The sequence below is a fragment of the Triticum aestivum genome, chromosome 2D, assembly GCF_018294505.1.
Source record: "Triticum aestivum cultivar Chinese Spring chromosome 2D, IWGSC CS RefSeq v2.1, whole genome shotgun sequence".
Lineage (NCBI taxonomy): Eukaryota > Viridiplantae > Streptophyta > Magnoliopsida > Poales > Poaceae > Triticum > Triticum aestivum.
Genome location: NC_057799.1, coordinates 158,104,953 through 158,177,041, shown reverse-complemented (window position 1 = coordinate 158,177,041; position 72,089 = coordinate 158,104,953). Strand labels below are relative to the sequence as shown.

Below are 72,089 nucleotides of genomic sequence, written 5' to 3'. Positions count from 1 at the left end.
TTCAGCCCTATAATCATGCTCATTGCCAAAAGACACTTCCAAGGCTATCTTACCCACCGGATATGCCGACTTCCCAGGCACCACCGCATGAAAAATAGTAGAAGATGGCTTAAGATCTTTATCACTCAAATTCATATGGCGAAAAGTATCATAGTAAAGGATATTGATACTGCTGCCTCCATCCATAAGCACGTTTGTGAACTTGTATCCTCCAACCTGAGAAGCAACCACAAAGCAGTTGACCCGGGCTGTCAACCCGGGGCGGGTGATCCTCACGGCACCATACAATAGGCTGCTCGGACCATCGCAAGTACCGAGGGACTGCCGGCTCAACCGTGCTTACCGCCCGCTTATGAATCTTCTGGTCTCGCTTGCATAAGCTCGTGGTAAACACATGACATTGGCCACTATTCAGCTGCTTTGGATTACTCTGATAGCCGTACTACTGCAGCTAATTACCTTGAGTAGGTTGCTGATTGAAACCGCCATGATGGCCTTGGCCCTAAAATCCAGAGTTTGAACCACCACCTCCAAAGACGGGCCCATGAGAGCCGGATCCTGACCCGCCATGTGGGTCGTGATTGTCCTGATAAAGACCAGAATTTCTATACTCCCGCGTGATGAAGCAATCTTTCCATAGATGAGTGTCCAGTTTATCTTGAGAACCGTGCTTTGGGCAGGGCTAATTCATTATCGCCTCAAGGTTAATTTTGGCCCGCCAAACCGGGGCACTGATGATTTCCCCTTACGACGCTGATTATTACCCTGTGTGCTGGTATTAGCCACAAAGTCTGAACCGCCGTCGGTTTGCTTGCGCTTACCATTGTTACCTTGACTCGCTGTATTGTGCTGTTGTCCCTTTGTATTACCGTTCTTCTTCCCCTTGTCAGCCGTCTCTTCATCAGACTCAGGGTCTTTCGTATTATTAGAATCGGCGTATTTAATGAGAGCCGCCATGAGCTCTCCCATATCATTGTAGTGGCGCTTAAGCCGCCCCAGCTTTTGTTTGAGGGGAAGGAAACGACAATTTTTCTCCAAAATCAGGATGGCTGAACCGGCGTTGATGCTTTCCGATGAGTGGATAATGGCCGAGATCCAGCGTACCCAATGGGCAGTTGACTCGTCCTCCCTCTGGATGCAAGTTTCTAAATCAAGAATCGACGTAGGCTGCTTGCATGTGTCCTTGAAATTCTGAATAAAGCATGCTTTCAATTCCGCCCATGATCTGATGGAGTTAGGGGCAATCCCTTTAGCAAGGTGCGAGCCGGCCCATCCAACATCATGGTAAAATACTTAGTGCACACAGCGCCATTGACATCCAACATCTCCATGGCCAGCTCATAGCTCTCAATCCAAGCCTCCGGGGGTTGATCCGCTGTGTAATTGGGCACCTAGCGGGGGCCCTTAAAATCCTTGGGCAAACTCTCATTACGCAAAGCCGACACTAGACACGGCAGACCTACGGTCCTAGAAGTCATCCCAGCTTCTACAGACACCGATGGGTTATGCCGAGGTTGCTGATGAGCCGCTAACTCAGCCTCTCGAGGTGCCCTGGCCTGATCCACCAGAGCATGGGCATCGTTATCAGCACGTGGCAGGTCATGCCCACGGGGATGGTTACGGTGTCGCTCACTGCTTGAAACTGCCGGCGACTCAATACGCAGGCTGTAACTCCGACTGTGGCGTGGAGTTGAATGAATCCGCTCACGGCTGTACAAATAAGCCGCCTGCTGAGCTACCGCTGTCTGAAGATGCTCCACGGCCTTTCGAGCTTCAACCGCCGTGGGAGACTCACCTTGCACCGGGAGAACCGCCAGCCGCGATGCCGCAACGATCATGTTATCCAGAGGGTTAGAAAAATGACCCGGTGGTGTTGGCACTCGCTGAGGCGGGGTCAGATTCAAACGAGGCGGATCCGCAACCCAGGGTTGAGCCGTCGCTCCTGCTGTCGGTGTTAAAACCGGCGGATCTCGGGTAGGGGGTCCCGAACTGTGCGTCTAAGGTTGATGGAGGAGACAGGGGACACGATGTTTTCCCAGGTTCGGGCCCTCTCTATGGAGGTAATACCCTACTTCTTGCTTGATTGATCTTGATGAATATGAGTATTACAAGAGTTGATCTACCACGAGATCATAATGGCTAAAACCCTAGAAGTCTAGCATGTATGATTATGATCGCCCCCATGGACTAAACCCTCCGGTTTATATAGACACCAGAGGGGACTAGGGTTGTACAAAGTCGGTTACAGAGAAAGGAATCTTCATATCCGGACGCCGAGCTTGTCTTCCACGCCAAGGAGAGTCCCATCCGGACACGGGTGAGAGTCTTCGGCCTTGTATCTTCACAGCCCATCAGTCCGGCCCATGTCCAACAGGCCGGACGCCCGAGGACCCCTTAGTCCAGGACTCCCTCAGTAGCCCCCGAACCAGGCTTTCAATGGCGATGTGTTCGGCGCGCAGATTGTCTTCGGCATTGTAAGGCGGGTTCCTCCTCTGATGACTTCAAAGAGTTGTATTCGGCCTTCCATTTAATGTTGTACCCATCAGCTTCTGTGCATCCATATCTTCAGCTTCCACGTGTCGAGCGAATACGGGAGGTCAGGGTAACTTTTGCATATAACACCCCGGCCATGTAAGAAAAGTGTCTATTTAAAGGGATTGGATCTCAGATCTGTTCCACATCACGCGGAAAATCCTCAGAGCTTGCTAGGAGAGACCACTCCAACATGGCTAGCGCTCCCAGTTCTTCCTCCCGTCCCCACGGCCCTAAAAAAGGAGATTGGGAGAGATGTTCCGTATCCCACGGTCAGCTAGTGAAGCTGCAAACACAGGGATTTCTTCCCCCCGCGGATCTAGTCCCCGTTCGAGCAGGATTGAGTTCCTTCAACGGCGGGGCTCAGGCTGAGAATTTCCCCAATCCATACAGGGGGGAATGAGTGTGCTTCGTTCCCTACCTGCTAAGAGGCGTCGGATTTCCAATCCATCCGTTCCTTCGAGGACTTCTGGAGTATTATGGCCTCCAACTGCACAATTTCACTCCTGCCTCCATCCTGCACATCGCGGGTTATGTCGCTCTTTGTGAGCTATTCCTGGGCTGTGAGGCCCATTTTGAATTATGGAGGAAACTATTCTACCTCGTCCCTCGTAACCAAGAGGGATCAATATTAGAAGTGGGCGGAGCCGAGGTATGGCGCATCGCCGGGACCGGATACCTGTCCGGCACGCCGAAGAAGGCGTCCGAAGAGTGGCCTTCCAAGTGGTCCTATATTGAGGACGCGTCCTTCTTGACCCAGTCCGAATGGGTCTGCCCGAATTTTCAAGCGCTCCGTTGAAGAAACGCCACAGCTGGCGCCCTCGGAGCCTCGAGGAGGAAGACAGCGCGGAAGTCCGTCAATTGATGGACAAGATAAAGACGCTCGCCCAGTACGGATTATCAATAGTCGAGGTAATGGCGACTTCCATAGCATGGGGGGTTCAGCCACTCCAATACAGAGGGCTTCCCATGTGGCACTATAATGGGGAAGATGACGCCTCCCGTTGCGGTCGGAAGTGTCCAGACACCCCCGCCGCTTTGGCCGAACTGTACAAAGGGGAGAAAGAGGAGTTTACTCGTATCAAACGTCGAGATAGATTTTCCATGTACAATCCTCCCAGCTGGGTGAGTCATAATCCCACCAGTTTACTCAATCCTCTCCCTGAGTCACTTTCAATGGACTTTTAACCCATCAATTTGTAACAGGAATGGCAGAAGGTTACCGAGGGGATCCATAGCCCCGCCCCACAGCCAGAGGATCACAACCGGGACCTTGACCCCGGATTCGAAGAGGATCCGAACATTTTTGTGGAGCTTGAGGATGGAGTGTTCTACCAGATGAGCTATGACGGCACGGAAATGGCCATCATCGCCGACTATCCCGGCCTCCTCCCTGCCTCACATGTAAGTGATCAAGAGACACCTTCTTTGAAAGAGCTTCCTCATTACGCCTCACTCATCGCACTATTTCGTGCTCCAAAGGGGAGGTGTCTGACGCCTCAACGTGCGCCAGAGGTGTCTCCTAAGAGAGCAGCGCCCGCACCGGGCAAATCTTCGAAGAGGAAAACAAACGTCAACACAGCAGAGCCTTCAACAAAGAGGTATGGTTTTTGATCATGCCCCCTGGCGGTCACATCAAACTGTGACATTATGCGCTGTGTCTTATCAAAAAAAGCGTTCGCCGGACTATGTCCGGGGATCTTGCCGGCCGCGCCTCCGAAAGTCAGGTTCCCGACCCTGCTTTAAAGGCAAGGGCTGATACAGGAGCGACGCCGGATTGTGCTTCGGCTGAGGAGTCGGATGATGTATCCATCACAAACTCTGAAGTGGAAAGCGCCATGAATCATCGGCGTCGGCAGGCCGCTCTTCGCGACCCCAGCTTTACAAAGGAGGCATTCAACGCCTTCAGCTCGGCTGATGCATACATCCGAGCTACTCGAGACGGGCTTACTAGAGCCACATGCCAGCATTTGAAAGATATGCGGGTAAGTACATATTTGTACAAATCTGATAATTATATACCAGTAGCCCCCGAGACTTGAAGCAGTTATACAACTGATTTAAGGATCGTCGTATAACCAGGTGCTTACGGAAAAGAACAACCTGTTGTCTCAAGAACTAGAAAAGTGTCGGACCCAGCTAATTGCTGCAACCGCCGAACTGGAGAAATCCAAGAAGGCATCGCCTGGTAATTTTCCCCTCCATCGAGAAAATATAATCATATACCAGCAATACTAATCCTGCACATCTCGTAGCAGGATCATCAGATCAACTGATGGAAGAGCTGAAAGTCGCGCAAGCGGGTGAACAAGAAGCCAAAAGACTACTGGCCGCGGGCGAACGTGTGCTAAAACGGGTCAGGGAGGATAAAAACAAGCTACATGATTCCAACACCCTGCTGGGCGAAGAACTGAAAGATGTTCGAGCCTAGCTAGATGACTCCATGAAGGAAAATAAGAGGCTACGAGGCAGCATATTCAATATGCTTTCGAATTTACCTCTGTGCAATTCGGCGAGGAAAAGAACTGACAGATTTATGTTTGCAGGTATGCTGACTGGCCATCCCAAAGAGGAAATGTCCGGATCTCAAGGCGACCTGCTACAAGAGCTTTCCCAAAGGCACGAGCAAGTTCGGCAAGCAATGCGGAGTGTTGCCAAGGCTTTATGGCCATCCGCCTCCCCTCCAGGAAGTATGGCAGAGCTCGTGGAGCTATTCAAGGGAGCCCGGCGGCGTATTCGATTATGGAAGATATTAGTCTGCCGAGAAGGTGCACGAGAGGCCTGGGCCATGGTGAAGACACGGTACACCAAGCTTGATCCAAATAATATGGCCCGGGTTGGACCTCTAGGGTCGGACGGAAAGGAAATTCCAAACCTGGCGATGGGCCCACCGCAAACCAGATTTTAGCGCGTTGGGCGCCTATTGGAGATGCTCTGGCCGGACGGAGTTCAAGTCTGTCTATGTGTGCATCCCTAAAAGAAGAAGAGTGGAGGAAAAAGAGAATGAAAACTCTCACTACACGGATTTACATGATCTGTTCCGTTCGATGCTGCATGGCACCCCAAATTTGTTTTAGGAGGCCTTATACCGGTTTTAGGGCATCTTCATCGGCGATCTTCAAACCGTCGCATATGCCCGGACTACGCTGTTCGGGCCGCAGAAGCCATCCAACGTGGGCTTGTATCGCTTCGCAGGGCGGTTCAGACGCACATTCTCCCACAAACCGGAGATAAATATAGGGGTGCTTCGTGGGTGTTCGGACAGCCGCCACGCCTGCGCTTGACCGCCCTGGCCCACCAAAAAACCATCCGCCTCTCCCGCGCTTTCCATCGAACGCCCGCGCCGCTTGTCGGGCCGCATTAATGCCGGCCTAGAGCATGCAGCGGCCGACATTGATGCCCGCGATTTGACCGGGTGGAAGGGCGGCACAGACGGACGCGACCTCTCACTATCGGCATTGAAGCGGCGCCCCGGCCAAGAGAGCGCCGCCCGCTGCACGCCCGACTGAACAAGCCTACTCGCCGCATTCAAACAGCGACAGACTGCCCGCCTTCCTCTGTTAAACTCGCGTGCGCCAAGAAATCTACTCCGGCCACAGGTTCGTTCACGAGCCTCCTGTCATTAAACACAACGCCGGTTGGCCCCGGTTGTCCGCCCGCTATTTAAACGGGCGTCAGAGGCCGGGCAAAACACAAACCACACTCCACTCCCATCTCCTCCTTGCACCATTTTCTCCACAATCATCATGGCATCCAGCGAGCAGGAAGAGGAGTTCTCCGACATAAAAGCCGGTTGGGTGGCCCGTCGAGCCCGCCGGATACGAGCCAGGCAATGCTTTGCTCCACCACCCTCGACGATCCAGGCCGCTGCAGGCCAGCTTGCGGATGCAGAAGCTCCAAGTTGCCGCGTCGTTCAGCAACTTGCTGCTCCAAGCGAGCTCGTGGGGAGCACGATGGCACGGGTATCATGGCTGTCGTGGACGATGTCGTGTCATACCGCTCCTCCCATGCCTGGGACCGTGCCACCCGCCGTCAACATATGCATAACCACCCCTGCCAGCAAAGGAAGAAGCCGGCTTCACGGAGATGGACGATACAGAGGCTAGCATGTCCGCAGCCGCCGCCATAATCAAGGAGAAGTAGAGGCCGCCGCCGCTTGTGTCCCATGAAAGCCACCACCTAAGTGACGTCGGCGTACACAGTCGATGTCTTGCCCGCTCACAGGCCATCGTTGTCCCCTTCCCCTTTGGCTGAAGCATATCACGGGGGTTCCACTCCAATGAGCAGCGCTCCTGAACATGGAGAAGACAATGGAGACCCGCCGCGGCCGGCAGTAGACTAGTCAAAGGTATCCGTGTCGTGCGCATGGATATACACCGGCGCCAGCCACAGACTAGTTTTAAGCGTTATAATTTTTAGTTAAAAAATGTCCAAAATATAATAAATGTCATCCGGTTTATATATAATCCACTGTGTTTGCACGAATTTCGTTCGAATGGTTCAAAAATTTGTTGAATGTATGCAGGCAGCGTTGGATGGACGCATCCCGCATCCTTGTCTACGGACCACTCCCCTTTTATACGCAGACGGATACAGGAGGAAATTTGCTGGTTTCCGTTGGAGATGCCCTTAACACGTTTTGGCCAGATATGCTAGAGTTGCTCTAAGAGCAAGTACAATAGCAAGCTTATAGCCCGCTTACATGGCAATTTTGCCTATGTGAAGGAGAGAGACATGAAAAAGTAAGGGGAGAGGGCTCTCATGCAAGAGCCTAGCTATACGCGTGCTCCTAGAAAGATGCAATAAATGTGAAGAAAGAGATAGAGAGAAGATGAGAAAAAGTACTAATCTTATAGCCAATATTATAGCTAACCTTGTTGTATGAGTGACTATAAATGATGACTATAGATGATATGGCAACATCTTACAGCCAACAGTTGGCTAAGAGTGGCGTTGCAGCACCTGAGCTCCGGTGCTCTCTATATTTGATATTTTCAAATTCGTGTTTTTGAAGTTTCAAAAAAATGTGAATTTTTTCCCGGGGATACATATACACATTCCGAATACCCGTGGCAAGTTTCGGTAGAAATCTCGTTTTGTTTTGGGCTATAGAAGAAAAACAAAATTCTAATAGTATATACGAGAAAAAGGGTGCCATTTCTGTCAGGAATTTCTCTTTTTTGTATTTCCAAAAATACAAAATATTTCTTTTCTAGATTTTTACCAGGCCTTAGGAATATGTGTACGTATTCACATATTTGTTTTAATATTTTTTTGAGCACGGAAAATGTGTTTTTCAAAAAAATTCAAATACCAAGAGCAATGAAGCTTGGTAGCTGCAGGCACTTTTCGGCAGTTGGCTGTCTTATTAACCATGCTCTAATATGAACTACAGTGTAGTACCGCTAGACGACGACAATGCAACGTGCAGTCTTCAAGACGTCAAAGAAAAACGCGCAGTCTTCAAGAGGAGAAAAATACATCGTGTCACCAGCCGCATACAGTAATGGCACGACGCTAAGTACATATGGCTTGCGGCTGTCTCTAGACGATCCCTCCAAAAATTATATTCACGCTAGAAAATTTCATTTTAGGGATTAAGTGCTAGCAAATTTCTCAATGTTTAGTTTTTCCAAATATAGCCTTTTATCCCTAAATGTTCGGGTCCTGATAACGCGCACACGTGTGGCATACTAGACATCTGCCCACACACCATGTGTAGCGTGAGGAGGAGGAAACCCATATGGGTTGTGTGTGGGCGAACATTAGAATTGTCCACACGTGTGGGCGCAGCTACTTCGTGCCATACGCCTAACAAGTACTACTCATCTTCACCTCGCGCGTGTGGCACGAAGCAAAAATGCCCACACTTCCTAGCGCAGGTAGGTTAGGTACCGGCAGGATGACGATTTAGTTGCCATCCGGGATGGCATATGTAGTTATCCGGGATGGTAAATGTAGCTGTAAAAGCATGGCAACTATATCTGTTTTGGTTTAACTATAGTTGTCATGTCTAATTTATGATAGTTGCCGCATGTAAGCAAACCATAGTTGCCGTGTGTGATTAACTACTTGCCACATATGGTCAGATAGTAGTTGCCATGTGTGTTTACCTAGTTGTCATGTGTGGTTCAACCATAGTTGCCATGTATGGTTAATCACAGTTGCCATGTGTGTTTATCTGGTTGCCACGTATGCGCAACTGCAGTTGCCGTCTAGCAATGAATCATAGTTGCCACGTGTTTACCTAGTTGCCACGTACGCGTAACTGCAGTTGCCATCCAACAACGTACGAGTGTCGTGTGCGCGAAAAGCAGTTTACCCACACGCGCGTGGACTAGGTTGTAGCTGTGTGGGTAGAAACTAGTTCGCCCACACAGCGCAGCTGGCAAACCGCGTGCTGTAGGGCGTGTGGGCGAACTCTCCAACACCCACACACCAACCCCGTCCTACATGGCATGCAAATTCTACCTCAATGTGTCAAGGTTCGTGCAAACTCGACTAGACGGTGGTGATCCACGCGTGTGGGCGAGTTGCAAAACTGCCACACGTGTGGGCGTTATCATTTGGGAAATGTTTTCTCTCTTAACTTATTTTAGTATAAGAGAGAGAACTCTCGATAAAAGTATGGAGACCGTTCTGCTCCACATTCATGGTGTGTGCTGATTGGCACAGCTGCAGCTGCAAAACCGGCGCCGCCGACCTAAATGTTGGGGAACGCAGTCATTTCAAAAAAATTCCTACGCACACGCAAGATCCATCTAGGTGATGCATAGCAACAAGAGGGGAGAGTGTTGTCCACGTACCCTCGTAGACCGAAAGCGGAAGCGTTATGACAACGCGGTTGATGTAGTCGTACGTCTTCACGATCCGACCGATCTTAGTACCGAAAGTACGGCACCTCCATGATCTGTACACGTTCAGCTCGGTGACGTCCCACGAACTCTAGATCCAGCTGAGTGTCGAGGGAGAGCTTCGTCAGCACAACGGCGTGATGACGGTGATGATGAAGTTACCGACGCAGGGCTTCGCCTAAGCACTACAACGATATGACCGAAGTGGAAATCTATGGAGGGGGGCACCGCACACGGCTAAACAATCAACTTGTGTGTCTATGGGGTGCCCCCCTCCCTCGTATATAAAGGAGTGGAGGAGGGGAGGGCCGGCCCTCTCTATGGCGCGCCCAAGGGGAGTCTTACTCCCACCGGGAGTAGGATTCCCCCCCTTCCCTAGTTGGAGTAGGAGAGGAAGGAAGGAGGAGAGAGGGAGAAGGAAAGGGGGGCTGGCCCCCCACCCCAATTTAGATTGGGCTTGGGGGGGCACGCCCCCACCTTGGCCGCCTCCTCCTCTCTCTCACTAAGGCCCAATAAGGCCCATATACTCCCCGGCGAATTCCCGTAACTCTCGGTACTCCGAAAAATACCCGAATCACTCGGAACCTTTTCGATGTCCGAATATAGCCTTCCAATATATCGATCTTTACCTCTCGACCATTTCGAGACTCCTCGTCGTGTCCGTGATCTCATCCGGGACTCCGAACAAACTTCGGTCATCAAATCACATAACTCATAATACAAATCATCATCGAACGTTAAGCGTGCGGACCCTACGGGTTCGAGAACTATGTAGACATGACCGAGACACATCTCCGGTCAATAACCAATAGCGGAACCTAGATGCTCATATTGGATCCTACATATTCTATGAAGATCTTTATCGGTCAAACCGCATAACAATATACGTTGTTCCCTTTGTCATCGGTATGTTACTTGCCCGAGATTCGATCGTCGGTATCATCATACCTAGTTCAATCTCGTTACCAGCAAGTCTCTTTACTCGTTCTGTAATGCACCATCCCGCAACTAACTCATTAGTCACATTGCTTGCAAGGCTGATAGTGATGTGCATTACCGAGAGGGCCCAGAGATACCTCTCCGATACACGGAGTGACAAATCCTAATCTTGATCTATGCCAACTCAAAAAACACCTTCGGAGACACCTGTAGAGCATCTTTATAATCACCCAGTTACGTTGTGACGTTTGATAGCACACAAGGTGTTCCTCCGGTATTCGGGAGTTGCATAATCTCATAGTCAGAGGAATATATATAAGTCATGAAGAAAGCAATAGCAATAAAACTAAACGATCATTATGCCAAGCTAACGGATGGGTCTTGTCCATCAGATTATTCTCCTAATGATGTGATCCCGTTCATCAAATGACAACACATGTCTATGGTCAAGAAACATGACCATCTTTGATAAACAAGCTAGTCAAGTAGAGGCATACTAGGGACACTCTGTTTTGTCTATGTATTCACACATGTACTAAGTTTCCGGTTAATACAATTCTAGCATGAATAATAAACATTTATCATGATATAAGGAAATATAAATAACAACTTTATTATTGCCTCTAGGGCATATTTCCTTCAGTCTCCCACTTGCACTAGAATCAATAATCTAGTTCACATTGTCATGTGATTCAATACCAATAGTTCACATCTTTATGTGATTAGTTCACATCGCCATGTGACTAACACCGAATAGGTTTACTAGAGTCAATAATCTAGTTCATATCTCTATGTGATTAACACCCAAAGAGTACTAAGGTGTGATCATGTTTTGCTTGTGAGAGAATTTCAGTCAACGGGTCTGTCACATTTAGAGCAGTATGTATTTTGCAAATTTTCTATGTCTACAATGCTCTGCACGGAGCTACTCTTAGCCAATTGCTCCCACTTTCAATATGTATCCAGATTGAGACTTAGAGTCATCCGGATTGGTGTAAAATCTTGCATCGACGTAACTCTTTATGACGAACTCTTTATCACCTCCATAACCAAGAAATATATCCTTATTCCACTAAGGATAATTTTGACCGATGTCCAGTGATCTACTCCTATATCACTATTGTACCCTCTTGCCAAACTCATGGTGAGGTACACAATAGGTCTGGTACACAGCATAGCATACTTTATAGAACCTATGACTGAGGCATAGGGAATGACTTTTCATTCTCTTTCTATTTTCTGCCGTGGTCGGGTTTTGAGTCTTTACTCAACTTCACACCTTGCAACACAGGCAAGAACTCCTTCTTTGACTGTTCCATCTTGAATGAATTCAAAAACTTGTCAAGGTATATACTCATTGAAAATCTTATCAAGCATCTTGATCTATCTCGATAGATCTTGATGCTCAATATGTAAGCAGCTTCACCGAGGTCTTTCTTTGAAAAACTCCTTTCAAACACTCCTTTATGCTTTCCAGAAAATACTACATCATTTTCGATCAACAATATGTCATTCACATATACTTATCAGAAAGGCTGTAGTGCTCCCACTCACTTTCTTGTAAATACAGGCTTCACCGCAAGTCTGTGTAAAACTATATGCTTTGATCAACTTATCAAAGTGTATATTCCAACTCCGAGATGCTTGCACCAGTCCATAGATGGATCGCTGGAGCTTGCACATTTTGTTAGCACCTTTAGGATTGACAAAACCTTCTGGTTGCATCATATACAACTCTTCTTTTATAAATTCATTAAGGAATGCAGTTTTGTTATCCATTTGCCAGATTTCATAAAATGCGGCAATTGCTAACATGATTCGGACAGACTTAAGCATCGCTACGAGTGAGAAAATCTCATCATAGTCAACACCTTGAACTTGTCGAAAACCTTTCGCGACAAGTCAAGCTTTGTAGATAGTAACACTACCATCAGCGTCCGTGTTCCTCTTGAAGATCCATTTATTCTCAATGGCTTGCCGATCATCGGCCAAGTCCACCAAAGTCCGTACTTTGTTCTCATACATGGATCCTATCTTAGATTTCATGGCCTTAAACCATTTTGCGGAATCTGGGCTCATCATCGCTTCCTCATAGTTCGTAGGTTCGTCATGGTCTAGTAACATGACTTCCAGAACCGGATTACCGTACCACTCTGGTGCGGAACGTACTCTGGTTGACCTACGAGGTTCGGTAGTAACTTGATCTGAAGTTTCATGATCATCATCATTAACTTCCTCACTAATTGGTGTAGGCATCACTGGAACTGATTTCTGTGATGAACTACTTTCCAATTCGGGAGAAGGTACAATTACCTCATCAAGTTCTACTTTCCTCCCACTCACTTCTTTCGAGAGAAACTGCTTCTCTAGAAAGGATCCATTCTTAGCAACGAATATCTTGCCTTCGGATCTGTGATAGAAGGTGTACCTAACAGTTTCCTTTGGGTATCCTATGAAGACACATTTCTCCAATTTGGGTTTGAGCTTATCAGGTTGAAGCTTTTTCACATAAGCATCGCAGCCCCAAACTTTAAGAAACGACAGCTTAGGTTTCTTGCTAAACCACAATTCATACGATGTCATCTCAACGGATTTAGATGGTGCCCTCTTTAACATGAATGCAGCTGTCTCTAATGCATAACCCCAAAACGATAGTGGTAAATCGGTAAGAGACATCATAGATCGCACCATATCTAATAAAGTGCGGTTACGATATTCGGACACACCATTACGCTGTGGTGTTCCAGGTGGCGTGAGTTGCGAAACTATACCACATTGTTTCAAATGAAGACCAAACTTGTAACTCAAATATTCACCTCCACGATCAGATCGTAGAAACTTTATTTTCTTGTTACGATGATTTTCCACTTCACTCTGAAATTCTTTGAACTTTTCAAATGTTTTAGACTTATGTTTGATCAAGTAGATATATCCATATCTGCTCAAATCATCTGTGAAGGTCAGAAAATAACGATACATGCCGCGAGCCTCAACACTCATCAGAGCGCATGCATCAGTATGTATTATTTCTAACAAGTATGTTGCTTGCTCCATTTTTCCGGAGAACGGAGTCTTAGTCATCTTGCCCATGAGGCATGGTTAGCAAGCATCAAGTGATTCATAATCAAGTGATTCCAAAAGCCCATCAGCATGGAGTTTCTTCATGCGCTTTACACCAATATGACCTAAACGGCAGTGCCACAAATAAGTTGCACTATCATTATTAAACTTATATCTTTTGGCATCAATATTATGTGTATCACTATGACCGAGATTCAGTAAACCATTTACATTGGATGTAAGACCATACAAGGTTTTATTCATGTAAACAGAACAACAATTATTCTCTGACTTAAATGAATAACCGTATCGCAATAAACATGATCCAATATTTATGCTCAATACAAACACCAAATAACATTTATTTAGTTCCAATACTAATCCCCGTAGGAAAAAGGGAGTGTGCGATGGTGATCTTATCAACCTTGGAATCACTTCCAACACACATCATCACCTCGCCCTTAACTAGTCTTTGTTTATTTTGCAACTCCCATTTCGAGTTACTACTCTTAGCAACTGAATCAGTATCAAATACCGAGGGGTTGCTATAAACACTAGTAAAGTACACATCAATAACATGTATATCAAATATACCTTTGTTCACTTTGCCATCCTTCTTATTCGCCAAGTATCTAGGGCAGTTCCACTTCTAGTGACCATTTCCTTTGCAGTAGAAGCACTCAGTTTCAGGCTTGGGTCTAGCTTTGGGCTTCTTCATGGGAGTGGCAACTTGCTTGCCATTCTTGTTGAAGTTCCCTTTCTTTCCCTTGCCCTTTTACTTGAAACTAGTGGTCTTGTCAACCATCAACACTTGATGCTTTTCTTGATTTCTACCTTCGCTGATTTCATCATCACGAAGAGCTCGGGAATCTTTTTCGTCATCCCTTGCATATTATAGTTTATCACGAAGTTCAAGTAACTTGGTGACAGTGACTAGAGAACTTTGTCAACCACTATCTTATCTGGAAGATTAACTCCCACTTGATTCAAGCGATTGTAGTACTCAGACATTCTGAGCACATGCTCACTGGTTGAGCTATTCTCCTTTATCTTGTAGGCAAAGTACTTGTCACAGGTCTCATACCTCTTAACACGGGAATGAGTCTGAAATACCAATTTTAACTCTTGGAACATCTCATATGCTCCATGTCGTTCAAAACATTTTTGAAGTCCCGGTTCTAAGCTGTAAAGCATGGTGCACTAAACTATCAAGTAGTCATCATACCGAGCTTGTCAAACGTTCATAACGTCTGCATCTGCTCCTGCAATAGTTCTGTCACCTAGCGGTGCATCAAGGACATAATACTTCTGTGCAGCAATGAGGATAATCCTCAGATCACGGAGCTAGTCTGCATCATTGCTACTAACATCTTTCAACTTATTTTTCTCTAGGAACATATCAAAAAATAAACGGGGAACTACATCACAAGCTATTGATCTACAACATAGATATGCAAATACTATCAGGACTAAGTTCATGATAAATTAAAGTTCAATTAATCATATTACTTAAGAACTCCCACTTAGATAGACATGCCTCTAGTCATCTAAATGATCACGTGATCCAAATCAACTAAACCATGTCCGATCATCACGTGAGATGGAGTAGTTTTCAATGGTGAACATCACTATGTTGATCATATCTGCTATATGATTCACGCTCGACCTTTCGGTCTCCAGTGTTCCAAGGCCATATCTGCATATGCTAGGCTCGTCAAGTTTAACCCGAGTATTCTGCGTGTGCAAAACTGGCTTGCACCCGTTGTATTTGAACGTAGAGCTTATCACACCCGATCATCACGTGGTGTCTCGGCACGACGGACTTTGGCAACGGTGCATACTCAAGGAGAACACTTGTACCTTGAAATTTAGTGAGAGGTCATCTTATAATGCTACCGCCGAACTAAGCAAAATAAGATGCATAAAGGATAAACATCACATGTAATCAATATAAGTGATATGATATGGCCATCATCATCTTGTGCCTTTGATCTCCATCTCCAAAGCACCGTCATGATCACCATCGTCACCGGCGCGACACCTTGATCTCCATCGTAGCATCGTTGTCGTCTCGCCAACTATTGCTTCTACGACTATCGCTACTGCTTAGTGATAAAGTAAAAACAATTACAGGGCGATTGCATTGCATACAATAAAGCGACAACCATATGGCTCCTGCCAGTTGCCGATAACTCTGTTTACAAAACATGATCATCTCATACAATAAAATTTAGCATCATGTCTTGACCATATCACATCACAACATGCCCTGCAAAAACAAGTTATACGTCCTCTACTTTGTTGTTGCAAGTTTTATGTGGCTGCTATGGGCTGAGCAAGAACCGTTCTTACCTACGCATCAAAACCACAACGATTTTTTCGTCAAGTGTGTTGTTTTAACCTTCAATAAGGACCGGGCGTAGTCACACTCGATTCAACTAAAGTTGGAGAAACTGACACCCACTAGCCACCTGTGTGCGAAGCACGTCGGTAGAACCAGTCTCGCGTAAGCGTACGCGTAATGTCGGTCTGAGCCGCTTCATCCAACAATACCGCTGAATCAAAGTATGACATGCTGGTAAGCAGTATGACTATTATCGCCCACAACTCTTTGTGTTCTACTCGTGCATATAACATCTACGCATAGACCTGGCTTTGATACCATTGTTGGGGAACGCAGTAATTTCAAAAAAAAATCTACGCACACGCAAGATCCATCTAGGTGATGCATAGCAACAAGAGGGGAGAGTGTTGTCCACGTACCCTCGTAGACCGAAAGCGGAAGCGTTATGACAACACGGTTGATGTAGTCGTAAGTCTTCATGATCCAACTGATCCTAGTACCTAAAGTACAGCACCTCCGCGATCTGCATACGTTCAGCTCGGTGACGTCCCATGAACTAGTAGGATTCCCCCCTTTCCTAGTTGGAGTAGGAGAGGCAGGAAAGAGGAGAGAGGGAGAAGGAAAGGGGGGCCGACCCCCACCCCAATTCGGGTTGGGCTTGGGGGCGCGCCCCCACCTTGGCCACCTCCTCCTCTCTCCCACTAAGGCCCAATAAGGCCCTTATACTACCCAGCGAATTCCCGTAACTCTCGGTACTCCGGAAACTACTCGAATCACTCGGAACCTTTCCGATGTCCAAATATAGCCTTTCAATATATCGATCTTTACCTCTCGACCATTTCGAGACTCCTCGTCATGTTTGTGATCTCATCCGGGACTCCGAACAAACTTCGATCATCAAATCACATAACTCATAATACAAATCGTCATCGAACGTTAAGCGTGCGGACCCTATGTGTTCAAGAACTATGTAGACATGACCGAGACACATCTCTGGTCAATAACCAATAGCGGAACCTGAATGCTCATATTGGCTCCTACATATTCTACGACGATCTTTATCGGTCAAACCGCATAACAATATACATTGTTCCCTTTGTCATCGGTATGTTACTTGCCCGAGATTCGATCGTCGGTATCATCATACCTAGTTCAATCTCGTTACCGGCAAGTCTCTTTACTCGTTCCCTAATGCATCATCCCGCAACTAACTTATTAGTCACATTGCTTGCAAGGCTTATAGTGATGTGCATTACCAAGAGGGCCCAGAGATACCTCTCTGAAATACGGAGTGACAAATCCTAATCTTGATCTATGCCAACTCAAAAAATACCTTCGGATACACCTGCAGAGCATCTTTATAATCACCCAGTTACGTTTTGATGTTTGATAGCACACAAGGTGTTCCTCCGGTATTCGGGAGTTGCATAATCTCATAGTTAGAGGAATATGTATAAGTCATGAAGAAAGCAATAGCAATAAAACTAAACGATCATTATGCCAAGCTAACGGATGGGTCTTGTCCATCACATCATTCTCCTAATGATGTGATCCCGTTCATCAAATGACAACACATGTCTATGGTCAGGAAACATGACCATCTTTGATAAACAAGCTAGTCAAGTAGAGGCATACTAGGGACACTCTGTTTTGTCTATGTATTCACACATGTACTAAGTTTCCGGTTAATACAATTCTAGCATGAATAATAAACATTTATCATGATATAAGGAAATATAAATAACAACTTTATTATTGCCTCTAGGGCATATTTCCTTCACTAAAACCCTAACCCACCTCGTCACGCACCCATTATCGGCACCGCCGCCCCAGATTTGGGTCTCACTCCCTGTCAATTCTTGTAGTCGTTACTTCCTTCCTCGAGCTTGAGTCGTCGCGCCGGTCGAGCTTCATCAGCTCTCGAGCCCCGCGCCACAACCACTATGCACGCGGACCGCGACCGCCCTCCTTGCCGGCACCATGATGTCTTCCTCGACTCTGGCACCACCGCCTCCCCGAGTCCTCCTCACGACGTCCTCCCCGACACCGTCGCCACAACTTTGAGACGTTGCACCATCTCCCCAAGGTCCACCACCGATGTCGCAGCCACCACCACCGCCGCTGAAGTACCGTGGCGTCCGTTACCGGTCATGGGAGGAATTTGTAGCAAATATCTACGGTGCTAGTGCATGGCGCGTGTGGCTAGGCACATTTTCCACCGCGGAGGTAGCGACACGTGTTATGAGTCGCCACACATCGCTTCTTCGAGCCATGGCGAAACTTAACTTCCCCATCGATGGCGGAGGCGGCCGATCTCGTCGCCCTCAATGTTCGATTTTTCTATTGGGCCGAGGAGAAGGACCACCAGAAGGTCGAGGCTGTAACAACCCAGATGTAATGCATACCATGTTTGCCATTTGTTCATGAATATTGCCATGTGAGGTTTGAGTTTCATATTGTTTCATCATGTATCTTGATTAACCTTGTGTGTTGTCTTTTATTTTGTTGCACTTCATGATCTTGTCTTTGTGCCATGCTACCTTGTCCCAACTCTTAAACTATGTCCCAACTTGGCTTCAACCTAGTTTCATGTAAACTCTATCCCACTTCCCTCTTAAGCATTTTATTTTATTCATTGTGAGTGCCATTTTACTTCTTCCATTTAGTGTCCAACTTGGCTCATAAATCACGTTATATGTGTAGAGTCACCTCCTAAAATTTCAGCCCAATTAGAGCTCATTTGAATGGGTTTTCAAATTCAATCCCATAGCATTTAATGGATTGAATTGGATTAAAATTTTCATCTTCCAAAATTCCTCAAATCATTTTTATAAAAACCTCCCTATTTCTCTGAGTCTAGGGAAATATCTCCCATGGTGAAATACCATGTCTAACCCCCTCTTTCTTTTCCTTTTAGTTTTCTGTTCTGAGAAAAAGAAAAGGAAAAGAAACTAGAGGGAGAGAGGATCCAGCCCAGCGCCAGCCACAACACACCTGACCCCCACTCCTGAAACCCTTTTCTCACCGAAGAACCCAGCCACCCACGCAACCATTTGGCCACTTGGCACTGCGGGTGCCACCCGCTTTCTTACTCCTCGCACGTCCACCTTTCCAGCTCGACCATGTGCGCGGCCGAGGGCACGCAACACTCGCTTCGCCTCTCCGCGGCCTTATCATTCCCCTCTCCACGCCAGGAGCATCCCCATCCACTCCTCATTTCCCCTCTCCCAAGCCGGCTTGGGAAACCCCAGATCGGGGCAATTCCACCAGCACCCTAGAGTTTCTGGAGTGTAGCCATGGTGCCCGCATGAGCAACACCATCCCCAGCGCTCGGCTCGTGTCTAGGGGGTTCACATGCGTCATCTTCTTCCACGACGTCCTCTACCGCACCCAGGGACGCCAAGTTCAAGCCGTCTTCTTCATCTTCTTCATTTACGGCCGCCGGCGTTTCTTCCTCCACTCCGGCCATCCCCGTCCACCTCTCGCCGAGCGGAGCACACCTCCGTACTCCTGGTACAACACCCGTCTTCCCCCCCTATTTTCACGCCCAATTCATGCATGCCTCGTCCGTTTGTGAGCCCGAGAGCTCCTTCGTGCGGCCATGTCGCCGGAGCTGCTTCGACGACCTATGGTTCGACCCCTTCGCTCTGTCTTATTCGCGCGAGTTCGTAGGTACTCATGTGGCGTTAGATCCTTCATTTGCCCACCATGACCTCGATTCTATGCACGTCTGAACGCTTCCCCGCTCCGGCTTGTCCTCGGCGTCACCTCAGTCAATGTTGGGAGGTTTGATAGGCACCCGAGGATGCAACTTTTCCTGTTGCATCCACTGCACGCACGAGAACAACAAGGGCGCGTTGGAGATCTTCTCTGGCAAGGCCCTGCCATGAGTTTGGTCGCAGCTGGTGCTAACTCGGTTTTGCTCTGTTTGTTTTGAACACGAGCACATCACCACCGTAGGATCTGCTCTTGATGATCGCGATTAAAACCCTGCGTACCCCTTCGCTCGTCTGCATCACGTGTCATCACCATCATGCTGACGCATGGGCTCCAGTCGTCGGTGCCTGGGTCAACCACATAAGGCCATGCACCTATTCCCGTTGAGGCGTGGTAAAAGCCCCCATTCTTTGCACTTTCTCTACCACTAGCACGTGGGCTCCACCACCTACTTTTCATACACAACACGCACACACCCACTGTCCACATAGCCCCATGGCCCACTAGTCATCCTCATTGACTGTTTGAGCATGGGTGCCCATTGGTTTTTCTTTCTTTTTTATTTTCTATTTCTGTTTTCTTTTTTTCTTCTAAAAATGCATAAATCCATCCAAATTTGCATAAATGAAATGTGACTAATTCAAACTTGAACATATGCATATAATATATGTTTCTGGGGCAGAAAAATCCCAGGAATTCGAATGTGGCATTATTTCTCTGCTTTGAGCAAGTTTTTCCAACATAAAGTAGCATCTTGAAAATTCATATAAAATCAACCATGCATAATATGAACTAAAGTTATATATGTAAATTGCTCAGTTTATGGCTACTTTCAGGGTATGTAATATGTTGCCATGTTAAAACCGTTAACATGCTGTTATGTTGCATTAAAGTGGGCATGTTGATGTTTGTGGCAGATTTGACATCAAACTTTGCATGAGCATATCTTGGGTTTTACAAAACTTCTTGGCACAAATTTTGTATGTTTTTCAACTAGAATTTTGTGTTCTATCTAATGGTGCACTTTGTTCTCAGGTTTGATCAAACCAAATTATTGTTTGACTCAGATTTGCACAAAACACCTTTTTCCTTACACCTAGCATATCTTTTGCACCCTAACTCCAAATCATATAATTTCTAAATGAATTTGGGGCTACTCTTTCCAATCTATCCACTGGCACTTATCGAAATCTATTGTATGGCCCACAGCTTCCTTTTCTTCTTGGTTACATTTGTGGCCATCCGAACTTGTTGTGATCATACTGGTAGCTCCGTAACTCCGATTGTGATGTTCTTTATATGCTTTTGCACTAGAATAATGTGCAGATCATGATTTTGCCATGTTCATGCATCATAAATAATCCATGCTCACTGCTTATCCAGAATGTATAAATCCATCTAAATGCACATAGAGTTCCAATTGGTACACTTCACCTGTGAATCAAGGCTTCATTTAAAGTTGCTAGAAGTTGTTTACTTTTCAAAACCATTAAAATGACATGCATGCACAATATTTTGGACCGAAAAACTGTATTTTCCAGTTTTGAGACTAATTTGAACGTAACACGCAAGTTTATGCATTATTGGTGTTTTTTACATGGAATAAAAACATCAACCGAACTCCATTTTCATTATAGTAAAAACCAGTGTGGAACACGGCTATATCAAACTAAGGGCATCTCCACTCGCTCGGCCCCCCCAGGGGCTTGAAATAGCACCGCCTGGGGCGCGCCGGCGAAAAAATCGGTGTGGGGGCGGTCGGTTTCCCAACCGCCGCCCCAAGGCCGCCCCAGACGCCTTTTTTGAAAACTAAACTCGGCCGAAATTCGGCCAAACGCCGACCAAACTAGATGATTTCATTGATATTTGTACAAAAAGCTGAAAACATAAATTAAAAACAACAACAACTAAAATAGTACTACTACTACTAAAAAGAACTAAATACTAAAGCCGCCGCCGCCCACCTTCTACATGCCGAGCAGCCGATAGAACTTGGTGTAGTCGACGCCGTCGTCGTCATTGTCGCCACCGTCCTACGTGTCGCCGCCGTCCCTGCTGCACCCCTGACCAGGGTCGCCGATGCGTGGGGGGTTGGACGGACAGGGAGCTTCCTCGTTGCTATCATCGAGGATGACGACGCCGCCCTCCTCGCGTCTGAGGTGTCGAGCGGCGATCTCCTCGAGGGCGCGGCGCTGGCGCGCCATCTTCTCGCGGACGTAGTCCTCCCTCGCCCATTTGAGGGCGTCTCGTCAGTGGCGGCCATGGCCTTGTGCTCCTTCACGGAGAGAAGCCCCGGCTCGGTCTTTGGCCTAACGAGCCGGGAGGAGGGAGGAGAGGGGCCACGGCCACCCTCGTTGATGGCGAGGGCGCCACTGCGGGTGCGGCGCCTGAGCGGCGTCTCCTGTGGCTCCGACTTGACGGGGCGGAGCGCCGGCGATCCGGAGGAGAGGCAGCCCGACGACGAGGATGTCGCCGTCTCCATTCGCCGCGACGTCCAGGAGCTGCTGCGGCGACGAGAGAAGGAGGGGGTTCCGGGTACTCCAGGCGCGGCGTGTTGCCGGCCTCGATGTACTCGAGGACGGCGTCGAGGGTGCGGCCGGGGATGCCCCACCATTGGCGCCGCCCGTCGGAGTTGAGGCGGTCGCGGGGCTCGACGCTGTTGGTGGAGGAAAGCTGCTCCTCGTGGCGCCGGTCGAAGTACGCCGTCCACAGCGCGTTGCTGTCGGGGGCGTACCTCGACTGGTTCTGCGCCTGCTCCAGCAGCGAGGACCGGATGCGCACGATTTTGGCGCGCCGATCAGCTCCAATGGACGCTAGAGGCACCGGGACGCCGCCGACGCTGAGCCTCCAAGAGCCCGGCACCCGCATGTCCGGCGGCGCCGGGTAATCGGCCTCGTAGAGGAGGCGTGCCTCGTCCTCGTGTAGGTGGCGACGGCCGAAGCCGTTGGCCATCGCACCATCGCCTGGGTAGCGCTCGGCCATGCTCATCGTCGGGGGAAGAGAGGAGAGACGTGCGTCGGCGGTGAGAGGTCGAGATGGGGAGAGGGTTCTGTGGCGATGGAGTATGTTCTCACCAGTGAGGGGGCGGCTTTTATAGCCGTGCGTGGGCGGCGAGAGGGTAGCCGCCGTGTGTACGCATGGCGGGAGTGGGCGGGACGCGCGTCGCCGCGCCTTCACTGCGCCGCGCGTGAGGCATCAATGGAAGGCTGACCGGCGCGGCAGCGCGACAGACTTGGCATTGATTCTCCATGGGAAACCGAGGCGATGAGGATGACGAACGCGCCTGGTCGCTGACTCGGCGGGCCCGCCAGGCTTTTGCGCCAAATCTGTTTCCCCCGAAGCCCCAGGAGCCCCCCAGCGCGCCGGGTCCGGCCTGGGTTCGCCGGCGCCAAATTTGGCCATAACCGGCGAAAAGTGGGCTTCTGGGACGTGACTTAGCCGATTTTTCGATGCCGGCGATAAAAAAGGCTTTAGGGGGGGCTTGTTAGGAGCGCGGCCGGAGATGCTCTAAGCACCATTCCATCCAGGATGGTCTCAGTCATCTCTTGTGTGGGCATAGCACCTCCTGTTCCATCCAATCAATCAGGCATGACCCCACCCAGGCTCTTCATGTGCGATCTCTTGGATCTTAGGTCCTGTAAGTGTAATTGTTATGATTATGAATAAACTAACAGGTGTTTCTAAAAAAATATGTGATCTCTCCTCCGCTTCCCTCGCATAGAACCCCACTGACCGCACTAATTGACCACAGGTCCATCTCACAAGTGACCCCCCGGCAGTCGCAGCACCACTGTATATGCCACAGAAAAAAGGCAACGGGAGAGTATTACATGAGCCAGAATCAAGCTCGGGGCACGGGAAAAAAAATTCCAAGGTCAAATCAGGATTGAGCGAGAGGGATTAGAAACAGTTTGATAAAGAGGCTGTCAGAATTTACAACTGCCGCATGCTCACTACTCCCTCCGTTCCTAAATACTTGTCTTTCTAGGCATTTCAACAAGTGACTACATACGGAGTAAAATGAGTGGATCTACACTTTAAAATATGTCTACATACATCCGTATGTGATAGTCATTTGAAATGCCTAGAAAGACAAGTATTTAGGAACGGAGGGAGTAGATGATTTCATCTTGAAATGACTACACCAAGATTTCTTAGCACACTATCCCTCAAATAAGAATACGACTTTTCTTTCTACGATCGAAATAAGAATATGACTTAGGCTAAGTGCACCTATGCCAACCCAGGATATTCGGAGGTACCACATGTCTTTGTCCGAGGATGTATGAACGTTAATTTTCTTCCATTTGCAGGTCCAAAAGACGGAAAATGAGGCCACATTGTCTCTCTCGAGCATTTTATTAACAGGGACTGGTTCTATTGAGTCCAACCAAGAGTCAAAGAATATTAAATAGACCTCCAGCTTCTCTCTAAAAAGAATTGCAGTCATTCTAGGCTTGCTGTTGCATGATTGCATGGTTTTAACCACTAAAATAAACGCGTGCGAACAGCTGAGATAGTGTAGTAATCTTTTTTTTTCCTTTTTGCCAAGAAGAGATAGTGTAGTAATCTACCAGCACCACCTCTAGAGAATCGCCATTCACCAGTCAAAAGATTAAAAGTTTATTAAAACTAAGTCTCGCCATCGACGAACGCATATGCATACCTCACTTCAGCAGCCACGTGGAAATTTTTATAGCCGTCTCCGGCTGGCCGGATCAATGCCGGTAGCCGAGGAGGGAAGGAGGCAGCGCGGCGTGTAGGAGCCGCACGGATCCTGGTGTCTGCCCGGCGTGGGACTACCGTACAAGACTCCGGTTCCGTACGGGGTTGTGCCCGTGTGGGTACCTGGCACGAGTGGCTGTTAGTCGGTGGGGCCAGTGGGCAGCCTCACACTAGACCTCTACTAGTAGAATGTCCGTGCGTTGCTACGGGCTTTTGAAATATTTTCCTTGAGTTATGTAAACATCATTGAATTTACTCATTAGAATATCAGTTGGAAATAAATGTTGCCATAAACATTTATCGTAATTCCAGCCGGTTTGCTTTATTTTGAGTGTGTTGTTGTTGTGGGATATCATCACTTGCACATCTTTTTGTTGTATAAAACATGGTGAATTTTTGTCCCTTTCCAATGACGTCACCCCAAAAACCCTCTGAATGGGTTTTTTTTGAACCCCGACATGATCCATCATCTCTCTCATATTCTACAAAATTAAATATATATAGAAATATACCTTTTAAGTATTATATCATGTGCAACATACATACAAAGAAGAACAATTATTTGCATGCACCTTTTTTGGTTGTGTAAAACTCGTTGAATTCTTAGCCCCCTCCATCATCGTTACATCAGGGTCTTTGTCAGTCGACATCTCCGAAGCACAATCAAATCCATCAGTTTTTATGACCTACAAAGGTATTCTAATATAAACAAAGATTAGAATAATTTTTTTATGATGGTGGTATGGAAAATATATATTCATTGGACAAATGCTAGAAATGAGCAGTTTCTAGTAGATTGAGTGGCATCCCAATTTTAATAATTTTAGGCTCACCTCTAAATCACATGTTGGTGGTTATTCTCATGAATATCTACTATTTAGGGTATGTGGTATATTGCCCATAAAATACTATGTTACATTTCTCCACGAGCAAAGAACGGATTTCCCCTTTATATAATGATAGTCGGTCATCCGTAATTTCTTGGATATTTTTAAGTAATTTATTGAGAAAATATTTTGTGCTATTCTGAATATATATAGTGTACAAGTATAAATAAAGTTTTATTTTTATGATATTCCCATTATACCCCTCCTATACGACTTGATGTCCTCTCCCGCACGATCGCACTCTATCCACTCCCTCTCCGCACCACTCACTCTCTTGTTCCCCTCCCTCTCTAGATCCATAGACTTCACCGGCGTCGCTCACTCTCATCTCTCCGCCTTCGCCCCCACAACCAACAGAATCGGCGACCTCATCTCCCACCCCTCCTCCCTTTCATCCCTCCCCTCTTCTCACCAAAATTAGTGAAGGGGGGGGGGTCGAGAGACCAGACGGTTGCCTGATCCGCCCACAAACCGGCGAACAACATCACGCCAAGGTCACCAACGCCGTCATGAAATGACAGGCTTCTTCCACCTCGACAGACTTGCTCACGCACCAAGATATGAGAGGGGGCCTTCTACTTCTCCCTCGCTCATCACCCCTTTGGCCAAACCATGGATCAACCTTCCTCTACTCTGACCCATGCCATGGACCGAGCTCACTTCCCTCCTCAAGGTCATCTCTTCACCCCTTTCCTCGTGTGGCATGTTGCACCGCTAACCCTCACCTTATCTCCCTCCCTTTCCTCCCATATCGAGACATGCATGTGTTTCTGCTCGGCCGCTTCACCTCACCGCCGCCTTCATCTCCTTATACAATGTCGTATCCGCCGCCTTCTGCTAGCTGTAGAAGAGCATGTTCGATTCTTGAAACTACAAAATATAAAATGCTGAGGTCAACAAGTATGAATTTCTCTTGTCTCTAGTACTATATTTTTATACATGCTTATTGCATAACCAACCTGTGTGTCGTAGTGTACTGTGGACTTGCTGAGCTGCTCGACCTTGAGCTTGTCAGTTTGGCAGAGCACGTTCTTCATCTTAACCTCCATCTGCAGCTCGGCATCGCGCATGGAGACAGCCTTGGTGGCCTCAACCTCGGCGACCTTGGCCAGCCAGCCCAGCCTTCCCCTTCATGGTGAGGTCGGTCATTGAGGCGGCATTGTCGGCCTTCCTAGTGTTCTCAAACACCCGCACCTCCGCCTTGACCTTGGCCTTCTCCTTGAGCGCCTCGCCCTGCTGCCGCACAGAGAGCACCTTGTTCTCGGCGTCCACCTTGGCGACGTTCTGGCACGTGAGGCCATCCCGCTCCACAAACATCCACCTTGGCCCTGCTCGCTGCCTCCTGTTGTGTCTTCTCGCCGAGGTAGGAGAAGTACTCATGCCCCGTCACGTCCACCAGCTGCTTCACGGTGGCATTGTAGATGAAGAGGCCGAATTGGTCCAGCTCCTTCTGCACGCTGCTGAACACCTCCTGCTTGAACTTTTTGGTGCAGGTGAAAATCTCGTCCATGGTTAGCTGCGCCACCAGCATCCGGGTCTCACCCTCAATCAGCCCTTTAGCCCTTCACCATGTTGTGCCCGTGGCTCCTACCGTACGAGTGCAACAACGCGATCAACTTCACGTGGAGTAGGAGCTTCGCTTCGACGGTGGGCAGGGCTGGACGTACCGCTCGTGGCTCCATCGGTGTTTGACACGCTCGGTCCTGGCTTGTTAGAGAAAATGGACGATCTGGTCTGCTAAAATCGGCCTGGAAAATTGTCGGTCCGATCCGGTCTGGTCTTCAACCAGTCCGACCAAGAGGACTGAGAAAAAATGTCACTGTCGCCGCCATTCAGCGTGCCGACCGGCAGCCCCCGGGTAAACTACCATGTCCCCAAGCTTCCCCTCTCCTTCTTTTCTCTCCTCCCCATGCACCATAGCCTCTCGCCGCCGATGTCGTGCATGCACCACTGACGATCTCGAGTTCTCAACTTGGCGCTGGCAGCGTTCTAGCTGCGAGTTTCGCTGCCATGGCAGCGACCGTTTTAGCACAGCACACATGCAGGCCATCAACTGGGGAAAACGGTCGATTGGGTGTGAACTTCGGATCGTGCGAGAATCGCTCAGCCGTGATTTTCGCGTGAGATTTAATAGCCTCCGCCTATAATCACGCACCATGATCCTACGCTGCCGTTTTCTTTGTTGAAGCATATGTGCAGGTCCACCTGCCGCCACGTGGTTCTCTCTCTCCCATTGCTCTCTCCGTAACAACCTTTCCTTATCGTCTGCGTCTTTATCGCGAGTAAAGGATTAGCAAGGTCAGCTCAGGAGTTAGTTGGGTTACTGGCCGCACCTGCCTGTGTATATCTTGTATAAATGTATACCTCTATAACTGAATATGACTGCTTTCAGTCGTGTTGGTGTGTTCACTTTCTGCACTTCTATTCAGTCGAACAGGAAATAGGAAGTACAAGAGAAACATGGCTTGATCCGAAAATCACGGCACCATTTGACAGCAAACTGAACGTCATGTTTTTTTCATGGTTAATCCCTAATTATGGCAAGGCCCGAACACAAAAAAACATGGGCTCATGAAAAAAAAACCTGCTACGGAAGGTTCATGGCTAACAGTCGCGCACTTGCCGCGGCACATCACCGACCTCATCGTTGGTGCTCCCGCATGTCCACCACCTCGCCACAGCACCCGCACACGCAGCCCACCTCGCCGCTGCCCCAGCACGTTGACGCCGGTGGTGTTTGGCCGGTCCAAATGGTGGCTCGATGAGGGACCGAACCAACCTGGACCGTGTCGCCTTGGTAGCGTCGCCGAGTTCCAGGGTGGTCACCCAGGGACCGATGGTGAAGACTGCGGGCAGGACGAAGGGCAGCTTCTTGGAGCTCTACCAATACCCACGCCTTCTTCACCAGCGTTAAGTCCTCGATGCCCCAGCCGGTGATGGCCAGGTACTACGACGCATACGCGGCGATGAAGCTCGCCGTTGACTGTTTTGCCGGCTGTACCGTTAGGTTTTCTTTCCTTCTTACCTACATAGGACATAGGAGTGTTGACCGATCAAAGGAAATAAATAGAACCTGTTAGTACATATAGCAAAAATGCCCGTGCGATGCAACGGACCTATCAAACTTGTTTTACGTGATCTCGGTTTATGTAATCAATTAATTACGTGATCTCTGTTGTATGTTCTTTCTCTATTCCAAAATTCCACTCACGCGAGTAAGAAGTATTTCACTGTCTTATGCAAGTAGTTCAGTGCATACATATGCTACTTGTTCGTAATTGCAACCTGAACAGAGTAAAAAAATCGGTTCGGTGCATGGATGGATTGATGGGAACACACTGTCTAATGAAAAGGATAAGAATCACATTGGCATGCATAGGTGATTTGAAATTTTAAAAATATAGCATCTACATCTGCGCATCATGAGGAACAATTTCAGAAAAAAAAATTGATCCAGTCAAGTGTATCTTTGGATATTTCATTATCCACTTAGGCCATATTAGTATTACTTCCCACGTGGTGCACATCATCATGATGCATGGGTGTGCCTCGGCGCTTACATTGCAAATGTTATTATTGCAGGAATAGCACACATTCATAAGCTAACGGTTTCACAATGCGTTCTTGCTGATAGTAATTGAACCAAATGAAGCGATGGACAAGCAGATTGATTAAGGAACTCTAGGTAATACTTCATGCCGTAAGCATTAGCTCAAAAAGTTAATTTGTAAGTAACAAAAAAAGGCCTAGGAGAATAGTTCTACCTAAATAAAGTTTACTTCTGCACATGAGAAGATTCACACGAAGCAGAGGGAAGGTGGAGCAGGCCGGTAACCAGGGGAAAAAGCAGAGTGGGAGAAGATTTACACCGCCGTCTCCACTGGATATGGTGTCTCCGCCACATCTGTGGAGGCGCCGCGGCTCCGCCTCGGATGGTGCTCGTGGCTATGGTGAAGAGGAGGGGCGACGCATGAGCGAAGAGGCAGACGGTGCTCGTGGCCAAAAAAGTGGGTCGTTCGAGCTGCGAGAGGGAGGAGGGATCGCCGGGAGGTGGCAAGATCGGTGGGCGGCGGCGGCGGCGTCCAGGTAGGGAAGTCGAGGTAGGGCGCTGTGTTTTTTAGGGGAATTGCTTGTGAAAATAACGTGCGACGACGACGTAGCGAGCGAATCCCCTTAAAAAAGACGTAGCGAGCGGATTCCCTTAAAACTGGTAGGAATGAATACGATTGATGACGTTGATAAATAGTGGTGAATGTTGGCCTAATTTACTATCATCATGCATGGAAACGAATCATCAAGAAAAAGAATACTTCCTATTACTGCGCTCATAGGAAGCTTCCTAATCTCTGCTACCAAACAGTTTCTGCCCAAACAAGGAAGGAAAGTTATGGACGTGATTCGAAAGGAAACAGACGTTATGAAGATTAATTAATTTAGATTTGATCTTTAGAGATTGATCGTGATTGATTCTTTTACATAAAGACATTACTAAATAATTTGCGTCAGTATGGAAAGTTCTGATCCGTTCAGTTTTTTTGTTGTGTGAGAGGGTGACGCATAAATAAACCGATGAAGTGGGGGAGGTGACGAAAAAAAATCTACAAAACCAGCAAAGGTGGGAGGAGGTACTAAAAAACCATGGTAGGTGGGTCGAAAATAAACCCGGAACGGAGACTACCAACTGAGACATTAGGAGTAGAGATATGCATGGACGGACGGTCGGTGAGTGACCAAATAAAGAAAAATCAACCCAGACCAGCTCCTCATACCGGTCCTATACGTCGGGGTTGTTGCCATCCTCATGTCCAGCCTAAATCTGGGCCGGATATGGGGAGGCCCAGGCATGTTCACCACATAAAACTGACTGCTAGGACACACGCGAAAACAGTCAAATATTCGTCGGCCTGATGGGCGTCTTCTCCTATTCTCGATGGAGCCGCATGGTGCCACTCCGGAGCGGCGCCCAAGGGCCCTAGTCCGGCTATTTAAGCCGGACGCCAGCACCCAAACCCTATCCCATCCTCATTTTCCTCCTCTACCCTCCGTCACCGTCACATTCCAATTTGTCTGCCGCTAGCAATGCCGAGGCACCAGACCACTATGTGCTCCATGCTCACGCCGAAGAAGCGGCTCGGTCTCCTTGAGAAGATCCGAGCTAGGCGTGAAGCCCAGATCGCAGCCGTCCTAGCTATCTCCTGACTCACCGGGGTCGGAGGACGACAAGGAGCAGGACCCAGCCATGAGGCGGAGGACACACGTGAGGCAGATATGGCACCTCCGGCTGCGAGCTTCGCCATGACCGAGGCGTTGGCGTGGTCGAGGTGGCCCAAGCGGAGGAGGCGGCGGAGAACCAGGCCATCCTTGACTCCATCTAGTCAGAAGGGAGGTGGAGGCCAACCGCTGTCTCCTCTGCTAGGCGAACGCGGAGCTCGACGAGGTCTTCGTTGAGCTGTCCGAGGACGAGTAGCCGGAGGTGCGGGAAGCAGCTATCCGTCAGGGGGCAGGGCCGTCTGGCACTGCCAGCACGGAGGTCGTTGACATCTCCGACGACGAGTAGTGTAGGCTAGCTTAGGTTATCTACATAGTACGTAGATTTTATTTTGCATACTTCATATGGGTTTGAGGTATCAAATATGAACTAGTTGGATGCAATAGAGAGAAAAATGAGGGGTGATCAGTAACAGTCCGCGGACGCGACCTTGTGCGTCCATGGACATATAGGGGGTCGGAATTGCCAAGTCTGTATGTAGATGTTTTAGGGGCATCTTCAACGATGACCCAAAATCGGCACAGTATCCATCCATTGACCGGTCCGAATCAGTCCGAGTACAATAATATGGGAGTCGAGCAATCCAACCGTGCTCGCACGCATTTGAAAGTAGATTTTAATGATCTCGACAAATTTCAACAAACACAATGGAATTCAGCAAAGTTCGGACATAATTTACATAAACGAATTATATTTTGTCGGTTTAACTAAAAAAACTAGTAGGATAACTTGTAGCGAATGATGATGTCGTACGCGTGACCGCCCTGGCCAGCCGCACTGCCATCGCCGTCCGTGCCGTCGTCATCACCGTCGTTGTTAAGAGTAGTCCTTCTAGTGGCAGAAGGGCGCGGGGCCGTAGCAGTCCTGCCCGACCATCGTCTAGCGCTCATGGAGGAGCTACTCCGCTTCCTCCTATGCTGTGCGGAGGGATGCCGCGACCAATGCCGCCCCTGGCTGTGGAGCCCTAGCAGCGGTCTTGCCCCTGGCGGCATTGGCGGAGGTTTCTCTTAATGACCATTCCTCCCTATTCTTGGCGAGCTCCCCATCTAGGTGGCGGTGGCGAGTGGCCATCTTTGCGGTGGTGACAGACTGGTTGAGGGCCTGGGCCGCCGCCAGGTCAGGGGCATTGCTGTGACGCCCCCGATTTGACCGTACACTAATCATGCACGCAAATGTGTACGGTCAAGATCAGGGACTCACGGGAAGATATCACAACACAACTCTACAACATAAATAAGTCATACAAGCATCATAATACAAGCCAGGGGCCTCGAGGGCTCGAATACAAGTGCTCGATCATAGACGAGTCAGCGGAAGCAACAATATCTGAGTACAGACATAAGTTAAACAAGTTTGCCTTAAGAAGGCTAGCACAAACTGGGATACAGATCGAACGAGGCGCAGGCCTCCTGCCTGGGATCCTCCTAACTACTCCTGGTCGTCGTCAGCGGACTGCACGTAGTAGTAGGCACCTCCAGTGTCGTAGGAGTCGTCGTCGGCGGTGGCGTCTGGCTCCTAGACTCCAGCATCTGGTTGCGACAACCAGGTAGAAAGGAAACGGGAAAAAAGGGAGAGAAGCAACCGTGAGTACTCATCCAAAGTACTCGCAAGCAAGGAGCTACACTACATATGCATGGGTACATGTGTAAAGGGCCATATCAGTGGACTGAACTGCAGAATGCCAGAATAAGAGGGGGATAGCTAATCCTGTCGAAGACTACGCTTCTGGCAGCCTCCATCTTGCAGCATGTAGAAGAGAGTAGATTGTAGTCCTCCAAGTAGCATCGCATAGCATAATCCTACCCGGCGATCCCCTCCTCGTCGCCCTGTTAGAGAGCGATCACCGGGTTATATCTGACACTTGGAAGGGTGTATTTTATTAAGTATATGGTTCTAGTTGTCATAAGGTCAAGGTACAACTCCGGGTCGTCCTTTTACCGAGGGACACGGCTATTCGAATAGATAAGCTTCCCTGCAGGGGTGCACCACATAACCCAACACGCTCGATCCCATTTGGCCGGACACACTTTTCTGGGTCATGCCCGGCCTCGGAAGATCAACACGTCGCAGCCCCACCTAGGCTCAACAGAGAGGTCAGCACGCCGGTCTAAATCCTATGCGCGCAGGGTTCTGGGCCCATCGCCCATTGCACACCTGCACGTTGCGAGGGCGGCCGGAAGCAGACCTAGCCTAGCAGGCGTTCCAGTCCAATCCGGCGCGCGCCGCTCCGTCGCTGACGTCAAGAAGAGCTTCGGCTAATACCACGACGTCGAGTGCCCATAACTGTTCCCGCGTAGCTGGTTAGTGCGTATAGACCAAATGGCCAGACTCAGATCAAATACCAAGATCTCGTTAAGCGTGTTAAGTATCCGCGAACGCCGACCAGGGCCAGACCCACCTCTCTCCTAGGTGGTCTCAACCTGCCCTGTCGCTCCGCCACAAAGTAACAGTCGGGGGCCGTCAGGAACCCAGGCCCACCTCTACCGGGATGGAGCCACCTGTCCTTTCAGCCCCCTCATCAGAATCACTTGCGAGTACTCAACGAGCCGACCCGATTTTAGTCACCACATGTGTTATGTATAATTGTATATAGTATATACCCGTGATCACCTCCCGAAGTGATCACGGCCCAGTAGTATAGCATGGCAGACGGACAAGAGTGTAGGGCCACTGATGGAACACTAGCATCCTATACTAAGCAGTAGGATAGCAGGTAAGGGTAACAACTGTAGCAACAATGACAGGCTATGCAACAGAATAGGATTAACCGAAAGCAGTAACATGCTACACTACTCTAATGCAAGCAGTAGAGAGTAGAGTAGGCGATATCTGGTGATCAAGGGGGGGCTTGCCTGGTTGCTCTGGCAAGAAGGAGGGGTCGTCAACACCGTAGACGTACTGGGTAGCAGCGGCGTCGGTCTCGTAGTCTACCGGAGAAGGAGAGGGGGAAGAAACAGTAAATACGGAGCAAACAAAGCATCACAAAACATAAGGAGGCAAAACGCGGTGCTAGGTATGCCCTAACGCGGTAGGAGGTGATACCGACGAAGGGGGGAAACATCCGGGAAAGTATCCCCGGTGTTTCGCGTTTTCGGACAGATAAACCGGAGGGGGAAAGTTTCGCTATGCTAGGGATGTGTGGTGGACGAACGGGCTACGTATTCGGATTCGTCTCGTCGTCCTAAGCAACTTTCATGTACAAAGTTTTCCCATCCGAGTTACGGATTATTTTATATTCATTTTTAAAGATTTAAATTAATTTATAAATTATTATTATTAATTTAATCCGAAAATGGCATTACTGCATCAGCATGACGTCAGCATGACGTCATCAGTCACCAAAGGTGTTGACTGGATCAAGCTGACGTGTGGGTCCCATCTGTCATTGACACATTGCCCTAACTAACAGATTAGTTAGTTTAATTAGATATTTAGGTTAATTAAGTTTAATTAGTTTAACTAAGCGGGATTAATTAAGTTAATTAATTAATTTTATTATTAATTTAATTTTAATTTTTTTATCTATCTTTTTTCTAAACGTTTTGGGGCCGGGCCCCACTGTCATAGGCCTATCTGGCCAAGGCGGGGGCCCCTGTGGTCAGTGACCCAGGGTGGGGCGGCGCCTGTGGCCGGCCAGCCACGGCTGTGCCGCGCGCACGCGGCCACTAGGCGAAGCCAGGGCACGGCGAGGCCGGAGCGGGGGCGCGTGGGCGCCGGCGCCCGACGCGGCCAGCAGGGGAGGGGGGAGGAAGGGGTCGGCGCGTGGCCCGTGGCCGAGGCCGGAGCAGCGGCGTGGCGGGGCGAGGGGACAGGGCGGCGCGGCGGTGCGAGCAGGGGAAGCGCGGACCGCGGTCGGCAGCGTACGCAGGCGATGCGGGCGAGGCGCGCGGCAAGGCGCGGGGGCGCGCGAGCAGGGGCATGCCGGACGGGGCGTGGTACACGGCGCGGCGACGGGAGGAAAGGGAGGAAATGAGGGGGGGTTCCTCACAGGGGAGCTGCAGGGGGAAGGCAGCGGGCTCGGGGAGGTGGCAGCAGTGTCGCCGGCGATGGGGGCGGCGAAAGACGGCGCCGTTCGGGGGAGATGCCGGCGTCGGGGTCGACCCGGTCGATCCGGCGACGGAGCTCGTCAGTGGGGATGAGGAGGCAGCGACCACGACGATGTCGAGGCGGCGAGGGGCATCCGGCGAGGTCGCCGGCAGGACGCGCGAGGCCGGGGGTGGGTAGGAGGCGCACGGGGTGGGGCGGCACCGGGCAGTGGCGGCGGGGGCGAGTGCCCCGATCCATAAGCGGGAGGGGGAAGGATGGAGACGTGGGGTGGGGATCGTGGGGAGTGGGGGGGAGCGAGTGGGGTGACAGGGGGTTACGGCTAGGGTTTCGGGGGGATATGGAGAGGGAGTGGGCCGGCCGGTTTGTTGGGCCAGGTGGGCCGGTCGCCTGCTAGGCCTGAGCCCAGTGGGAGGGGTGTTAGCCTTTTTGTTTTTTTTCTTTCTTTCTGTTTTTTTTACTTTTAGTTTCTTTAGTTTTGTAAAACCTATAGTCAGCTCCTAAATTAGAAATAGTAATTATACCACTGCCACAATTAACTTGGCACCTAAATATAATAGTTTGTAATTGTTTATTATTTTAAAAGCATTTAAATAATTGTTTTTGCTACTGTTTTACTCATTTTAGAGTATTGAGACATTTTATAAAAGTGTGGTTTCTCTGCCATAATTACCTATGCATGTTTGACAAATTTGAATTTTTGACTTTAAAGTTGAATTTGAATACGAACAGTGATTTGGTTCAAGTGAGGATTGGCAACGATAATGTGATGACGTGGCACCATTAATAGAGGTTTACTGTAGCTTAATTATCCGGGCGTCACAATTCTCCTCCACTACAAGAAGTCTCGTCCCGAGATTTAAGAGGTAGAGAAGGGGGGGAAGGTCTAGTCACGAAATTCTAACGGATCTTCTCGGCCTTGGTTGCTCTTCTCGAAGAGGTCGATCCATTACATTGACGTCTGCATTTCTCTGCTTCAGGTCATCATGGTGAAGTCGTCCTTTTCTTTGGGAACTCCAACGTACTTACGAATCGGTAAGGGGCAGCTCGGCTACGGCAAAATGATTATGAGGGAAACAATCTGGGGTTAACCCATGAATGATCATAAGAGTATCTCTCGAGTTGAACATATAAAATACATCGAGAGTAAGGTACGAAGGTACAATAAGAGGTTGCAAGCGGATAGATAGTTGCTCGAAGTCTGAACCAGAGTGAGAAAGGGGTTCAGAGCAGCGAGAGTAAGTATTGCGTCTCATACCAGAATAGAGCACTAGGAAGGTGGCCCGCGAATTAAATACGAAGCCAAGTGTGAGGAATAACCATTAGAAACAGGGTTGTATAGAAGAGTCAGGTTTCGATCCTGTGGAACTGTGGGTTATGGGCCCACCATGTGGTTTTTTTTATAGGAGCAGTGACATATTGCACGGTCATGATAGCAAGGCATGTCAGAGAATACCCTGTCAGTTATGTCGGCAACACGTTGGTACCAAGGGCGAGGGACGAAGAGAACCATTTTCCTGCTCGTTGAAACGAGGCGGTCCAATAGGCAAAGTTCTCATCCATCGGTGGCTACCGAAATGTCATCAACAAAAGTAACATGGTCTACTGAGAGAGTGGTACAACGAGGTGCTCAACTAAGCAGGGAATTATCTCTGCTCAGCTAAGTCAGATTACAAGAAAGGTTAAACAAAACAATGGAAAGGAAAATATGATTATCAGAGTAAACAGTACAATGGAAAGGAAAATGTGTTTAAACACATATTTCAAGGGTATATCCTTCCCAAGGACAAGCAGAGCATGATATCCATGATAGGATATAATGCAGAAAACCCTTTAGGTAAGGGGAGAGCAATTTCATGACATTACCCATACAACGGTGTCTGGATAATTGAGCAGGAAACAATTAGCTTTGGGCTTCAAATGTTCCTGTTGAAAATCGGAGTACCATAGACATGCTTTGAGATAGCATTGACATGGTCAACAGGTGAAGATCAGAATTAGGAAACAAAAAGGATCCATCAGGACCAACTTATAGAATAAGTCTTACAATTTCCTCATGGAAGAATGGATAACCTTGCTGAAAAGGAATCTATAACAATAGGGCCAACCGGCCAGGTGTGCTAGGCACGACATCACCTTACCGGGTCACATAAGACCAATGTTATAACTCTTGGAAATATGTTCCAACCATCATATCTGACCGAGATTCAGATCTGATTGGTGTCAGGATAACTCAGACTCAGGATGCCTGAGAAGAAAGGTGCAACACAAATTGTCGAGATGACATTGTAAGATTCTCGAGAATTGAACTATGGAAGCGAGTTCCGAAACAAGAGTTCATCATTAAACCAAGGAGAGGATGAGGGGGTGGCTGATGGACTCAGCGGCAATTCCTCGAGATTAACAAAAGATGGATTTCCACAACTATGTGAACAAGGAGATAACATTTGTCAGATCAAATGGTATAATGATGTATGCTCGAGGAAAACATACACAAATAAACATTGGTTGAAAGGTGCACCCGAAATATGGGGTTAGGTAGCATGATCAATGTTAGAATGGTGGTTCAGCAACCGATAGGCTAAGAATGAATTATCGATCATTAACTTCAAAGCAATAGGGTTGCTAGAAGTGCAGAATCCAAACAACACCGTTCACTTGTGGGTACCCCGGTTGGAATCAACACGAGGACCAAGAAAGAATGGTGATGGTGAGAAGTATCATTATAGCGAGAATTCTTAAGAGGTGGAGCAATCCTCACAACATTCTTGACATCAAAGATGGTAATACTCCGCGGTAGAACTTAACATAAGTTGGATAGCGAGGAAATCAAGGTACAACACAAAACACGAACAAGTTTGTGTTGAATGGAAGGCAATAAAATGGTCGATGATAAAACAAATCATCGAGGGCAAGGATGTTATTTCTCATCCAGAATTCGATAGATATCTTGGAAGAGCTCAGAATGTTGATGATGTTCACGACACATTTGTAGCGAGAATTTATGAAGAGGTAATCGATCGGCGATGACATCAAGTCAAAGGAATGATGACGCGAAAGGTTATTGGAACCAGAGGTACGACACAAACTCGAAATCAAGCTTGTTGTTCAAGGCTAAATGATATGGCAAGGAAAATCGACGTAAGCTTAGCTCATCATCGAAGTGGTGCTCCAAGAATAAGGACCAGGTAGCACGGTTAAAATCACCACGACAATGATATAGCCATACAGGAATGGCGTGATCGGGTACAAACTCGTACTTAAAGAAGATTATCAAGTGTCGTTGAACCGTAGTGCGGACTCGGTTCAGTTATCGGTGTCTTTGAGTGTTTAATAACTGAGAGCCCGTGAAAAATTGGAATCAGTGAGAATATTAGTTGATGAAGAACTCACAAGAAGTTATGTAGTTCCGTGGTATTCTCGAGATACTTGAGGGTACTACTCAAGGGAAGATCAGCATAGAAACTGAACTGGAGTGCAGACTTGCAATAGCAGATACTTTAATCTTATCATGATAGATGAGGCAATGGAATGGTTTCCTTCCAGATGTATTGAATATGGTTAGAATGGTTGAAACCATAACTGCAAGGGATCCAATTTACTACACCGGAAGAATCATTCGAATGTTTAAATATTCTTGCAAGAAGCTTTCATGATAAGTTCCACATCGTGTCCGTGGGCATGAACACAAATGTTCAAGGTCGACTCCCATTTCTGCAATGCATAACCTTTCATTCACTTCTCGTTTACGAAGAAGTTGTAGTGCTGAAATTTTATCTGGCGAAGCACCAGAAGAGTATGACTCGTGAAAACTTTCGGGTTCACACGGATTAGAGAAGGCTTCAACCCATAGGGGCATCTTGGGAACATATACCGCAAACTTCAGGAGTAAATAACACAAGCTCGAAAGGAGAGCATTGTTGACAAAGCATAGGATACAATTTACCAAAGGCATTATGTATCCGAGAAAAGACTCACAAAGTTATTGAATATGAAGGACGTCGTCGGATAAAATCCAACAAGGTTCTGATGGTCCATAAGGGATCTGGTGTGAGCATCGGTACCCAACCAGAAGAAAAAGCATGTAAGGAGATCAGATGATAGAAACAACTGACTACTTCAGAGCTCATTTGCAAAAGAATTATGAATTCCAAGACAAGGGATCAGAAGCAATGCTCTGATTAGGGATGGATAAGCTGAATAGCCTTAGGGGTACAAACGACGACGATTTGATTGGTCGAGATCCAGCTCATGTTAAAAATGATGTCTGAGCCGGAAGGATGAATTCTAGGATCTGATTGAGGATTGTGAGCATTCGCAACATATTGAATCAATGGACTCAAAAAGATAATGACAAAGGGTGCCAATAAGATTTCGAGACTTATGGGATTAATCATAATGCTAGTAAGCAAGAATTTCAAGAGCAATAGGCTCCTGAGGATTTTCGGAAGATCGAATAGTATTTTGAAGACTATTGTGAAATACATGAATCAACTGGGGATGAGTCGATACTCGGTAGGTGCGAGTAATTATCCGTATGGGTATTTCTGCGGCAAGGAACTACAAGGCAGTGGTACAAGGGATTCTTAAAAAGCCGGAGAGCAATTCGATGTATCTGGTAATAACAAGAGAAACTCAGAGTAATTGTATGAACAACAAGTGTATGTTGTTATCCATATGGATATATCGGTAGTAGGGAATTGAAAAGGCAGAGGGCACAAGGGTCTCGAGAATGATCGAAGAGTATCTTCAACATCTTCTGGTGCAGTCGGCGACCATCTGTGATAAAGGGCTCTCCGGGAGAAAGTATTTACGAGAACCTACAGTTAGTCTTTTTAGCAAAATCATTTAACCCGAATAGGAGAGAGATCAGAGTCCCAGAGTATAGACAAGGAGTAAAAGATCCTAATACCACCCAATGGCGACGTGGGCCCGTAAGACACACAGCCATGTTAGTAAAAGTTTTGTAATGTCTAGACTCGACTTCGGCCAAGGAGTGTGGAAAGGGGGATTCCTACAGGCAGTTGGCTCTGATACCAACTTGTGACGCCCCCGATTTGACCGTACACTAATCATGCACGCAAATGTGTACGGTCAAGATCAGGGACTCACGGGAAGATATCACAACACAACTCTACAACATAAATAAGTCATACAAGCATCATAATACGAACCAGGGGCCTCGAGGGCTCGAATACAAGTGCTCGATCATAGACGAGTCAGCGGAAGCAACAATATCTGAGTACAGACATAAGTTAAACAAGTTTGCCTTAAGAAGGCTAGCACAAACTGGGATACAGATCGAACGAGGCGCAGGCCTCCTGCCTGGGATCCTCCTAACTACTCCTGGTTGTCGTCAGCGGACTGCACGTAGTAGTAGGCACCTCCAGTGTCGTAGGAGTCGTCGTCGGCGGTGGCGTCTGGCTCCTGGACTCTAGCATCTGGTTGCGCCAACCAGGTAGAAAGGAAAGGGGGAAAAGAGGGAGAGAAGCAACCGTGAGTACTCATCCAAAGTACTCGCAAGCAAGGAGCTACACTACATATGCATGGGTACATGTGTAAAGGGCCATATCAGTGGACTGAACTGCAGAATGCCAGAATAAGAGGGGGATAGCTAATCCTGTCGAAGACTACGCTTCTGGCGGCCTCCATCTTGCAGCATGTAGAAGAGAGTAGATTGTAGTCCTCCAAGTAGCATCGCATAGCATAATCCTACCCGGCGATCCCCTCCTTGTCGCCCTGTTAGAGAGCGATCACCGGGTTATATCTGACACTTGGAAGGGTGTATTTTATTAAGTATCCGGTTCTAGTTGTCATAAGATCAAGGTACAACTCCGGGTCATCCTTTTACCGAGGGACACGGCTATTCGAATAGATAAACTTCCCTGCAGGGGTGCACCACATAACCCAACACGCTCGATCCCATTTGGCCGGACACACTTTTCTGGGTCATGCCCGGCCTCGGAAGATCAACACGTCGCAGCCCCACCTAGGCTCAACAGAGAGGTCAGCACGCCGGTCTAAATCCTATGCGCGCAAGGGTCTGGGCCCATCGCCCATTGCACACCTGCACGTTGCGAGGGCGGCCGGAAGCAGACCTAGCCTAGCAGGCGTTCCAGTCCAATCCGGCGCGCGCCGCTCCGTCGCTGACGTCAAGAAGAGCTTCGGCTGATACCACGACGTCGAGGCCCATAACTGTTCCCGCGTAGCTGGTTAGTGCGTATAGACCAAATGGCCAGACTCAGATCAAATACCAAGATCTCGTTAAGCGTGTTAAGTATCCGCGAACGCCGACCAGGGCCAGACCCACCTCTCTCCTAGGTGGTCTCAACCTGCCCTGTCGCTCCGCCACAAAGTAACAGTCGGGGGCCGTCAGGAACCCAGGCCCACCTCTACCGGGATGGAGCCACCTGTCCTTTCAGCCCCCTCATCAGAATCACTTGCGAGTACTCAACGAGCCGACCCGACTTTAGTCACCACATGTGTCATGTATAATTGTATATAGTATATACCCGTGATCACCTCCCGAAGTGATCACGACCCAGTAGTATAGCATGGCAGACGGACAAGAGTGCAGGGCCACTGATGGAACACTAGCATCCTATACTAAGCAGTAGGATAGCAGGTAAGGGTAACAACTGTAGCAACAATGACAGGCTATGCAACAGAATAGGATTAACCGGAAGCAGTAACATGCTACACTACTCTAATGCAAGCAGTAGAGAGTAGAGTAGGCGATATCTGGTGATCAAGGGGGGGGCTTGCCTGGTTGCTCTGGCAAGAAGGAGGGGTCGTCAACACCGTAGACGTACTGGGTAGCAGCGGCGTCGGTCTCGTAGTCTACCGGAGAAGGAGAGGGGGAAGAAACAGTAAATACGGAGCAAACAAAGCATCACAAAACATAAGGAGGCAAAACGTGGTGCTAGGTATGCCCTAACACAGTAGGAGGTGATACCGACGAAGGGGGGAAACATCCGGGAAAGTATCCCCGGTGTTTCGCGTTTTCGGACAGATGAACCGGAGGGGGAAAGTTGCATGTTCGCTATGCTAGGGATGTGTGGTGGACAAACGGGCTACGTATTCGGATTCGTCTCGTCGTCCTAAGCAACTTTCATGTACAAAGTTTTCCCATCCGAGTTACGGATTATTTTATATTCATTTTTAAAGATTTAAATTAATTTATAAATTATTATTATTAATTTAATCCGAAAATGGCATTACTGCATCAGCATGACGTCATCAGTCAACAAAGGTGTTGACTGGATCAAGCTGACGTGTGGGTCCCATCTGTCATTAACACATTGCCCTAACTAACAGATTAGTTAGTTTAATTAGATATTTAGGTTAATTAAGTTTAATTAGTTTAACTAAGCGGGATTAATTAAGTTAATTAATTAATTAATTAATTTTATTATTAATTTAATTTTAATTTTTTTATCTATCTTTTTTAAACATTTTGGGGGCGGGCCCCACTGTCATAGGCCTATCTGGCCAGGGCGGGGGCCCTGTGGTCAGTGACCCAGGGTGGGGTGGCGGCTGTGGCCGGCCAGCCACGGCTGTGCCGCGCGCACGCGGCCACTGGGCGAAGCCAGGGCACGGCGAGGCCGGAACGGGGCCGGAGCGGGCGCGTGGGCGCCGGCGCCCGACGCGGCCAGCAGGGGAGGGGGTGGAAGGGGTCGGCGCGTGGCCCGTGGCCGGGGCCGGAGCAGCGGCGCGGCGGGGCGAGGGGACAGGGCGTCACGGCGGTGCGAGCAGGGGAAGCGCGGACCGCGGTCGGCAGTGAACGCAGGCGATGCGGGCGAGGCGCGCGGCAAGGCGCGGGGGCGCGCGAGCAGGGGCATGCCGGACGGGGCGTGGTACACGGCGCGGCGACGGGAGGAAAGGGAGGAAACGAGGGGGTTCCTCACAGGGGAGCTGCAGGGGGAAGGCAGCGGGCTCGGGGAGGTGGCGGCAGTGTCGCCGGCGATGGGGGCGACGGAAGACGGCGCCGCTCGGGGGAGATGCCGGCGTCGGGGTCGACCCGGTCGATCCGGCGACGGAGCTCGTCAGTGGGGATGAGGAGGCATCGACGACGACGATGTCGAGGCGGCGAGGGGCATCCGGCGAGGTCGCCGGCAGGACGCGCGAGGCCGGGGGTGGGTAGGAGGCGCACGGGGTGGGGCGGCACCGGGCAGCGGCGGCGGGGGCGAGTGCCCCGATCCAGAAGCGGGAGGGGGAAGGAGGAAGACGTGGGGTGGGGATCGTGGGGGAGTGGAGGGGAGCGAGTGTGGTGACAGGGGGTTACGGCTAGGGTTTCGGAGGGATATGGAGAGGGAGTGGGCCGGCCGGTTTGTTGGGCCACGTGGGCCGGTCGCCTGCTGGGCCTGAGCCCAGTGGAGGGGTGTTAGCCTTTTTTTTTTACTTTTAGTTTCTTTAGTTTTGTAAAACCTATAGTCAGCTCCTAAATTAGAAATAGTAATTATACCACTGCCACAATTAACTTGGCACCTAAATATAATAGTTTGTAATTGTTTATTATTTTAAAAGCATTTAAATAATTGTTTTTCTACTGTTTTACTCATTTTAGAGTATTGAAACATTTTATAAAAGTGTGGTTTCTCTGCCATAATTACCTATGCATGTTTGACAAATTTGAATTTTTGACTTTAAAGTTGAATTTGAATACGAACAGTGATTTGGTTCAAGTGTGGATTGGCAACGGTAATGTGATGACGTGGCACCATTAATAGAGGTTTACTGTAGCTTAATTATCCGGGCGTCACAATTGCGGAACCAGGCAGGCGCCTCGTTCGACTTGGCAAACGACACGACGCGTTGTGCTGCTCCTGCCTGTGACGCCCTGTCCTCGGGCGACACGCCGCCATGGCCACCAAGGTACTGGAGGACCTGGTCGCGCCAGTTGCGGCGTGACGGCGACCCAGACCCGTCGATCTGGGTGTAGCAACTGTGCTGCGGCGAAGTCGGCTCGTCCTTCACATGACGCTTGATTTGGATGACACCGTTGCGTTGGGGGGATGACGACTCCACCTTAACGCAGTGGAGATGCGACGTCGCCTTCTGCTTGACGCGATAGCGAGGCGGGGAGTTCGGATCCTCCGTACTAATGGCCCGCGATGGCGAGGGCGGCGTCGGACCACGTTCTCGGAGCAACCACTCTGTCAGTAGCTCCATTTGTGGGAGGAACACCTCGTCCGTGGCTGCGGCCTCTGAGAGGAGGCGTGGCTCCTATGACCTTGCCTGGTCCTCCACATCGCCAATTAGATGACGATCTCCTCTCTAACGAGGGCCGTGGAGCCCGAGGCCCCGGAGAGCAAGAGTGGCGGCACCACAATCCGATGGGAGATCCAGAGCCATCGCCACCTGCCTGCGTTGAGAACCATGACTTCGGCATGGTGTGGAGGCGATGTTGTCGCCGACGCTGGAGCGGAGAGGGTGGGAGCGGAGAGGGTCAGAGTGTGGTGCGGTGTGGACAGCGTGGGAGGCCTGCTTAAATAGGCGTGGCGGCCAGGCGAAGGGACTGGAAGCCGACTTCAATGCGGCGCACATGCCGGAGTAGGTTTCTCGGTTGCTGAGCCTGCATTGAAGCAACGCCACTTGCTCACCCGATCGCGTCACTCTGACTGGCATCAATGCCGGCCTGTCAAGTCTGGCGCTGACTGGCATGTGTGACAATTGATTTACCCAGGAGGTTTGTATGGGTGGAACTGGATCGTCGGATGCGTGCGTGGTAGTGGTCTGGACGCCTATATAGCCCCCGGTTTGCTTATTGTTTGCGGGAAAAGGACGCTCGGACTGGTCTGCGAACGTGTGTGGTACCGCGTTGGATGACAAAACACTTCCAGACAGCCAGGTCCAGACAAATGCTGCCGGTTTGAGGGCTAGCGTGCGAGATGCTCTAACGTCCGTCCCTAAAACGGATGTACTATTTATCCACGGACCCTCGGGATTAGTATATACGTGTTTGTGAGCGTCTGCATCTGTAATATGTTTTTAAAAAACTAGTATTTCTCAACGAAACCACAACCATTAATTATAAGATAAATATGGCAAATTATATAACTCGGCATCACTCGAAAGTGCCAAATGGAGAGCGAGCTCCATGAAAGCCACAATTTGAAAACCTCAAAATTCTAACCTTTTGGTCTTAAAAAATTCTGAAAAAATACACATATACTTAGATACATAATGTACATATGTGTAAATTTTCAGGTCGAACTACGTTAAAGTGAGAGCTACACAAGAAAAACGAATCTGGGGCTTTTTAGCATATGTTTTTTTTGCGGATAGTTTTAGCATATGTATTGTTCACCCTCAAAGTTCATAATTTTGTTCTTTTTCTGTGCAGCTCACAATTCAAGGTATTTCATCCTAAAATTTTATGAACATACACATGATGTCCTTGGACATGTGTATTTTTTTCAAATTTTTTAAAAAAGAAAATTTTGACATTTTCAAAATAAGGCGTCCATGGAGCTGTGTCTCCAAAATGCCCTACCTATACGGTTAGCGGTGAATGAGGGCGAACCTCATGTACGAGTAATTTTGTCCAAATTATCTGATTTTTTAATCTGGTTTCTTTTAAATCGCTTACAAATCTCCACCGTGTTGGAAAATGGAGATGAACCCGGCGCTCCCATCGTCTATAGCTTGGAGTAATTTTGCATGGACACGAACGGACCACCACGCACCGTCATGCCCCAAGTGTGTTTGCCGGGGGAGCATAGCATTTAGTAGGGCTTCATCATCAACGGGCAGGCAACACAAAGGGGCAGCTCTCCAACCATTTCCTTTTCTTCTCGGAAGTCAAGAGTCAGATTTGCCATGTCAAGGACAAGAAAACAAAACCTCAGTAAATTTACCACTGCCATTTTCTTGTTCGGTTTGCGCCAAGATCGTCCATTCGTCCTTTTTAATCAGCCGTCCCCTTTCCGGTTGAAGACAAGATAAAAAATTCTGAAAAACACCCCGTTCTCGACATAGTTTCTCCCCCCTGAGCCTCTACATCTATACTTTTCCGCGAGCCGTCGTTTTCGGCCATGGGATTGAACAACATTTGGGTCCAAACCAAACATGCTTTCTTGGAAAATCGGGCTGCCTTTTCCGAAAGGAATAAAAAAGCAGGGACGGGCCTGCATTTTCTAATGCAATTCCAGTCCCTTTTAGAGGAGAAGAGGAGCCACGCCATGATCCCGGTCTGATTTATCTACACCGAATAATTGTGGATTAGTATATTGGCATGGAGTGAGGTTAATTTGACCGTGTCATGATGGAATTGTAGCCTCGCCCGACTAACCAACGACAGTATCTAGGATCCTGTCACCCCTAGTGCGTACGTAGCCGCTTAGTAAATCTCATCTCGTGTGGGGTTAAAAACAGCGAGTTTATCTCTGGCTTTCCATTGATCTAATCTACTCCGATCTAAACTAAACCCAAGCTTAGCCTTGGGGTAGCCTCATCATCCTCACCCCCCTCCTCCCTCTTCCTTGGCTCCTTCCCATCTCTCTCTCTCTCTCTGTGCCCACACACACCATGTGTGCCCGCATTTCCCTAAATAGGCCGCTCGCTCCCGCGCCGATCCTCTCCTCCTCCCCCGCCCCCTCCCCCTCCTCACTCCCTATCCACTCCTCCTAGCAGCGCGAGCGCCAGCGCGCCGGCGAGCCAGCAGCTGCCTCCCGGGCGGCGCGGAGCGGGAGCTTTCCGCGCTGGTTACGGAGCCGGAGCGAGCCGGAGCTAGGATGATGGGCGCCAGGGCCAACGCCAGCGCCAACGCGGCCGACTGCGGGGAGTACGCGGAGCTCGACCCCACCGGCCGGTACGGAAGGGTACGGCGCCACCACCCCCACCACCAACAACCACCTCCCCTCCTCCTGCGGCCGTTTCTCAATTCGTTTCCCTGCCATGCCAGATCGCTGATCCCTTTGCTCCATGCTTCTTGCAGTACAACGACGTCCTCGGCAAGGGCGCGTCCAAGACCGTGTAAGATCCGCCGTCCTCTGCTCGCTCGCTCGCTGCTTGCTGTCGGTTCTTTCTTGCCCGCCGTCGCGCCGGCCGAGCTGACTGCTGACGTCGGGCGGCTGGTTTGGTTTCAGGTACCGGGCGTTCGACGAGTACCAGGGGATGGAGGTGGCGTGGAACCAGGTGAAGCTGTACGACTTCCTGCAGTGCCCCGACGACCTGGAGCGCCTCTACTGCGAGATCCACCTCCTCAAGACGCTCAAGCACAAGAACATCATGAAGTTCTACACCTCCTGGGTCGACGTCTCTGCCCGCCACATCAACTTCATCACCGAGATGTTCACCTCCGGCACGCTCCGCCAGTAATCTCATCTAGCCCTCTTTAATGCTCAATAAAGTTGTATCCTTGTACGCTCAATCTAAAGAAAATCTCCTTTCTTTCTGCCCAATTCTAGAAAAGAAGTATCTTCTCTTCTGTATGCCTTAATTGATTGCTTCTAATTCGCTGGTGATTAGGTACAGGCAGAAGCACAGGAAGGTGAACATATGGGCGGTCAAGGACTGGTGCCGGCAGATCCTCAGCGGCCTGCTGTACCTACACAGCCACAATCCACCCATCATCCACCGGGACCTCAAGTGCGACAACATCTTCGTCAATGGTAACCAGGGTGAGGTCAAGATCGGCGACCTCGGCCTCGCCGCCATCCTCCGCAAGTCCCACGCTGTTCACTGCGTAGGTAAGCTTCTTCCGATTAGCTACCTAGCATGGAAAAATGTTCTACGATCCCAAATGGTGATGGTTCTGTGGAAATTTGATGAGGTGGACATGTCGGATTGTTTGGGTAGGTACGCCTGAGTTCATGGCGCCGGAGGTGTACGCCGAGGAGTACAACGAGCTGGTGGACATATACTCCTTCGGGATGTGCGTGCTTGAGATGGTCACCTTCGAGTACCCGTATAGCGAATGCTCGCACCCGGTGCAGATCTACAAGAGAGTGATCTCTGTAAGAAGTGCCTCTTGGATCTCTTTAACCATTTGCAGCTCTTGTGATTCTGGTGTGTGGCTAGTTGGAAATTGTTTTACTGATGTCATCTAGTGGTTTGGTTGGTAGGGTACTAAGCCTGAAGCTTTGTACAAGGTGAAAGATCCAATGGTGAGGCAATTTGTCGAGAAATGCCTGACCACTGCTTCCGAGAGGCTCACGGCAAGAGAGCTGCTCAATGACCCTTTCCTGCGCATTGATGGCATGGCTCTATGTTCTGGGGATGGGGATTACACCCTGTTGAACAATTACCTTCGGCAGCCCTACCTAAGGCATGCTTATAGTAATGGGTCTGTGATGAGCAATGGGTTCTCAGAAAGCATTGACGAAGGTGCACCAACGGAGTTTGAAGATGACGACACTAAAGCCGATGGCATTGATCTGTTCAACGGCCACGAAGATGAGCCTCTTGGCACTGTGGACATCGCAATCAAAGGGAGAAAAAGTGAGGATGGAGGAATCTTCCTCAGACTACGAATTACTGATGATGATGGTAACACGCAATTTATGATGCCTAAACTCTTTGGTTGAATTCAGTGTGTGAAAATGTTAATTCAGATATTTTGTGAAAACTAATTTCTGATGTTTGCAGGCCGGGTACGCAACATCTATTTTCCTTTCGATGTTGAGGCTGATACTGCATTAAGTGTGGCAACTGAGATGATAGGCGAGCTGGACATAACTGACCATGAGGTTACTCGTATCGCTGACATGATCGATGGTGAGCTTAGTGCGCTGGTGCCAGATTGGATGGCCGGTCCAGGCATAGAGGAAGCTCCAGACGCTGCATACTGCCATAACTGTGGATCCAATGTGTCATCATGTGGTTCGCTTTTTGACTACATGTCGTCGACTTCTCGTGGTTGCCGATGCGCAGAACTGCATGGGAGGTTTGAGGAGATCACGTTCCAAGCTGCCGATGAAGAGCAATCTGGTTTGCATGACTCAGGGGGCAGCTCTGATGATGGAGGCGCGCAAAAGGAGCAACATGTCAAAGACAAGGAACCCATATGCCTGAATGGGTTTCCAAAGATGGGTAGAAGAGGTCTTTCTGATCGGCTTTGCTTCAGTTCTTTCCAGGAGCGGTCGTGCCCAACCGAGAATTATGAGAGCGATGCCGATCATCAGCCTAAGGGGTTCGACATAAAGCATGAAGTGAAGATGGCCAAGTACAAAGCACGGAAAATGGCACACCTGAAGAGAGCTATTCATCCATCTCTGGACTTCGACAACACCACGAATGGAGCAAGCAGGACGAAGCCTACACTGAGCAAGCTGGAGTCTTTCCATGTCGGTAAGCACCACAATTTCCGTGTACCGACCTGCCAGCGAAGCCCCGGCACAGCAAGTAGCCCTGGCACAGCAAGCACCGATCAGCATCCAGGCATGAGTAACCAAGTGTGTCCGAGCCCAGGAGCCCAAAGGGCCCTGCGCACCGAGAGCAGCCCGGATTGTATGTTCACAGCCAGAAACTATTATACTGGAGCTCAGTTGCCACCAAACCTCCCAAGAACAAAATCTGTACCCCTAAGCGCCATCGATGCCTGAGATGTTTCGCCATGTAAATTCTGCAGGGAACTGTACATTCCTTTCGTTCTTTATGTATGCGATATGAAAGATAGTCGGTAGGCATGAGGCTGTAATGTGGCTGTGGATTATGCCTGAGCTGTAAACTCTCTTCTGCCTTGTGGTAGGCTTGAGACTGAAATGTGGCTGCGGATTATGCCTGAGCTGTAAACTCTCTTCTGCCTTGTGAATCTAGAGGATACCAGTCTATGCTGTTGAGTGTATGCTGCTTCCCTGATTGGCTGTGTGCGTCGTATGATGTTGCAGAGGTTGGGGTTATCCCCTCCAAAAAAATGCTGCTTCCCTGATAAAGTCTGAGTTTGGTAGCAGGGTCGCTTTGATGCTTGATCTCATTGATATTGCCTTTGAAAGAGCCATGATCTGTCGCTGTACGACGGATTTTTTGCCCCCATATCTTGATAATAGATGCCGGTGTCCTTGCTGTTAGTTAATTATGCAGAAAGCAAAGCGCCTAAGCTATGAATCAGATCGCCAAGATTAGGAGCTGGAAGAGAAGAGCCCAGTCCTATACTAATACAGCCTAGTACCACATTGACACCTATGAAATGGGTACTCCACAGCCCATCTTGCCCTAGTTGCAGTAGAATAAACAGTGTAATCAATCAGAGCTGTATCAAAGGTGCCGACATGGTGCCTGATAATCCAGATGGGCAAGGACAAGGGTAGGGCCATCTCCATCACTCCACCGGTGCAGAGACTTATGGAGAAGACCTGTGCAGATCTCATTTAGGGCTCCAGGACCAGGGGATCTCTCTTTCATGTGGGCTCCGTCCGAGTTAGACAATTTTATGGTCTTGAAAAGCGGTGGTTAAAACACGAGTCCTGCTAAAGTGGCTCACAACAACTCTGTAAAGCCAGGATGATGCTTGAATCCTAGTAGTATATTTATTCAGATAGGCATCCCTTTTCCAGAAGAAAATTCAGACAGGCATTATCATGAACGCACCGAGGTTGGAGATGAAAAGCAGTAGTAAAGTACGGTAGCCTTTGATTCCCATTGAATAATCGAGATCAGGGCCCCAAAGCCCATTCATTAGGAGAGAATTATCAAGTTGGGTCTCTACCGCTTTGTGTGCTGGCCAATTGTAAGATTTTGTAGCAGTAAACTGGAGCAAACTTCCAACATGAACATGCTAGTTGATCTGGGAAATGCAGTGCATCCACTGGCCTAACTTCCTTCTTGTGGCATGCCTGACCAATGGGCTTCGAGCTAGGTGGCAAGAGCATGTATAGTAAGTAGGCCATGGAAAAGGCTATGCCAAGTTATCCGGAAATGTGGATGAGGAGGCTGCTTTTCTGGGAAGAACCAGAGAGATGGAAGTGAAGAGCCTACTGTCTATCGTCTCGTGCCTAGACTTGTATTGTCCCCGGAATCACCATACGGCAAGCCTTTCTTTTTTGGGACGGGAAAGGTGATTTGCGGTTCAACACCAACGGGGAAAAGGATATGCGGCAAGATAAGAGGATAAGAAGGTTAGGAGCCCTAGGCCGATCCAAGATCCAACTCATCCGTACGGCTGGCTGTACCGGCCGGCGATATTGGGCCAACTACCTCAGATATCAAAATCTCGGGAAATGCTTAAAAAATCAGCTCCATTATCCATGGATCTTCACCGATACAGTTCAGGCAAGTCTGTATTCTTACTTCCTTACGGTGTTGATGAAGCAAGCTTATTACTATTTTCTCTTGTTCTTGTCATATGAAAATTTTCAAGGAAAAAATTCAGAAAAATAAAAAGTTTTGTGCAGTGCAGGTACGGAATTCAATTTGAGCACGCGTCTTGGGCTCGCTGGAAATTCGCACTGCGCAAGCTGTTTGTGTACCTTGTGTTTCTTGCTGCGCGCGTGCAAAGTGGCTTTCCCGAAAGCTGCCTTGTCACTCATCACCGAAATGATCATGGCAGAAAGCGGCAGGCAATGCTGACGCAGATTTTGGCCGTACGCTTTAGACCTGTATGTGCGTCTGGCCTTTGGCGATCGCTATTTCGACAGCCATGCCTCGCCTAATTTGGAGTGCTTGGCCATCGTGCGCGTGGGCTTCGTTTGGTCTGGTGGGGGCGGCAATAGTTGTGATTTAGTGACATGTGATTTGGCCTGAAATTTTGTACATGTTTTTGTTAGTACTTTGGCGTCTGCAGCAAATGACTTGTTATTCTGCAAAAGGCGTTTTCTATTGACTGATAATGCAGCATCAAGGGGTTACGAGTGCAATGAGAACACAAATAGTCCTTGCATGAGTAGGATGCACACACCGTATTAGTTCCGGGCGCAGCGATGTGCGCCTTCCCCTCCATCACACATTTTGTGTCATCTATCTGTGCAGTTGTCACCTACTAGCTACTCCCTTTGTTTCTAAATATAATACTTTTTAAAAATTTCAATATGGATTACATACAGATGTATTTAGACGTATTTAGAGTGTAGATTCACTCACTTTGCTCCGTATGTAGTCTATATTAAAATCTGTAAAAAAAAAAGACTTATATTTAGGAGTGAGGAAGTACAACGCATCAGTTTCTCGAGATAGAGATGGAGAGATACGTACATGAAGGGTACAAGCGTACATCGGCCAAGCCTCAGGCAAGGTCACGTCTTGGACGGGGGCATACGGCTGCAGAGTTAACTTGGAGGTTTCTATTCACAACACGCATTACCTCTGTCTAGACTGTCATGTAGTACTAGCTGGGACACAACCACCGTAATTTTCTTTTTTGCGGGAATCGTATATATCCATCAGCAGTGTGATGCAAGAGATGGATGGATATACTCTAGCCATCAGTTTCATGATATAAATCAGCAATGCAGGATAGGATAAAGAGATATACAAAGTGGTACAAGTGTAGAGCGGCCAACCCTCATGCAAGACCACGTTTTGGATTGTGCCCAACGGCTGTAACGTTATTTTGGAAGCACCACCTAGCGGTGGACGGATAGGCAGCCGGGCCTGGCCTCTAGTGACCAAGGTCAGAAAGTGATGACACGAAACAGGCTAGTGTATGATGGAGTGTACTCCCTCCGTCCGGAAATACTTGTCGGAGAAATGAATGTATCTAGATGTATTTTAATTCTAGATACATCCATTTTTATCCATTTTTGCGACAAGTAATTCCGGACGGAGGGAGTACGTAATAGTAAATCTGGCCAGTACTCATCTAACGCCATGGTGGTTGGAAGCGGGAGATACCGCCGAAACCCACCCCTTGATCTTTATGCAATGCCCCGGTGTTGGGGGATACATCCGAAATACACCTCTTAATCCCTATGCCACGGTGGTTGGAAAGGGGGAGATATAGCCGAAACGCACCCCTTGATCACTATGCTATGCCCCGGTGGTTGGAAAAGGGGAGATATAACCGAAACGCACCCCTTGATCGCTATGCTATGCCCCGGTGGTTGGGGGAACAGCCGAAAAACACCCCTTGATCATATGCCCCGATGGTTGAAAAGGGGGAGATACAGCCGAAACACACCCCTTGATCATATGTCCCAGTGGTTGGAAAGGGGGATATACAGCCAAAACGCACCCCTTGATCCCTATGTCCCGGTGGTTGGAAAGGAGGAGATACAACCAAAACGCACCCCTTGATCCCTATGCCCCAGTGGTTGGAAAGGGGAGATACAATCAAAACACACCCACTGGTCCCAGTGCCCTGGTCCACACCGTCTGATCCACATTCTTGTATGTGGATGCGCGAGATGCAGCCGAAACGCACCCGCCGATCTCGATGCCCCGGTGGTTGGAAAGGGGGAGATACGACCGAAATGCATCCCCTGATCCCAGTGCCCCCGTCTGCACCATATATTTTGCTTTCTTCTATGTGGATGCGTGACATACAGCTAAAATGCACCCCCTGATCTCGATGCCCGATGGTTGGAAAGGGAGAGATACAATCGAAATGCACGCCCTCATCCTGATGCCCCGGTGGTTGAAAAGGGGGAGATATGACCGAAACGCGTCCGGCGGAGATACAGCCGAAACGCATCCCGAGGGAGATACAGCCGAAACGCACCTGTTCCCTACGCCCGGCCCGCACCATCCGATCCATGTTCTCGCACGTGGATGCGCGTGTTACGCAATCAAAACTGTCCGAATAAATGGAATGTTCTTTCTTCAAGGAGGGATAAATGGAATGTTAAGCCCGTGTTTTTGTGATGGCTTGGCTATGTATGTGTTGGACCTAATGCAGCATAGGGATGGGCACGATACGAGTGGGGGATACTTGCAGTGCAATTAGAGCACCGTGCAGTGTAAAGACGTACTGGGGCCCATATGAACAAAACCTGTGTTATCCATACTAGGCAACTTTTGAATTTCCCCCAAAAAAGGCACCCTTTGAATGGCCAACTAAAAAGGGCATTCTCTGCATGAGAGCGGAGCAACATTTTGGAGGACATGCTGTAGGGAGCTTGGAATTTGAAATTTGGAAATATTGTTTAAAAGTTCCAAGAAAGTTTGATTTTTATACAAATTTGTATACATGTTAACTACCTATCTGCAAAATTTCATCGAATAATACAATGATTTTCAAACTACATAATAAGACACAATTCCTGTGAAAAATGCCACACCACCACTGCAACAATTTTTAATATATGTATTTGTCTTCTTTTTGTATACCACATAAGTAAATATATGTTGATGAAATTTCATATGTGTATACTCTATGTATTTTTTTCATTGTTTTTTGAGGTGTGGAAAAATGCGTTCGATGAAAAAAGGGGCTACCTAGCGCCCGTCTATGAAACACTTTTCACTCTATGAACTGACTTCGAAGTGGAAGAGGAGGAGAGGGAGGAAGAAGAAGAAGAAGGAGACGAGTATCACTATCTCTATTCTATATACGAATCTTTGTGGCCTTTAGCCCAAAAGCCAACGTTAAGTGTGTTATCTAAAGAAAAAATCTCACGAGGTCCATGGATTGAAAATAACATGTGAACACCAATTCCTTACGAAAATCATGCGAACACCAAAATAAGAAACAATATGCGTAGAGAGTAATTGTCGGCAGGCATGAAATGAGTTAACTAACCGCTGAAATGGGTGAAAGGAGAACTTTTTTTGGATCAGTGGTGATCTTCACCCCGCCCTTACTCCTAGCGTGCTCCTTATATAATTTTGTTGGTTGACACCTCCATAGATCTTCCCTTCCAGGGCATCCAGAGTTCAACGGGGTCCTTGTTATGTATTTGACCTAGGGTCAAAGGAATCAATATTGTAGCGTTGGGTAGCTTGGCGAGGGACACAATTGGAGGTGCTAGCAGAGAGAACATCTCGACTTGGTAGCGATTTTGGGGTCTGCGGTGGGGAAATGTTTGGGAGTTCCGGCATAGATGATATTATGAGAAGACGGTGAGAGGGGAGCGGCCGACAAGGTAATGATGAAAAATCTACATGTGGCACTAAAGGCGATAGTAATGGTAAGAGGCGGTCATAGAGTGAGGTCATGGAAGCCAGGGTGGTTGGATTGTCACTTGCTTGCGAACCAGTAAAGCCCCCGTGAAAGGAGATTACTATAAGTTTTTACCGATAAGCAATTTTTTGACAAATTAGGCCCGCCAATAATCATGGCAACCAATGTGAAAGATAAGGCATTTGGTTTAACATCCCAACTTTTTAGTTTGTAATGTTAATAGAAATGATATCGCATGCATACCATATTTGGTTTATTTGAATTTGAATTTCAAAGCCATTTGGAATTTTCCAACTTGATTCAACTTATGTCAACTATAGAAATTATCACAGACGACTCTCATTGCACATCGGATGCTCGAAACCGAAATATGAATATATAAACCCTAGAAAATAATTTTAGGGATTTATGAAGGGTCTATATGGATATTTTCAAATATGAAATGAATTGTAGAATTATTTTTAGGTGGAAAGTATATTTCTCTCATATAATATAAGTATTTTGATTTATTAGACTATTCTTGGAATTTTTGGTAGAGATTTGGCAACTATAAAAGCCACAATCATTTTGCAAAATTATTTTAAATAGGAAAAGTTTCCAAAATCCAGAGAAGCCAATCTTGCCCAATTTAGCGATTTCTTCCCTATCTCGTGAGTCGAACTGGGTCGAGCCCATTAACTCTTCAAAATAGCTAAACTATATGATTTAATCATGGTCACTCAACCCAGATCTAATGGTCATGCATCACCCCGTCTCTCTCTCTCTCTCTCTCTAACAACTTAACTCTTTTGGTTTTACTACTGTTAGGTTATTCTGTCTTTTTTCATAAATACATGATTTTATTAAAGTGATCAATTTCTAAAAAATGCAAACATGTTTAAAATGTACATGAAATGTTTGAAAACTGCTAGCATTTTTTGAAAATTGTGAAGATTTTTTAAACAAACATTCTTTCAAAATACTGTTTTTTAAATGGTTGGGAACATTTTCAATAAAAAACATCATGTGTTTCCCGTTGGATTTTTTTCATGGGCCAGTTTTCACGCGGAAGGTATGGTTTTCCTCGCTTTTCCTGGTTTTGTATTTTCTTTTCTTTTATTTATCTATTTCACTTTGATATCATTTTTTAAGTCCTCTTTTTAATGTTTACTTCATAGAAAAATAGAAACATTCTTTTTTAAATACATGGACAAATTTTCATTCACTATGAAATTTTTAATTCGCGATGAGATCGTTTTAATATTGTTTTGTAAAATATACAAAGACCATTTTTATTACATAATTACTATTTTAATACAAAAGAATATATTTTGAAACACACCAGTTTTAAATACATGATAAAAAAATCTAGTTACATATTTAACATTTTTAATACATGATGGATGTTTCTTTAAATACATCTTAAAAATTCTTATTGCATGATGAACATTTTTTGAAATACGGGATGAATATATTTTTAATATAAAATGAAAGTGCTCTCAATACATAATAAAATTATATCAATACAGGACGAACTTTTTTTATTCTTAAAGAGATTCTGAACATTTTTTTAATGCACAAATAATCTTTTTGAAATACCCTATGGGCATTTTCAAGACAAGATGAACAATTATAAATTCACAATGAGCAGTTTGAAAATACACGGATGACTTGTTTTACACACTCGATGAACTTTTTTAAATACACCTGAACAATTTTTTGAATTAATGATGATTTTTAAAAAATAGACATGAACATTTTTATATTAACAATGAACACTCTATGACTGTCGACGGACAATGACCTTGGCCATATAGATAGTGTTCAGAAACTTGTTCTTGAATCCAATTGTGCGGTGGTGGTTAACCAGCTCAATGCTCGCGAGAAGGATCTATCCTCCCTCGGTCCTCTAGTTTATTTTGTGTGAATTGGACTTTCATTGATTAACCAGGCGAGTAACAATCCATATTGCAAACATGAGAAACTCAATTAGTGCATGGCACAACTAGATATCAGTTCATGGTGAGTGGCCTATCTCGGTGTTGACATCAGATTTTGGCATGGTACGAAACGCAATTAAGATGGCCCCAAATTAGAAGGGTTTCAACATAAAAATGATTGTATCATCAAATTGAGCAACTTTGATGTTTGGGTCATCATCATCCGAACTCATCTTAGGAGTCAAAACTGTGTTCAAAGTTCTAAAATTTTATGTTCACATCACTGTTTGGCTGATTACAGCCCCCAAGACAGACTCATGAAAAAAATGATCTACATGAATTGTCTTCGTCTCATCGAATCGGTTGATTTTGATATAAAAATTATCCTAATCCGAGTTCAGATGCAAAATTTAGAGACAACACTTTGTGGGCCGGTCCTGAGTGAAAAAGTGATGCGAGGGACCAGACACCCACCTAGGTGGTCTCTGATGGGTCACGTGAGTTATTCGGCCTTTCCAGGTGTGAAGCTTGCCGACATGGAAATCTTGCCGGCGTGAAAAAGCTTGCTGGCGTGAAAGCTTGCCGGCATGAAAAGCTTGCCGGCGTGAAAGCTTGCCCGGGCCAAGTGGAAAGCTTGCCGGCGTGGAAACCTTGTCGGCAGAAAGCTTGCTGGCCAATGTGGAAACTGTCAAGGCCAGTCCGACCAGAAGCTAAAGATGGGATGAAAAGATTATCTAGATGGCCTCGGATGAAAAAGTGTTCTACACGGAAGTTGTGCGCAACGTTGAAATGGTCAACTCTGCTTTTGGAGTCATCATCATCTGAGATAGTATACGGCCTGCAAGGTTGCTACTAAACTCAGAAAAACAGAAAAAATGCATGACCGAGTCCGGCTTGAAGTTAAAGATAGCCCTATAGGGTATTGAATATGGCATCAAATCAAAAATCATTCAACATGAAAGTTGTTCACCTCGTTGAAACAGATAAATTTGCTTTTAGGCTCATCTTCATACGACGTCGTTTGTGGCCCATGAGACTCAAAAATCCAACTGTTGTCTCAGACTCGCCTAAATCCGAGTTCGGTTAATTTTGGAAAGATTTGGAGTCCTTTTGTTATACGAGAAGTCCAACCGTCTCATAGATAAATAAGAGGTTACGGCCGATTGAACAACACACAATGGACATATCAATATACTATTTTTTTATCTATGTTTTGTCTCTGGCCATTTCTCTCTCTCGTTCTTCGCTGTTCTTCGTGTTTGAGAGCTGCGAATCCCGAGGCTCTAGGGGCGAGCGAATCGACCTAGGCAGCCCATAGCCGCCGCACTCCCTGATGGGGTCCCTGCCGGGCATGCGGGGTTTCGGGTCTTCAAAAGCATCCGCCGACTGTCCTGCGTATCGCGCTGTCGGTCGGATCTCCTTCGACGTGAGTTGCGGTGCATCACCCCCAGCGTCGAGGGTACACGTGACGTGTTCGTGCGTCAACAATGGGCTAAAAATGGGCGGCGGCGTCGACAATGAAGGAGGCGGGTGAGGGTTTGCTGTTGGAATGGGAGAGGATGGCCAATGTGCCACCGACCAGCGGGCCAGGGGGAGGAGTAGGCGGGCGCACGCGCGTCCGTCTGGTGTCCGCGCCGACGCAAGTCCGGCTCAAAAATGGGCCGAAAATGGATCAGCAGGCGGATAAAGAGCGGACACACGTTCGTTTGGGTCGGCGCGTTGGACCGACTTTTCTTTTCGCACCAACCTAAATGGACGCGCGCGGACGAAATGGGTCGGCGCGTTGGAGTTGCTCTTATGATTGATCTCCCTTCCCACATGTGATATGATATCACCTAAAAAAACATGTGATATAACATGCTTACTTCCAAGTCCCAGCGGCCGTTTTGTTTCCTGTATGTAAGACGTCGCGGCGACCTATTGATTGTATCACGTGTGTTCATATCAGCAGCAGTAAGAATACCCACAGTGGGAGTAATATAGGTGGTAACATCACACATTTTTAAGCAAAACAGATGATGTGGCGAGTAATTAATGAGAAAAAAGAGCACATGATAACATAGCTAGTTATTGTAACATCACACATACCAAGACAAGATGAGTCTACAACCTAATAAATGAAGTATTGCATGGCACCACACATATGTTATAGAGGTAATAACATAGACTAGTAGCATATGCATGTTACTAGTATATAAGTTACTACCCATTGTGACTAGTCTAAACATACCTGCACTCCTTTCAAGCGCAAGAGGCACTCCCTTCCATATAGATAGCTAACGCAATGCTACAGAAAAAGGGTTCCACACTTAAGCAACTAACACCGATCACAGAGCAATTATTGAGGCGAACATTACATCAAACCGAAAAGAAATGATAAAGAAAAGAGAAATTAATGACAACAAAGGCAGCTCGATGAAGCGCGGATGACCCGCCACCGCTGCTCCCACCGGTGTCGTCCCACCACACTCCTAGATTTCGAACCACCACGTATCAAGCAGCACCTCCAAAAAGGAATGCGACGACGACGACGCTGCTGCCCGGACAAGTCCTAGGGTTTCCCCAGCACGCAGAGGGTAGTGAGGGATTGAAGGAAATATGCTCTAGAGGCAATAATACAAGTTGTTATTTTATATTTCCTTATATCATGATAAATGTTTATTATTCATGCTAGAATTGTTTTAACCGGAAACTTGATACATGTGTGGATACATAGACAAAAACACGGTGTCCCTAGTAAGCCTCTACTAGACTAGCTCGTTAATAAAAGATGGTTAAGTTTCCTAACCATAGACATGTGTTGTCATTTGATAAACAGGATCACATCATTAGGAGAATGATGTAATGGAAAAGACCCATCCATTAGCTTAGCATAATGATCGTCCAGTTTGTTGCTATTGCTTTCTTCATGTCAAATACATATTCTTTCGACTATGAGATTATGCAACTCCCGGATACCAGAGGAATATCTTGTGTGCTATCAAACGTCACAACGTAACTAGGTGATCATAAAGATGCTCTACAGGTATCTCCAAAGGTGTTTGTTGAGTTGGAATAGATCGAGATTAGGATTTGTCACTCCGAGTATCGGAGAGGTATCTCTGGGCCCTCTCGGCAATACACATCATAAGCTTGCAAGCAAATGACTAAGGAGTTAGTCGCGAGGTGGTGTATTACGAAACGAGTAAAGAGACTTGCGGTAACGAGATTGAACTAGGTATGAAGATACCGACGATCGAATCTCAGGCAAGTAACATACCGATAGACAAAGGGAATTACGTATGTTTTCATAACGGTTCGATCGATAAAGATCTTCGTAGAATATGTAGGAGCCAATATGGGCATCCAGGTTCCTCTATTGGTTATTAACCAGAGAGGTGTCTCGGTCATGTCTACATAGTTCTCGAACCCGTAGAGTCGGTACGGTTAACGTTCGTTGATGATTTTGTATTATATGAGTTATGTGATCTGGTGACCGAATGTTGCTCGGAGTCCCGGATGAGATCACGGACATGACGAGGAGTCTCGAAATGGTCGATAGGTAAAGATTCATATATAGGACAATGATATTCGGACACCGGAAGTGTTCTGGGGGTACCGGGTACATATCGGGTCACTGGAAGGGGTAAACGCAGTAGCCAGCAGGGCCTGTTGCGCCCCCAGATGGGCCGCACCTTAGGAGGAAGGAAAGGAGGAAGAGAGAAGGAAGGGGAGGGTACCGCTAGAACACACACCAACAATTGTTAGCTGTGTGCGGCGCCCCCCTCCACAGTTTACACCTCCGGTCATATTCACATAGTGCTTAGGCGAAGCCCTGCGCGGATCACTTCACCATCACCTCGCCGTCATGCTGACGGAACTCTCCCTCGACACTTTGCTGGATCAATAGTTCGAGGGACGTCATCCAGCTGAACGTGTGCAGAACTCGGAGGTGCCGTACGTTCGTTGCTTGATCGGTCTCAACAAGAAGAAGTTCGACTACAACAACCGCGTTGTCAAACGCTTCTGCTTTCGGTCTATGAGGGTACGTGGACACACTCTCCCCCTCTCGTTGCTATGCATCTCCTAGATAGATCTTGCGTGAGCGTAGGAATTTTTTTGAAATTGCATGCTACGTTCCCCAACAGTGGCAGGCATCCGAGCCAGGTCTATGCGTAGATGATATGCACGAGTAGAACACAAAGAGTTGTGGGCGGTGATTTTCATACTGCTTACCACCAATGTCTTATTTTGATTCGGCGGTATTGTTGGATGAAGCGGCCCGGACCAACCTTACATGACCATGTTCATGAGAGCGGTTCCACCAACAGACATACAACTAGTTTTGCATAAAGGTGGCTGGCAGGTGTCTGTTTCTCCTACTTTAGTTGAATCGAATTTGACTGCGGCCGGTCCTTGTTGAAGGTTAAAACAGCAAACTTGATAAATCACCGTTGTAGTTTTGATTCGTAGGTAAGAACGGTTCTTGATAGAAGCCCGTAGCAGAAACGTAAAACTTGCAACAACAAAGTAAGGGACGTCTAACTTGTTTTTGCAGGGCATGTTGTGATGTGATATGGTCAATACATGATGTGATATACGTTATTGTATGAGATGATCATGTTTTGTAAAAGTTACTAGCAACCGACAGGAGCCTTATGGTTGTCTCTTTATTGTATGAAATGCAAATGCCATGTAATCGCTTTACTTTATCACCATGCGTTAGCGATAGTTGTAGAAGCAATAGTTGGCGAGACGACCACGACACTATGATGGAGATCAAGGTGTCAAGCAAGTGACGATGGAGATCATGACGATGCTTTGGAGATGGACATCAAAAGCACAAGATGATGATGGCCATATCATGTCACATATTTTGATTGCATGTGATGTTTATCTTTTATGCATCTTATTTTGCTTAGTACGACAGTAGCATTATAAGATGATCCCTTAACTAAAATTTCAAGGTATTAGTGTTCTCCCTGAGTATGCACGGTTGCGACAGTTCGTCGTGCTGAGACACCATGTGATGATCGGGTGTGATAGGCTCTACGTTCACATACAACGGGTGCAAGATAGTTTTGCACATGCGGAATACTCGGGTTAAACTTGACGAGTCTGGCATGTACAGACATGGCCTCAGAACACTGGAGACCGAAAGGTCGAACGTGAATCATATAGTAGATATGATCAATATAGAGTTGTTCACCATTGATGACTACTCCATCTCACGTGATGATCCGACATGGTTTAGTTGATTTGGATCATATATCATTTAGATGACTTGAGGGATGTCTATCTAAGTGGGAGTTCTTAAGTAATTTGATTAATTGAACTTAATTTATCATGAACTTAGTCCTGATAGTATTTGCATATCTATGTTGTAGATCAATAGCTCGCGATATAGCTCCTTATATATTTTTGATATGTTCCTAGAGAAAAGTTGAAAGATGATAGTAGCAATGATGTGGACTGGGTCCGTGATCTGAGGATTATCCTCATTGCTGCACAGAAGAATTATGTCCTTGATGCACCGCTAGGTGACAGACCTGTTGCAGGAGCAGATGTAGATGTTATGAACGTTTGGCAAGCTCGATATGATGACTACTTGATAGTTTAGTGCGACATGCTTTACGGCTTAGAACCGGGACTTCAAAAACGTTTTGAACGCCACGGAGCATATGAGATGTTCCACGAGCCGAAATTGATATTTCAGACTCATACCCATGTCGAGAGGTATGAGACCTCTGACAAGTACTTTGCCTACAAGATGGAGGAGAATAACTCAGTCAATGAACATGTGCTCAGAATATCTGGGTACTACAATCGCTTGAATCAAGTGGGAGTTAATCTTCCAGATAAGATAGTGATTGACAAAGTTCTCTAGTCACTATCACCAAGCGTATAATATGCAAGGGATGACGAAAATGATTCCCGAGCTCTTCGCGATGCTGAAATCGGCGATGGTAGAAATCAAGAAAGAGCATCAAGTGTTGATGGTTAACAAGACTACTAGTTTCAAGAAAAAGGGCAAGGGAAAGAAAGGGAACTTCAAGAAGAATGGCAAGCTAGTTGCCGCTCCCATGAAGAAGCCCAAATCTGGACCCAAGCCTCAAACTGAGTGCCTCTATTGCAAAGGAAATGGTCACTGGAAACGGAACTGCCCCAAATACTTGGTGGATAAGAAGGATGGCAAAGTGAACAAAGTTATATTTGATATACATGTTATTGATGTGTACCTTACTAGTATTAATAGTAGCCCCTGGGTATTTGATACCGAATCAATTGCTAAGATTAGTAACTCGAAACAGGAGTTGCAGAATAAATAGAGAATAGTTAAGGGCGAGGTGACGATGTGTGTTGGAAGTGATTACAAGGTTGATAAGATCACCATCGCACAACCCTCTACCTTCGGGATTAGTGTTGAACCTAAATAAATGTTATTTGGTGTTTGCGTTGAGCATGAATATGATTGGATCATGTTTATTGCGATACTGTTATTCATTTAAGTCGGAGAATAATTGTTGTTCTGTTTACATGAATAAAACCTTCTATGGTCATACACCCAAAGTAAATGGTTTATTGAATCTCGATCGTAGTAATACACATATTCATAATATTGATGCCAAAAGATGCAAAGCTGATAATGATAGTGCAACATACTTGTGGCACTACCGTTCAGGTCATATTGGTATAAAACGCATGAAGAAACTCCATGCAAATGGACCTTTGGAATCACTTGATTATGAATCATTTGATTCTTGCGAATCATGCCTCATGGGCAAGATGACTAAAACCCCGTTCTCCGGAACAATGGAGCGAGCCAATGACTTATTGGAAATAATACATACCGATGTATGCGGTCTAATGAGTGTTGAGGCTCGCGGCGGGTATTGTTATTTTCTGACCTTCACAGATGATTTGAGCAGATATAGGTATATCTACTTAATCAAAGACAAGTCTGAAACATTTTGAAAAGTTCAAAGAATTTCAGAGTGAAGTGGAGAATCATCGTAACAAGAAAATAAAGTTTCTACGATCTGATCGTGGAGGCGAATATTTGAGTTACGAGTTTGGCCTTCATTTAAAACAATGTGGAACAGTTTCACAACTCACGCCACCTAGAACACCACAATGTAATGGTGTGTCCGAACGTCGTAACCGTACTTTATTAGATATGGTGCGATCTATGATGTCTCTTACCGATTTACCACTATCATTTTGGGGTTATGCATTAGAGACAGCTGCATTCACGTTAAATAGGGTGCCGTCTAAATCCGTTGAGACGACAATATATGAACTGTGGTTTAGCAAGAAACCTAAGCTGTTGTTTCTTAAAGTTTGGGGTTGCGATGCTTATGTGAAAAAGCTTCAGCCTTATAAGCTCGAACCCAAATCGGAGAAGTGTGTCTTCATATGATACCCAAAAGAAACTGTTGGGTACACCGTCTACCACAGATCCGAAGGCAAGATCTTAAATTAGTCAATTCAATTCAGCATTGTCAATTTATCCAGAGCTAAGAATGGATCCTTTCTAGAGAAGGAGTTTCTCTTGAAAGAAGTGAGTGGGAGGAAAGTAGAACTTGATGAGGTAATTGTATCTTCTCTTGAATTGGAAGGTAGCTCAACACAGAAAACCATTCCCGTGATGACTACACCAACTAGAGAGGAAGCTAATGATAATGATCATGAAACTTCAGATCAAGTTACTACCGAACCTCGTAGGTCAACCAGAGCACGTTCCGCACCAGAGTGGTATGGTAATCCTATTCTGGAAGTCATGTTATTAGACCATGGCAAACCTACGAACTATGAAGAAGCTATGATGAGCCCAGATTCCGACAGATGGCTTGAGGCCATGAAATCTGAGATAGGATCCATGTATGAGAACGAAGTGTGGACTTTGGTGGACTTGCCCAATGATCGGCAAGCCATTGAGAATAAATGGATCTTCAAGAGGAAGACATACACTGATGGTAGTGTTATTATCTACAAATCTCAACTTCTCGCAAAAGGTTTTCGACAAGTTCAAGGTTTTGAGTACGATGAGATTTTCTCACTCGTAGCGATGCTTAAGTCTGTCTGAATCATGTTAGCAATTGCCGCATTTTATGAAACCTGGCAAATGGATGTCAAGACTGAATTCCTTAATGGATTTCTTAAAGAAGAGTTGTATATGATGCAACCGAAAAGTTTTGTCGATCCTAAAGGTGCTAACAAAGTGTGCAAGCTCCAGCGATCCATTTATGGACTGGTGCAAGCATCTCGGAGTTGGAATATACGCTTTGATAGTGTGATCAAAGCATATGGTTTTATATAGACTTTTGGAGAAGCCTGTATTTACAAGAAAGTGAGTGGGAGCTCTGTAGCATTTCTAATATTATATGTGGATGACATATTGTTGATTGGAAATGATATAGAATTTCTGGTAGCTTAATAGGATACTTGAATAAGAATTTTTCAATGAAAGACCTCGGTGAAGCTGCTCATATATTGGACATCAAGATCTATAGAGATAGATCAAGACGCTTAATTGGACTTTCACAAAGCACATACCTTGATAAAGTTTTGAAGAAGTTCAAAATGGATCAGTCAAAGAAAGGGTTCTTGCCTGTGTTACAAGGTGTGACGCAATGCCCGACCACTGCAGAAGATAGAGAGAAAATGAAAGTCATTCCCTATGCTTCAGCCATAGGTTCTATCATGTATGCAATGCTGTGTACCAGACCTCATGTGTGCCTTGCTATAAGTTTAGCAGGGAGGTACCAAAGTAATCCAGGAGTGGATCACTGGACAACGGTTAAGAACATCCTGAAATACCTGAAAAGGACTAAGGATATGTTTCTCGTTTACAGGGGTGACAAAGAGCTCATCGTAAATGGTTACGTCGATTCTAGCTTTGACACTGATCCGGATGACTCTAAGTCGCAAACCGGATACATATTTATATTGAATGGTGGAGCTGTCAGTTGGTGCAGTTCCAAGTAGAGCGTCGTGGCGGGATCTACGTGTGAAGCGGAGTACATAGCTTCTTCAGAAGCAGCAAATGAAGGAGTCTGGATGGAGGAGTATTTATATTGAAAGTGGGAGCAATAAGCTAGAGTAGCTCCATGCAGAGCATTATAAACATAGAAATTTGCGAAATACATACGGATCTGAATGTGGCAGACCCATTAACTAAAACTTCTCTCACAAGTAAAACATGATCCAACCTTAGTACTCTTTGGGTGTTAATCACATAGCGATGTGAACTGGATTATTGACTCTACTAAACCTTCGGGTGTTGGTCATATGGCGATGTGAACTATGGGTATTAATCACATAAAGATGTGAACTATTGGTGTTAAATCACATGGCGATGTGAACTAGATTATTGACCCTAGTGCAAGTGGGAGACTGAAAGAAATTTTCCCTAGAGGCAATAATAAAAGTTGTTATTTTATATTTCCTTATATCATGATAAATGTTTATTATTCATGCTAGAATTGTATTAACCGGAAACTTGATACATGTGTGGATACATAGACAAAAAAACTGTGTCCCTAGTAAGCCTCTACTAGACTAGCTCGTTAATCAATGATGGTTAAGTTTACTGACCATAGACATGTGTTGTCATTTGATAAACATGATCACATCATTAGGAGAATGATGTGATGGAAAAGACCCATCCGTTAACTTAGCATAATGATCGCTTAGTTTGTTGCTATTTCTTTCTTCATGTCAAATACATATTCCTTCGACTATGAGATTATGCAACTCCCGGATACCGGAGGAATACCTTGTGTGCTATCAAACATCACAACGTAACTGGGTGATCATAAAGATGCTTTACAGGTATCTCCGAAGGTGTTTGTTGAGTTGGCATAGATCGAGATTAGGATTTGTCACTCCGAGTATCGGAGAGGTATCTCTGGGCCCTCCTGGTAATACACATCATAATCTTGCAAGCAAATGACTAAGGAGTTAGTCGCGAGGTGATGTATTACTGAACGATTAAAGAGACTTGTCAGTGAGGAGATTGAACTAGGTATGAAGATACCGACGATCGAATCTCGGGCAAGTAACATACCGATAGACAAAGGGAATTACGTATGTTGTCATAACAGTTTGACCAATAAAGATCTTCGTAGAATATGTAGGAGCCAATATGGGCATCTAGGTTCCACTATTGGTTATTGAACGGAGAGGTGTCTCGGTCATGTCTACATAATTCTCGAACCCGTAGAGTCCGCACGCTTAACGTTCGTTGACAATTTTGTATTATATGAGTTATGTGATTTGGTGAACGAGTGTTGTTCGGAGTCTCGGATGACATCACGGACATGACGAGGAGTCTCAAAATGGTCGAGAAGTAAAGATTCATATATAGGACGATGATATTCGGACACCGGAAGTGTTCTGGGGGTACCGGGTACATATCGGGTCACCGGAATGGGTTCCGGGCACCCCCCGACATCTATATGGGCCTAATGGGCCAAGAGGGGAAACACATCAGCCAGCAAGCGCTGCTGCGCCCCCCATATGGGCCGCACCTTAGGAGGAAGGAAAGGGGGAAGAGAGAAGGAAGGGGAAGGCACCACTAGAACACACACCAACAATTGTTAGCCGTGTGCGGCGCCCCCCTCCACAGTTTATGCCTCCGGTCATATTCACGTTGCGCTTAGGTGAAGCCCTGCGCGGATCACTTCACCATCACTGTCACCATGTCGTCATGCTGACGGAACTCTCCCTCGACACTTTGCTGGATCAAGAGTTCGAGGGACGTCATCAAGCTGAACGTGTGCAGAACTCGCAGGTGCCGTACATTCGGTGCTTGATCGGTCGGAACGAGAAGAAGTTCGACTACAACAACCGTGTTGTCAAACGCTTCCGCTTTTGGTCTACGAGGGTACTGAAGGAAATATGCCCTAGAGGCAGTAATAAAGTTTTTATTTATATTTCCTTATATCATGATATATGTTTATTATTCATGCAAGAATTGTATTAACCGGAAACTTGATGCATGTGTGAATACATAGACAAAACAGAGTGTCCCTAGTATGCCTCTACTTGACTAGCTCGTTAATCAAAGATGGTTAAGTTTCCTAACCATATACATGTGTTGTCATTTGATGAACGCGATCACATCATTAAGAGAATGATGTGATGGACAAGACCCATCCGTTAGCTTAGCATAATGATCGTTAAGTTTTATTGCTATTGCTTTCTTCATGACTTATACATATTCCTTTGACTATGAGATTATGCAACTCCTGAATACCGGAGGAACACCTTGTGTGCTATCAAACGTCACAACATAACTGGGTGACTATAAAGATGCTCTACAGGTGTCTTCGAAGGTGTTTGTTGGGTTGGCATAGATCGAGATTAGGATTTGTCACTCCGAGTATCAGAGAGGTATCTCGGGGCCCTCTCGGTAATGCACATCACTATAAGCCTTGCAAGCAATGTGACTAATGAGTTAGTTGCGGGATGATGCATTACGGAACGAGTAAAGAGACTTGTCGGTCACGAGATTGAACTAGGTATGGGCATAGATCGAGATTAGGATTTGTCACTCCGAGTATCGGAGAGGTATCTCTGGGCCCTCTCGGTAATGCACATCACTATAAGCCTTGCAAGCAATGTGACTAATGAATTAGTTGCGGGATGATGCATTACAGAACGAGTAAAGAGACTTGTCGATAACGAGATTGAACTAGGTATGATGATACCGACGATCGAATCTCGGGCAAGTAACATACCGATGACAAAGGGAATGACGTATGTTGTTATTGCAGTTTGACCGATAAAGATCTTCGTAGAATTTGAAGGAACCAATATGAGCATCCAGGTTCCGATGTTGGTTATTGATCGGAGATGTGTCTCGGTCATGTCTACATAGTTCTCGAACCCGTAGGGTCCGCACGCTTAACATTCGATGACGATTTGTATTATGAGTTATGTGTTTCGGTGACCGAAGATTTTTTGGAGTCTCGGATGAGATCACGGACATGACGAGGAGTCTCGAAATAGTCGAGAGGTAAAGATTGATATATTGGACGATAGTATTTGGACACCGGAATGGTTTTGTGACGTTTCGGATATTTATCGGAGTACCGAGGGGTTACCGGGACCCCCGGGGAAAGTAATGGGCCTACATGGGATATAGGGGAGAGGGGAGGCAGCCCACAAGGGGTGGCTGCGCCCCCCATAGGGAGTCCTAATTGGACTAGGGGAGGGGGCGCGCACCCCTTTCCTTCTCCTCTTCCCTCTCCTTCCCCCTTTTCCCCCTCCATGAGAAGGAATAAGAGGGGGGGGGGGGGGCGAATCCTACTAGGACCGAGAGTCCTAGTAGGGGCCGGCCTCTGATACGTCTCCAACGTATCTATAATTTTTGATTGCTCCATGCTATATTATCTTCTGTTTTGGACATTATTGGGCTTTATTATTCACTTTTATATTATTTTTGGGACTAACCTATTAACCAGAGGCCCAGCCCAGAATTGCTGTTTTTTGCCTATTTCAGAGTTTCGCAGAAAAAGAATATCAAACGGAGTCCAAACGGAATGAAACCTTCGGGAACGTGATTTTTGGAATGAACATGATCCAGGAGACTTGGACCCTACGTCAAGAAACAAAGCAGGAAGCCACGAGGTAGGGGGGCGCGCCTACCCCCTAGGGTGCGCCCTCCACCCTCGTGGGGCCCACGTTGCTCCACCGATGTACTCCTTCCTCCTATATATACCTACGTACCCCCAAACGATCAGATACGGAGCCAAAAACCTAATTCCACCACCGCAACCTTCTGTACCCACGATATCCTATCTTGGGGCCTGTTCCGGATCTCCGCCGGAGGGGGCATCCATCACGGAGGGCTTCTACATCAACACCATAGCCTCTCCGATGAAGTGTGAGTAGTTTACCTCAGACCTTCGGGTCCATAGTTAGTAGCTAGATGGCTTTCTCTCTCTTTTTGGATCTCAATACAATGTTCTCCCCTCTCTCGTGGAGATCTATTCGATGTAATCTTCTTTTGCGGTGTGTTTGTTGGGACCGATGAATTGTGGGTTTATGATCAAGTTTATCTATGAACAATATTTGAATCTTCTGGATTCTCTTATGTATGATTGGTTATCTTTGCAAGTCTCTTTGAATTATCAGTTTGGTTTGGCCTACTAGATTGATCTTTCTTGCAATGGGAGAAGTGCTTAGCTTTGGGTTCAATCTTGCGGTGTCCTTTCCCAGTGACAGTAGGGGTAGCAAGGCACGTATAGTATTGTTGCCATCGAGGATAACAATATGGTTTTTTTATCATATTGCATGAATTTATCCCTCTACATCATGTCATCTTGCTTAAGGCGTTACTCTGTTCTTATGAACTTAATACTCTAGATGCATGCTGGATAGCGGTCGATGTGTGGAGTAATAGTAGTAGATGCAGGCAGGGGTCGGTCTACTTGTCTCGGACGTGATGCCTATATACATGATCATACCTAGATATTCTCATAACTATGCTCAATTCTGTCAATTGCTCAACAGTAATTTGTTCCCCCACCGTAAAATACTTATGCTCTTGAGAGAAGCCACTAGTGAAACCTATGGCCCCCGGGTCTATCTTCATCATATTAATCTTCCAACACTTAGTTATTTCCGTTGCTTTTTACTTTGCTTTTATTTTACTTTGCATCTTTATCATAAAAATACCAAAAATATTATCCTATCTTATCTATCAGATCTCACTCTCGTAAGTGACCGTGTAGGGATTGACAACCCCTTATCGCGTTGGTTGCGAGGATTTATTTGTTTTGTGTAGGTACGAGGGACTCACGCGTAGCCTCCTACTGGATTGATACCTTGGTTCTCAAAAACTGAGGGAAATACTTACGCTACTTTGCTGCATTACCCTTTCCTCTTCAAGGGAAAACCAACGCAGTGCTCAAGAGGTAGCAAGAAGGATTTCTGGCGCCGTTGCCGGGGAGGTCTACGCAAAAGTCAACATACCAAGTACCCATCACAAACCCTTATCTCCCGCATTACATTATTTGCCATTTGCCTCTCGTTTTCCTCTCCCCCACTTCACCCTTGCCGTTTTATTCGCCCTCTCTTTCCCGTTCGCCTCTTTTTCGCTTGCTTTTTGTCTGCTCATGTGTTGGATTGCTTCTTTGTCACGATGGCTCAAGATAATACCGAATTGTGTGACTTTACCAATACCAACAATAATGATTTCCTTAGCACTCCGATTGCTCCTCTTACCAATACTAAATCTTGTGAAATCAATGCTGCTTTGATGAATCTTGTCATGAAAGATCAATTCGCCGGCCTTCCTAGCGAAGATGCCGCTACTCATCTAAATAGCTCTGTTGATTTGTGTGATATGCAAAAGAAGAAAGATGTTGGTAATGATATTGTTAAATTGAAGCTATTTCCTTTTTCGCTTAGAGATCGTGCTAAAGCTTGGTTGTCATCTTTGCCTAAAAATAGTATTGATTCTTGGTATAAGTGCAAAGATGCTTTTATCTCTAAGTATTTTGCTCCCGCTAAGATCATCTCTCTTAGAAATGATATTATGAATTTTAAGCAACTTGATCATGAACATGTTTCACTAGCTTGGGAGAGGATGAAATTAATGATACGTAATTGCCCTACGCATGGTTTGAATTTGTGGATGATTATACAAAAAATTTATGCCGGATTGAATTTTGCTTCTAGAAATCTTTTAGATTCAGCCGCGGGAGGCACTTTTATGGAAATCACTTTAGGAGAAGCTACTAAACTCCTAGATAATATTATGGTTAATTATTCTCAATGGCACACTGAAAGATCTACTAATAAAAAAGTGCATGCGATAGAAGAAATTAATGTTTTGAGTGGAAAGATGGATGAACTTATGAAATTATTTGCTACTAAGAGTGTTTCTTCTGATCCTAATGATATGCCCTTGTCTACTTTGATTGAGAATAATAATGAATCTATGGATGTGAATTTCGTTGGTAGGAATAATTTTGGTAACAACGCGTATAGAGGAAACTTTAATCCTAGGCCTTATCCTAGCAATTCCTCTAATAATTATGGTAATTCCTACAACAAATCTTATGGAAATTTTAATAAGATGCCCTCTGAATTTGAGTCTAGTGTTAAGGAATTTATGAATTCGCAAAAGAATTTCAATGCCTTGCTTGAAGAAAAATTGCTTAAAGTTGATGAATTGGCTAGGAAAGTTGATAGAATTTCTCTTGATGTTGATTCCTTGAAACTGAGATCTATTCCTCCTAAGCATGATATCAATGAGCCTCTCAAAGCCATGAGAATTTCCATTGATGAGTGTAAAGAAAGAACCGCTAGGATGCGTGCTAAGAAAGATTGCTTTATAAAAGCATGTTTATAAAAGCGTGCTAAGAAAGATTGCTTCAAATTTCTATGAAAATAAAGATGAAGATCTAAAAGTTATTGATGTGTCCCCTATTAAATCCTTGTTTTGCAATATGAATCTTGATAATGATGGGACTGAATATGATCCACCTTTACCTAGAAGGCATTCCAAAAATTCGGAGTTTTTAGATCTTGATGCTAAAATTGATAAAAGTGGGATTGAAGAGAACAAAACCCTAGATATTAATAAACCCACTGTTTTGGACTTCAAGGAATTTAATTATGATAATTGCTCTTTTATAGATTGTATTTCCTTGTTGCAATCCGTGCTAAATTCTCCTCATGCTTATAGTCAAAATAAAGCTTTTACCAAACATATCGTTGATGCTTTGATGCAATCTTATGAAGAAAAACTTGAGTTGGAAGTTTCTATCCCTAGAAAACTTTATGATGAGTGGGAACCCACTATTAAA

The 72,089-nt window shown here is 46.7% G+C and overlaps 1 protein-coding gene and 1 pseudogene across 1 annotated transcript; one reads left to right on the top strand and one right to left on the bottom strand.

Annotated features, from left to right (window-relative positions):
* Positions 1-25,841: 25,841 nt before the first annotated feature.
* Positions 25,842-31,398, bottom strand: LOC123055728 (flotillin-like protein 2; annotated as a pseudogene).
* A 14,479-nt stretch (positions 31,399-45,877) lies between these two features.
* On the top strand, positions 45,878-49,145 carry LOC123052330 (probable serine/threonine-protein kinase WNK1). Its single transcript, XM_044475467.1, has 7 exons — positions 45,878-46,193; positions 46,310-46,347; positions 46,461-46,688; positions 46,843-47,063; positions 47,173-47,330; positions 47,439-47,862; positions 47,962-49,145. The coding sequence occupies exons 1-7, from the start codon at positions 46,107-46,109 to the stop codon at positions 48,915-48,917; spliced, it is 2,112 nt and encodes a 703-aa protein (XP_044331402.1). The 5' UTR covers positions 45,878-46,106; the 3' UTR covers positions 48,918-49,145.
* The last annotated feature ends 22,944 nt before the right edge of the window (positions 49,146-72,089 follow it).

Coding starts and splice junctions, on each gene's coding strand:
- LOC123052330 (XM_044475467.1), top strand. CDS start 46,107: ATGATGGGCGCCAGGGCCAACGCCAGCGCCAACGCGGCCGACTGCGGG. Junction 46,348..46,460: donor AAGGGCGCGTCCAAGACCGT/GTAAGATCCGCC, acceptor GTTTGGTTTCAG/GTACCGGGCGTTCGACGAGT. Junction 46,689..46,842: donor ACCTCCGGCACGCTCCGCCA/GTAATCTCATCT, acceptor GCTGGTGATTAG/GTACAGGCAGAAGCACAGGA.